The sequence below is a fragment of the Salvelinus sp. IW2-2015 genome, linkage group LG28, assembly GCF_002910315.2.
Source record: "Salvelinus sp. IW2-2015 linkage group LG28, ASM291031v2, whole genome shotgun sequence".
Lineage (NCBI taxonomy): Eukaryota > Metazoa > Chordata > Actinopteri > Salmoniformes > Salmonidae > Salvelinus > Salvelinus sp. IW2-2015.
Genome location: NC_036868.1, coordinates 27,073,843 through 27,128,518, shown reverse-complemented (window position 1 = coordinate 27,128,518; position 54,676 = coordinate 27,073,843). Strand labels below are relative to the sequence as shown.

Here is a 54,676-nt window from a genome sequence, read left to right as displayed (position 1 = left end):
GAGGGAGAGAGAGGAGAGAGAGAGAGAGAGAGAGAGAGAGAGAGAGAGAGGAGAGAGAGAGAGAGAGAGAGAGAAGAGGAGAGAAGAGAGAGAGAGCGAGAGAGAGACGACGAGAGAGGAGAGAGAGAGAGGAGGAGGAGAGCAGAGAGAAGAGAGAAAGGAGGAGAGAGGAGAGAGAGAGAGGCATATTTTTTGCCGCAAGCCAGGCCAGTAAGCCACAGCTCTATGTAATGTGCTGTCTGGGTTACAGTCAGCCTTCAGTTCATTCATTCTGCTTAGATTATGACTCGTAGGCTAACAGGCAACTATGGAGAGGGGTCTTCAAGGACACGCTCTCTCCCCCACCACATCCAGATCCACATCAAAGTGTTTGCATGACTCCAGCTGACAAACCCTGACAGAATTCCCCTTCAGCCATTGAATATCAGAGTGTTTATGAGAATGTCCTCTAAAACCCCCGTCAGAAATCAGTATTTCCAGGATGTGGGGGTTTGTTTTCTCCTCTCACACAGCCAATGTTTTTGTTCGCTTGTTTTGTGTACCGTTCAACGTAAGCAGTGGTATTTTGCTTGTGTGAGAAGCTCTCACCCTGAGGCAGAGAAAACATGTCCCAACCTGGGGAGATTGTTGCTGAGCTCATCACCCTTTACTAAGCATTTGCATCCACATGGGCTCTGGTCAAGAAACAATAGAGCACTCGAATAGGGAATCATTGAGATGCAGTCAGTGTGTGTGTGCATTTCTTGCTTGTGTGCATCTGAGTGTGTGTGTGTGTGTGTGTGTGTGTGTGTGTGTGGTGTGTGTGTGTGTGTGTGTGTGTGTGGTGTGTGTGTGTTGTGTGTGTGTGTTGTGTGGTGCTGTGTGTGTGTGTCGTGTGTCTGTGTGTCGTGTGTGTCTGTGTGTGTTGCGAACTTTGTTTTTTGTGATGTCCTGTGTGTCTCTGTGTGTGCGACTGTGCGTTGAGGCGCGATAGACAGAAAGACGTGGTAGCTAGTCTCCAGGCCAGAGCTGAAAACCACAGCCTCCTGTCCTCAGTAGAGCACTAGCAGGGTGACTCACCACTACCGGAAGAGGCTGAACGCTTGCAGAAGTCATTAAGGGAAATGTAAGGTATATGGATTTCCTCTGACAATAAAACTCCACTGGCAGCTGCACAGGCCCCCAGTGATTCCTCTTAAAGTATCTTAGCGTACAGCCTTGGAATGACGGTCTACAGTCTGGAAAACGTGGGGCTGATTTGTGTGTTGGATGGAGTTCAAGTGGAATCAACTCTGAAGGCTTCTGTTTTATTGCTCCTCTCGGTCAAAACGTCTAAATTTGACAAGTTCAGAAATGCAAATACCAGGGATCCAATTACTGGGTAGGTAGGCTTTTGTTTCAGCCCAGCACTTACACCCATGAAATAATCAAGACCCAGACTAAAGACCATAAGTACAGTTTGCACTTATCTATTCTCTGCAGAGGCAAGACTGGGGCTTCTGATCGCACAATATTGAAATACAATGAAATGGCACCACCATGTGGACAGTGTGATTTACAAAATGCATTATTAATCTATTATCTATGAATTAAAAAATGGCAACGCAATTGATATGCGTCTGAAAATGTTATTTTCTTCTTCTACATAATGACAAATCAATTGTTTTGCATTTGCAAAGGTATCGCGACACCATGAGCTGAATAYACAAATAATTATTTTTTAAATTTTGATGTCTAGTTATTTCTATAAAAATGTTCAATGATCCTAAGAACTGATCCAGAGTCGCTTTGTTCTAACGTTACTTGTGAACATTTGAAACGGGTACTAAGAACGTATAGCAAATCATCTGAAACGGACCGAATCTATCCAATATGGCCGAAGTGAAAACGGATCTCTCGAATTCGGGTGCAGATTTTACAGGAAATACTTTCGTTGTGCTGCATTTGTGAAGGGCTGCCATTTTACCGAGCTTACGGTAAGAAAGAGTTGGTTGTGATGCGTACACGTTCATTGCACATATTCCGCTGTTGCTTGCTGATCATAACTGAAACACTGCAAAAGAAAGTGTTTCATGGAAAAACAACCATCAACTGTTTTTCTGTCTTTGACTAGATAGTTTATTGCCGTGGCTCAATCTAGTAAGCTTAACGTTAGCTTGATGCTAACTCGCTTGTGTGCTAACGTTACTCGTTTTGACGGTTGGCCAGTCAAAACATGAGCAGCTGATTGAGTCAAACTCGTTTTTGAGCTTGCCTAGCCAGCTACTTTTTCCCATCTAGCCAACTAGCCAACCACCTAACGTTAGCTATAGTAAGCTAGCCCCAAGCACAGGCCTTAACCATAACGTTATATAGCTAGCAAGCTAAGTGAATATATCTAGCTAGCTAAGGTTACTGTAACGCTATAAGTCCACATGGTCACTCCCCCCAAAAATAAACAAGTTCACTTTAGCCAGGAATGGATTGCTTTGCTACCATTGATCTGTTTTTATAACATTTGTCTATCAGTATCAACAGTATGAACCATGAGTGACCAAGTGGTCCAGCTCTCCTCAGCCTTCCACCATGAGGACATGCTTCAGTCTCTGCACCAGCTCAGACTGCATGGCCACCTGTGTGATGTCACAGTCCAGGTGGACTACCAGGGTGAGCTGGAAGAGTTTGAGGCTCACCAGGCGGTCCTAGCTGCCTCCAGCGGCTACTTCAAGAACATCCTACTGGCCCCGGACCCACCCAAGAAACTATTCTTGGGGAACGTTCGAACCACTGATTTCACCAGGTTCTTGGAATATGTATACACTGGCAAACTGGAGGTGGATAAAGAGTTTGCTAAAGACAAGATTGGTGTAATACATGAAGTGGCGACACTGTTGGAGTGTAAGAGCCTTGTCCAGGCTTGCAGCTCGGTTCTCGACGAAGGCAGCTCGAGTCTGCACGGGGTTGAAGCGTCCATGTCACAGGACATGGAAGCTGATTTGAATTATGTGGGAGAGGAGGATGTGGCGCTGGGGGTCGGAGTCAACAAAGTTCCCAAAATAGCCCCCACCAAGAGGCTGATTCCTCCAACAAAACCGGAGAGAGGGGAGAAAAGGGCAAAGGTCGAGGTCACAGCCGAGGAGGAGAGGTCAGAGGTGAATAAAGACACTGAGGTCTCTGGGAGGAGGAGTAACAGGCTGGCAGGGCGCAGAGTCTTCATTGACATTCCTAAGAAGAAGTACGTGAGGAAGATGAAGGACCAGACCGAGGCGCAGATGGAAGATCTGCCTGACAACAACACTCAGACAACCAATCAGGGGGAGAACACTGACGACACACAGGTAGGTGCAATGTTGACGTGCTTTGATTTGGCGGATGAGGCGTGTAAGAGCATTTAGAACGTCTAGACAAAAGTGTTGTCCAATCGATCTTGACGATTGTTGTTATTACACAGGAGGCAGAAGAGGCCCTTCCAGAGCTGCTGCCTGAAAAAGAGGGGGCGGGACTGGAGTCAACAGACGTTGATGATGAAGATGAGGGAGATATACCGGGGGATTGTCCAGATGACTCCCTCTTCTTGCCCGGCAAGGAAGAGGAGGGTGAGGAGGAGGGAGAGGAGCGTGCCACCAACAGATCATCCAGACGTATTGACACTCAATACAAGTGTGACAAATGTCAACGGACCTTCCACTATGAGAAAAGCTACCTGAAGCACATCAAGTAGGTGGAATTGGATATTGCACATCAGTTAGACATTCGTTGGATCATGAATAGGTGGGTTTGAAAATGAGAGAAGACAAATGTAGACCTACACTGTACTGTGCAATGTAAAGTGCTTTGAGCACTTGTAAAGGGGTTAGGAAACTTGAATTCTCAACTATTGTCGTTGTTGTTCTGATCGCGTCTCTAATAACTACATTGTTACCATGACCACCAGGACGAGCCACAGTGTGCAGGGGGAGGTGACGTACCGTTGTGACACCTGCCAGCAGACCTTCGCCAACCGCTGCAACCTGAAGATCCACCAGAGACACGTCCACAGTGACGAAAGACTGTTCCCCTGTGATGTCTGCACCAAGACCTTCAAGCGCAAGAAGGACGTGACGCGCCACCGGCGACAGGTTAGGATGGGTCTGAGTCGGAGGATTTGGGACTGCTTTTGTAACACTTTTATGTAGGATTCTCTCGATTCACGCCCTGTTCCCCACGTAGGGCACAACTTTTGACCAGAGCCGTTGGTGGCTAACCCACGTGGGCCTGGTCAAATGAAGGGCACTATGTGAAACTGGCATATCCTTTTCAATTTGCTGCAAGACTAATCATTAATTGAGACAATAAATATTGACTCTTTTCTACGTCTAGGTGCACGAGGGAGGCGGTGAGCGGCACACCTGTCTTGTGTGTAACAAGGCTTTGAGCTCTAAGACAGCGTTGACGCTACACGAGAGAACACACACAGGAGACAAGCCCTACTCCTGCACTGACTGTGAAGCCAAGTTCTCCCAGAGCTCAGCCCTCAAGACCCACCGCAGGACTCACACAGGAGAGAAGCCTTTCGCCTGTGACCAGTGTGATGCGAGGTTCACCCAGAACCACATGTTGTCCTATCACAAAAGGGCCCACACAGGTAAGAATTCCACTTCTTACACAGATACACTGTACATTTATTTTAAAGCTGTTAGATTTGGCTTTTCCTGATTTAATCAGGATTTTTACACTGTTTCTTAGATCTACACAAACCAGTCTAAACCAATCTGTTTTGTTTGGCCTACCAGGAGAGAAGCCTTTTATGTGTGAGAGCTGTGGGAAAAGCTTTGCCTCTAAAGAATACCTGAAACACCACTCCAGAATCCACACAGGCTCCAGGCCTTACAAGTGTGAACAATGTGGTCGGGCCTTCGCCCAGAGAAACTCCCTCCACCAGCATATGAAGATACACACAGGTAACCACTGCGATATTACACCTAATGTAGCCATTTTATTTTCATGCTGACTGCATCGAATGTTACGGTTACTAATCACAAGACACATTGCTACTACCCTTTAATAGTGAGGTATCTTCCATTTTATAGTGAAAATGTCTGCCTCTGCTGACCCTTGACCTTTAACCCCTGTCTGACCTGTGTGTGTTCTGTCTCAGGTGAGCGTCCGTACCACTGTACAGATTGTGATAAGCAGTTCACCCAGCTGAATGCCCTCCAGAGGCACCAGAGGATTCATACAGGGGAGAAGCCTTACATGTGTGGCCTCTGCAACCGTACCTTCACGGACAAGTCCACTGTACGCAGACACACCATGGTGCGTTACTACACTACTGCAACAACACTCGTTTCAATACTAAAATGTATGTGATACGTCATGTTGGAGACATTGACAGGTGCTGCAAACGCCTGTTATTTGACGATGTGCACTGTATTCCACAGACTCACGACCAGAACACTCCGTGGAAGAACTACCTGGTGGTCCTCAAGGACAACATGGAGAAAAAGACAAAGAAACCCAGAAGCCTTGGTAGAAAGGTTAAAATAGAGACGGTGGTTCGGGAGGTGGAAGGGGATAGTGGAGCTGGAGGTAGGCTCCAGGAGGGGACCATATTGGTTCCTGGTGAGCCCATCACCCTCTCAGCCAGCTGGGGCGACCCAGGGACCATCGCCCTGGTTAGCCACACCACCCTGGGTGGGTTCACAGTCATCCAGACAGAGATGCCGGCTGGGACCCAGCTACCCATCGTCACCACAGACGGCACCGGGGCCAGTGTCATCTCTCTGGATGGATCCACTGTCTCTGTCCCCTTTACTATCCCTGTCTCTATGTCCTCCATCTCTGTGTCCTCGTCCTCCTCTGGTGTCCTCCCTGTCCAGACTGTGTCTGTCTCTGTCCCAGTCACTGTTTCAGGGGCCATATTTGCCCCAGTTTCAGAGACCAGTCTTTCAACTTCGTGTGTTCTGGAAACTGCGGTGTCGCAGACCATCTTGGCTCCAGATTTGGAAGCTGGGCCTGGTTCAGATATGACGACCATTGGGGATCCTGAGGAGGCAGTTTCAGAGTGTGCCCCGATCTCTGAGGAGTGTGTTACAGTGCAGACATCAGAACTGGAGACTGAGACACAGAGCGCTGCTGTCTCTAATGAGGAACAACACAGTGTACCAGAGGACATTGGTACTGTGGAAGACCTGGAGGTGTCCACCGAAGATACTGTGGTGTAGGTTGGCATGTATCTCAATGTACACTCKCTTCCATATGTATTTGGGCATTGAAGATAATTCCTTTAATTTGTCTCTGTACTCCAGRATTTMGGGATTTTGAGGTCAAATGTTTCATGCGAGGCGKCGACGGAACACTACCTTTTTTCTGTTTACTAAATGAACGCACTGTATCGAAATCAAATCAAATGTATTCCTCACATACACATTTTACAGCTGGTAATCAAGGCGCAGTGAAATGTTTACGCTAGTTCCCTCAATGCGGTACGTTAATCAGCAATAACAGTGAAGAGTCAAGTAGAGAATAACAAGTCGTAGAAGAGGTAATATGCATAGTAATAATGGACTGTATTTACACTATGTACAAATATAAAGTGGGTTGTGGATTCAATAGTACTAGAACAGCAGCATTGAGTGTGTGTTTATTTGGTGTTTGTGTGCTTATGGGTGTTTGTGTGTAAGGGTTGAATATGTGTGTAGTCGGTGCAAATCATTTCTAAGGWGCCTAATGCAAATAGTCTCTACGGTGCAGATCTGTGCAGGGGGTTCGCTAGGTTTAGATTTTTAGCAGTGTGATGGCCTGGTGGTAGAAGCTGTCTCTGAGCCTGTTCGTCCGAGACCCAATACTCAGAAGAGACGCTGCTGCTAAACCACGGCCGGGGGTGTGATTGAATCATGTCCGGTTCTCTGTGATGTGCACTTCGAGGAACTTGAAGCTTTTTACCCTTCTCCACTGCAGCCCGGTCGATGACAATAGTGGCGTGCTCCTCCCCTTGTTTCCTGTAGTCCATAATCAGCTCCTTGGTTTTGCTGACATTGCGGGAGAGGCTGTTTCCCTGGCACCACTGACTCTAGTCCCCCCCCCCCCCATTTGAAGAAGTCATAAGTATTTGGACACATTCACTTACAGTGTATTAAAGTCGTCAAAAGTGTAGTATTTGGTCCTGTATTTGTAGCATGCAATGACTACGTTAAGCTTGTGACTACAAACTCATTGGATGCATTTGCAGTTTGTTTTGGGTTGTGTTTTGACCAATGAACTGAATGGTGAATGGTGTATTGTCATTTTGGAGTAACTTTTATTGTAAATAAGGATGTTTTTAACATTTCTACATTAATGTGGATGCTACCATGATTATGGATAATCCATGAATGAATTGTGAATAATGGTGAGTGAGAAAGTTAGAGGCACAGAGATCATACACCCCCCCCCCCAAAAAAGAAAATGCTGAACTCCCATGTTAATGATCAGGTTATCAAGTTCTGTAACCTTCTCACTCGTCATTATTCATTCATGATTTTTCTTAATCATGGCATTATCAGGATTCATGTGGAAGTGTTCTGAAACATCTTATCTACTCACTMAGAAATACAATTACTCCATTCACCATTCAGTTCCTATCGGGKAAAACTTAACACAAAGAGTATTAAAATACCCTCAAATAAAAGGTGACATTCTGTACTGTTGCCTCATATGAGACATTTGATCTCAAATCCAAATATGCTGGAGTATAGAGCCAAATTAAAATGTGTAGCTTCACTGTCCAAATACATATGGAAGGGACTATTTGTTGTCTATTTATTGGGTCTGAATTCATATTTTATGTCTGTCCTCTACTCTGTTGACGAAAAGTTATGGGGTTGTCTCTRTGAAACTAAGGCTGGGATCCGGTTGTGGGTTATAGGTATTGCGGCTTTTAACCTCTAAAATATTGCGCCGTTCTGGACAGGTTCCAACTGACATTTTGGTGTTCAAAGCCATATGTGAACGTCGTAGTGTCCAGTGCCCGAAAGCTCCATCTGTCTGCACTCCGCTACCACTCTCTCAGCAGAACGGACTTGGAAGTGTCAGGTTTCAGACCGCACATTTGCATAGGGAGTAACGTGTCACACCTTCTGGCCTATCCAGACAAATAATCGATTTACCCTCCCTCTGGGAGACAGCATATGAAAGGGGACAGTCTAGTGCACAGGTGTCAAACTCATTCCACAGAGGGCCGAGTGGCTGTGGGCTTCGCTCCTCCCTTGTACTTGACTGATGAATTAAGGGCCCTAATTAGTAAGGAACTCCCCACACCTTAATAGCTTAATTGAAAGGAAAAAAACTCAAACCTGCTGACACTAGGCCCTCCATGGTAAGAGTTTGACAACCCAGGTCTAGTGCGAGGGTGTTCAACTCTTAAAGGCTCTGCATGGTCAATCTGGTGTCTGCGGTGGACGTACAGCATTTACTGTGACGCGGCCTCCGCAGAGGTCGGAGCGTTCCTACTTCTTCGCGGAGCAGAGCTGTTGTCAAGGAAGTGAGTTTTCTGTTTATACAGGACCTTCCGCCCCCACCTACCGTCAACTATTCATGTCAATGCGGATCTATACAGAGCTATAAGGAGCCCTCCACATTGTTATAACATTTGGGAGGCACACGGCCGATGCATTATGAAGTTCGATTTGCACTCCGCAATTGCGTCACATCCCCCGTACTAAGCCTCCGGCCCACATTTAGGAGCCTGCTGGTTTTCTGTTCTACCTGATAATGAATTGCATACACCCGGTGTCCTAGGTCTAAATCAGTCCCTGATTAGAGGGGGAATAATGAAAGAAAACAGTGGAACTGGCTTTGAGGTCCAGAGTTGAGTTTGAGGGGTCTAGCGAGTCCAACAGTCGTGGTTTCATCTCGACGTGATATTTTCAGCTGGATTTAGAGCTTTCAACATAAAAAACAAAAATAKTGAGTCATTTCATAGAATTGAAAGGAGCACTTTCTCTTGGTCACAGGCGGACACATTCAGTGAGTGAAGTTGTAATGAGTCTGCACACATTTGAATGGTGTCTCTGTACCTCTTAGTGGGCTTTTAGGAGAAAAGTCTGTCGGCAGTTATATGAAAAGGTACCGATATTGTACTGCCATTAACCCCTTGAATAAATTTCCGTTGCCCCGTGGAAATCAAATTAGCATAAATACATCTCCATAAAAATCGATCTGTTTAATAAGCTAGAGATGTGGGCTGCGTCTCAATCCACCGCATCCGCCGATATAGGCCTTCTGCTTTGAAAGGTGGCCGAGCTACAGCAGTGTTTGTCAGACCATGCGACATCCCCTAAAATCGGTCTTCTCACATCTGAACAGATTGGGCTACACACTAATATGACCCCTCTATGGAAAGGTGAGTCTCTCACGAACACTTACATTTCGGTTGTTTTGCTCTAGGATGCTCACAAGCCTCGTCTGAAGGTAGCCCAGTACCCGTTAAAAACATTATTGGAAGTACAGTGCTTTTGGAAAGTATTCAGACCCTTTCCCAATTTCTACATTTTGTTACATTACAGCCTTATTCTAAAATGTATTAAATATATTTTTTTCTCATCAATCTACACACAACCCATAATGACAAAGCGAAAACTGTTTTTTTGGAGATGGGAGAACCTTCCAGAAGGACAACCATCTCTGCAGCACTCCACCAATCAGGCCTTTATGGTAGAGTGGCCAGAGATTGGAGATTGCCAAAAGGCACCTAAAGACTAAAGACTCCTAGACTGAGAAACAAGATTCTCTGGTCTGATGAAACCAAGATTGAACTCATTGGTCTGAATGCCAAGCATCACATCTGAAGGAAACCTGACACCATGAAGCATGGGGGTGGAAGCATCATGCTGTGGAGCTGTTTTTCAGTGGCAGGGACTGGGAGACTAGTCAGGATCGAGGGAAAGATGAACAGAGCAAAGTACAGAGATATCCTTAATGAAAACATGCGCCAGAGCGCTCAGGACCTCAGACTGGGGCGAAGGTTTACCTTCCAACAAGACAACAACGCTAAGAACACAGCCAAGACAATGCAGGAGTGGCTTCGGGACAAGTCTATAAATGTACTTGAGTGGCCCAGCCAGAGCTCAGACTTGAACCCGATCGAACATCTCTGGAGAGACCTGAAAATAGCTGTGCAACGACGCTCCCCATCCAACCTGACAGAGCTTGAGGATCTGCAGAGAAGAATGGGAGAAACTCCCCAAATACAGGCGTGCCAAGTTTCTAGCGTCATACCCAAGAAGACTCGAGACTAATTGCTGCCAAAAGTGCTTCAACAAAGTACTGAGGAAAGGGTCTGAATACCTATGTAAATGTTATATTTCAGTTTTTTATTTTTAATACACATTTGAAATAATTACAAAAAAAACTGATTTTGCTTTGTCATGATGTGGTATTGTGTGTAGATTGAGGGAAATGTTATCCATTCTAGAATAAGGCTGTAACGTAACAACATTTGGGAAAAATCATGTGGTCTGAATACTTTCCGAATGCACTGTATATATGGAAGTAGTTTAGTGACAAAAGGGATTTAATATGTCAACAACAAAAAGTTTCCAGTTCTTATATCTCTCAGCTGTAGGACAGAAACTTCTGTTTTCCATGAATCTGTTATCAATGTGTTTTGTATAGGCTAAAAGTAAGGCCAAAGTCAATATATCAAATAATTAGATATTTTTTTATACTTAAAGGGGACCTACAATTCAAAATCTAATAGCTAAATGATCCTTGGTATTAKCATCTTAAAACAATTACACATGTTAGCTTAGTAAGTTGTTTATTTGATTGTTCCTATATTTATATTTAAGCCCCACTTTTGTTGAACAGGAAAAAAATGTATTTTCTTAGTACAAATATTATGTATTTGAGCTTGCATCAAGTGAGTACACAAAATGTATAACCATTTTTACCAGAAAGGTGAGTTCCAGACCTGAAACTAAGCTATAAATAAATGGTAAGGTTGCAATCTCGTGAGAAAAAAAAATTTGTTTGGGTATAAATGTATCATTCAAGGCAATGATTCCACAGAGATCCCATTCACGGTCGACGCGGCATATGTTGGCTTAGTCGGAAAACGCTGCAAGGTTTATAACGCGCAATCAGAATCTCTGCCTTAGTTTGCTTAATTCATGGTTTCTTTTGTGTAACACGTTTTGACATTTACTCCTAACATCACTAATACAAATTAAAATATACATGCACATATCATATTCAAATTGTGTGGACTAAGTTTTCGACAAACAGCATTATCAGTAGAGACCCACAGAATGATAATGATTTTATTTAGTTCATTTTCAGACACAGACCAAATAAAACAGAAAATAGCACCATTCCATCTGAAAGAAGCTTGATATGCAGGCTGACTGCCCCCTACGTTGTGGGGCACTCAGTAGAAACCTTGCCGCAGTTCACTACTAGGAAATGTTGCACAACACTATTACCTATACACACAAAGAAATGCAGCTCTGCTAGTGGCCAGCAAGAGGATGCACTAGCATACACCAACATGGTTACAACTTCACAACACATARTACATCAACATGAGTGACAATGGAAGAACAAGCTGGAGTTCAGAAATGAAACTGCTCTTACAAGAGGGCAAGGGATATTCTTAGCTCTGCGTTAAAAAAAATCATTTACAAGCAGAATTAGGAAGTCGCCTCACATATTCTGTATTATTACACAATCTGCCTAAGAAATATGGAAAAAATGCTAACTAAGCAAAATATACTTTCTGGCCATGTCTTGATTGTAAATAAATTGTATTTGTATCAATTGTCCATTTCAAGAATAAGATTTTTTTTTAAATATGAAACAATTCATTGTGTCATCTCAGGCTGGAATACCTTTGTTTACAAGAACCATTTATGATATAAGTAATGGACATTTCCCTTTAAGACTTTTCAGTTGGAAGCCAAGCAAAGACAATGGAAATATATATTTAAAATACTCATTTCTAGATGAAAGGTCACATCTGTTGAACCTAATAGAATAATGAATTACAGCTGTACAAATCATGCCGTGTGTGTGTGCGCTCAATACTAACGTCAGTGATCAATGCCTTAGTATTAGAATGCCTCTCTGCCCTTCTCAGAAGTTTACTCACCACTAAACAGGAAACGTATCGGATCTATCCTCCAGAAAGAGGAGCGACTGGATCCACATCCTAACTAGAGTTTGGCGATAAGAGAGCACTGATATTATAATAGAATTCAACAGAGTATACATAGTCTTTATAAAGACCTACACCAGGGGTAGGCAACTAGATTCAGACGCAGGATCATTTTTGTAGTAGTGGATGGTTTCGGTGCCAGAACATAATTCTAATAATTTGTACACTGCAAAATTACCACAACTAAGCCCAAAAAGAGATTGTATTTGAAAATAATAATTTCACACCTTCATTACATTGATACACGATCGCATATCCCTTTTTTAAATTTGTGGGAATACTTGGGAACAGATTTACTAAATTAAACAAATTGTTTAGCTGACCAAAACCTCAAATCCATCCCCAAAAGTCAGACCCCTGGCCGAGACATTGCAGCGGATTTAACTAACTGGACATTCTGCATGTAAGAACGTGGACTGAGTCATTGCACAAAAACAATATGGGATGAGTAAGGGGTGAAGTAGTGGAGAGGGGTGGCATGCCATGTGTGGGCCCCGCGGTGCTGTGTTCCCCCTGGCGTGGTCTCACTTCAGGTCTCCCTCGTCCCCTTGGATGGTCTTCTTGATGCGCAGCAGCATYGTGGTCTGCCATTGGTCCAGACGAGAGATGGAGTCAAACTCTTTAATCTGAGGGAGGTTGAAAGGGAATAAGATTKAATCTAAGCACCTGTTCATATACTAAAAGGAATCCATGCTTTCTTTCCTTAAATAATTACTGATCTGGCATGACTGGATRTGTGAATGCCATGCACTGGAGTCAATGGCTTTCACCAATCCAATGGTAGGCAACGACATCAGACCCACATTTTTTTTCAAAAAGGGAAAAAAGCAGCCCGCCCTGTGAATCAATGAGGCATTTAGACTTACTGCTTCTGTGAAAGCTTCACAGTTRTGTTCCTCATGAGCATCCAGGAGRTTCTGTAAAACAGTGATTTACAGTAGCTTGTAAGATTGCTTCTGCAAAATGGCTGTCGTGCAGGTGCTACACAGTAGTAGTGGATCTAGTGAACTTTGCACAATATAACTTTAATATATTACCATGATCAACACCATAAAAGGGATACAATTAACAAATCGAAGGCTTTAGAGATGGGGTCAGTGACATACCTTCAACAGCTTGCACTCTCTTGAGTCAGAGAAAGCTGGGAACATCTCTTCGTACTTCTCGACAGCAAGCTGCAGAAAAAAGAAAAAAAATGTAATGCAGTTTTCCTTCATACAAAGCACTAAGTCAGAGGACTGCTTCATTTACAAATCTGAACYGCACTGAACCCCTTATGGTCTAGGWGACATGGCGCTGCCGACTGACTTTGGCGTTAAGTTCATCCACGATGAAGTGACACAGAGAGGCTTTGAAGAAGTACTCTTTGGCGCTGTATTTCAGCAGGGGGTTATCCATGGTGCTGGATCCAACCTGGAAACACACACACGAACACGGTCAATTCACTGGGTTCATAAATTTTCATTGGGAAACCATTGATATACAAATCAGTTTCTGTTCAGACACACGCGCACCCACAAGCATCCCGAGGTGACACACACACACACACCTGTTCGTAGATCTCGATGGCCTTTGCGTACTGTTCCAACTGAGCGGCGTAGGCCCCCACCTTCAGTAGACACTTGTTTGCAGAACTGTTGGACTCCTCTCCTTTGTAGTAGTCTGCCGCCTGCTCATAGTGGGCGATGGCCTAGAGCAGGACCAGGGGGGAATGGGAACCAAAACACTGAGTCGAGGTCCAGAAAATGCTAAATAATGGAATTTTCTTTCTAATGTAAACCAATAAGGAAATGAGACGGCGAGAAATTGGTAAACTATTCCAAGTCTTCAGACACCTTAGTTGTCCAATAACCATATACGACGACACACACGCACAAACACATTCAATACGCACCTTCTCTATATCCACCAGTTCTGACTCGTAGATCTCTGCGATGGTGATGTGGTGTTTGGCTGCGATGGTGAACCGTCCCTGGACGAGCCAAAACACAGGAATCAATACTGGGGCCGGGAGTTTTACCTTACTACGTGACCAGACCAGGAAATACTCTGGACCCTGATCGTTACTAAGTGGCTTTAGAGAGAGGAGAGACATCACTACTAAACTGGCGTGACAAAGAAGCCAAGTACTTTCAGATGTAGCCTGGGTCACAATACAAACGTTTGCAGTTGAAATGGCCATCGTCAGCTACTCCACGAAATACATCACCCTCTTTTGAAACAGAGAGGAACATCTTCAAGGGGGCTGGGCTATACTATAGGGAGGGTGCCATAGAGAGAATAGCATTGGAATGAAATAGTAGAACCTGCATTATCAGACCAGTTTTACAACTACAGCCAAGAGGATCAATTCTGACAAGGAAAATAATCGGTCATTCATGAACACCGGTGATGATGAACCATGACAATGTATTATATGGTTCAGGCCGTGCATGTCCCCGTCTGTGAGCGTCTGTCTTACCATGTCTGTGTATATATCAACAGCTGCGTTTAAGCACTTGATCGCCTCTATTGGCAGCATTAAAGGAAGAGGGGAGAGTTAGAGTGACAGACAGTATTAGGGTAGGTTAGATGCATACATACGTCAAAGGGAGATTTCTGAAAATTGGAAAGAAGTGAAAGAAACAATGCCGGCGCTTGCGTTACGATTCTCTCGTAGATCAAGMTTGCATAACATTACATCTTATTTCTCCTTGTGGCTGGCTGGGTATTTCATCGACAGTAGGTTATAATTCCACCACCACCGGTGGGTGGGTGTATTATTAAATCCACTCTCGACAATATGGCAGGCTAACCTCAATAATAACCATCCCAGGGCTGGTACTCCAGCCCCAACTTTCTACAATTTTAATCATACCAAAAGGTAAAGAGGAGAGCCCACTGGAGCTACTCAATTRTACTCAGTAAATATTTATTGAACGGTACTCAAGGGCAATTTCTTTGCAATATAGTCACAGTTTAATATAGTTAAGCAATAAGGCACYAGGGCATGTGSTATATGGCCAATATACCACASCTAAGGGCTGTTCTTAGACACGACGCATRGCGGAGTGTATGGACACAGCCCTTAGCCGTGTTATATTGMCCATTTACCACAAATCCCTGAGGTGACCTTATTGCTATTATAAACTGGTTACCAACGTAATTAAGAGCAGTAAAAATAAAATGTTTTGTCATACCCYTGGTATACGGTCTGACATACCACGGCTGTCAGCCAATCAGCATTCAGGGCTCAAACCACCCAGTTTATAGTCAGTAATATAGCATGGCTCTCCCCTCTGACCCCGGAGCAGATGGTTGGCCCACATGTCAGATGCAAACAGACAACCTGTACAGGGTGGCCTGATTTCTGACACAGTACCAGAAAGACTTGGACTTATCGTGTGTAACACTAAGAAATGACTGGGAATTCTAACTCATTATCACTCTCCCCAGTAGACTAGCTTCTCCGTAGAGCCCATTCTGCTCAAGTTATCGTTCCAGAGCCACAACTCCCACTGCTGCCTGTGTGGATCTGACTGACACATACCACAGACTTCTATTAGCCCTGGAAAATGTGCAGCAGTTTTTGCTACTTTCACAAGGGACTGAAATGTAGTCAACTAAAAGTTAAAGCAGGCTGTTTGAGGTCAATTACTGTAGCCGAAAAGGCCCAGTTTGGCTTTTTGGTGTGCGGTATCTCACCGCTGGGGTCTGCCTTTTTGAAAGCGTTTCCTGCATCGATGAAGCTGGTGGCCGAGTCGTGTTTGTTCTGGAGCTGCATGTGGATCCGGGCCGCCTGGCAGAAGGCATTACCAGCAGCTGGAGACACACACACACAAACAAATTTAACCTCAACATAAAGCAAATCCATTGCACCTTGTTCCTCAAGGCCGTCCAAGAATAGTGCTGTGCAATTACAGAAGGAGACACACGGCTAAAATGACTCCAAAACACAGTGACTCCATCCACACAGAGTGGGCAGCACACACCGCCAGTCTTTCATGTGTGTAGGCTACTGTTAATTAAACACGTCGACCTAGTGCCGATTCACTCTATTTTTGCATATTTCTGACACTGAATGTTATCAGATCTTCAACCAAAATCGAATATTAGATAAATGGAACCCGAGTGAACAAATAACACTGATACTTGTTTCATTTGCTGAATTAATGCAACACCCAATGCCCCCGTGTGAAAAAGTAATTGCCCCGACACTCAATAGACCGGTTGTGACACCCTTAGCTGAAAAGACTGCAACCAAACGCTTCCTGTAGTTGATCAGTCTCACATCCCTGTGGATACATTTTGGCCCGCTCTTCCATGCAGAACTGCTTTAACTCAGCGACATTTGTGGGTTTTTGCGCGTGAACTGCTAGTTTCATGTCCTGCCACAACATCTTAAAATCGCGTTTAGGTCTAGAGACTTTGACTAGGCCATTCCAGAACTTTAAACATGTTGCTTTTCAGCCATTCTGGTGTAGACGTGCTTGTGTGTTTTGGATAACTTTCTTGCTGCAGGACCCAGCTGCTCTTCAGCTCACAGACGGATGGCCTGACATTCTCCTGTAGAATTAGAATTCATGAGCAGAATTCATGGTTCCTTCAGTGATGGCAAGTCGTCCAGGTCCTGAGGCAGCGAAGCATCCGCAAACCATCACGCTTCCACCACCATGACCGTTGCTACGAGGTTCTTAATGTGGAATGCAGTGTTCGGTTTTSGCCAGACACAACAGGACCCATGTCGTCCAAAAGGTCGAACCGAAATTGTCAATAAGCACCTGGATGATCGTCAAGACTCCCGGAAGAATGTTCTATGGATAGATTCCGTTTATCTAATATTAGGTTTTGGTTAAAGAGCTGACAACATTCCGTGTCCAGGATATGAAAAAAAAATGACAAAAGAGGGCAGAAAGGGGGCAAATACTTTTTCACAGCACTGTATAGTCAATACRTCCCATACTGACAGCATTTAACGCTTTAGTTTTAATTACTACCTTCGTCAGAGACGCACGCGCGCACCTCAACTCTGACACAACGTGCAACCACTAATGGGCTAATCGTTCAATCAAGGTCAACCATGTTTAGTGTGAAATAGAGCAGACAGAAGTGTACCGTTCCAGTTCTTGGCCATCTTGAACATGTTGGCTGCTCTGCAGTACATTTCGCAAGCCTCTTCAACTTTATGAGGTCCACTGGAGAGAGAGGAGAGCAAAATACATAGGGTTAACACACAAGACTCAAACTTATGCCACGTAATGATACAGTTTTAGATGTGGGTGAAGTTGCTAATATAGGAAAAGACTACAATGCAGTGCTTTCATCAACCAAGCACTTTCATTATTGACCAGACCCCTTATGCTGAGAGAGAAGACATCAGTCAGGCGGCCATTTTGGATGGTGGTGCCGGTATAGAGCTCTCTCAGTCTCTCTCTCCCTGACCCCATGGGAATGTCCTCCAACTCTTGACTAATGATGCTCTAGCTGTCCAATCAGTCACTAACCAGGTTTCCATCCAACCTTTTTTTGCGCGTAAAGTACATGTCGGGATATTTTAAATTTGCGGCAGGCCTGATGGAAGCAGCAAATTTGTATGTAAACTTTCCGACAAAACTAAATACGCTAGACAAGGTGGATCTTTGTGTCGGTATAATGTATTATGTGAGAAATGGTGGTGGAAACCCCTTTATGTAGAAACATTGATATAATAACCATCATATGGAAGCAAACTTGGGAGTCACGCGACAGAATATCGTGTGGTCCTCCCACTACGACTCGGGAATGCATGCAGTTTATTAGGCTACAGATGATATGATGAACTTCACAGGGTGGTGAATGTGCACAGCGATGAGCTTAATTATCCTTTCCAATAAATAGAGGGTCTTATTCTAGTGACATCATGACCGATGCTTGGCTGCAGTTTGACAAATAAAAAGAATCTTGCTCTCATCATGTAGTATCTCGTACGTCTGTAAGTTAACAATGAAGAAAGGTACGGCGGAAGTTTATGCAGGAGGGCTTTATAAACAAAGAGTGTAACACATCGATCTACCAGACTGCAAAGATGGCCAGTCTACTTTCATTTACAGAATGCAATGAAGTGTACTGAACCTATCACTCGTAATAAAGCAAGTACGCTATGATAAACTGCATCCCATGGCTTCAATACAGCGGCACCTGAATTCCTATAGACAATATCGCCATAGTCTATAAAATCAGTATGTAAGTCGACTGCCATTTAATGAAAGCCTTTAGGCCTACCTCAATCTGATATGATCCTCATACAGCATGTTAATGGTTGTTCACCGGTATAGTACAGTAGAAAMGCTGTTCCCAAAGCCAGACATACAGGTAGTCTTTTCTCTAACGATGAAGAGTTAGAAGTGTCAGATTTAGACCTCTCCATTGCTTTCACCTTAGTGGCCCTTTTGAGAGCCATTTCATTAAGAATAATATTGGATGGCTGCCAGGTACTGAATGCAGTGAATCTTAGTGTGTGTACACCAAATGCAACAGATTTCTTCTCTTCACTGATATGGTATGATTAGGGCCCCGTGTTTTGGGCAATCATGTCACATATGTAAGAAATTGTCAAAGGGGACAGTTTGATGAAAAAGTTAAATAAAGGTTCAAATCCAAGCATGTCACATGATGGTGCAAGACAGGACCCTAGGTAGGGTACAGACAGACAGGTAACGATGGTTAGATACTACTGCACTGTCGGAGCCAGGAACACAAGCATTTCGCAACACCCACAATAACATCTGCTAAATATGTGTATGTGACCAATATAATTTAATAAGGCTGCCAAATAGACATCAAAAGCTGACTGGTTAGATACACCAGAGACTGGAACAGGACTGACCTGCATTGCAGTGGCCTTGGAACTGGCAGACACACCTACTCCTAAATCCTACTATTGGAATAAATTACAGGCAAATGCATTCATAAATACAGCACACACAAAGGTGGCATATAGGATTACACTTCATAGAAATTGTTAAATTAGTCAAGACCGAATTGGTGTGCTGTATCAGATGGCCCGATATGTGACTAAGAATTTAAAAACCGCAAAAGAATCATAAAAATGTATGCATGGAGAGTAATCGCCTGCCTTTGGGATGTTACTTAGCCTTCATGGCACAGGCCCAAGAGTCGTGACCTGCTTCTAGGTTGTTTACATTCACTTGAAGGGAATAATGTAACTGATTTGTGGCAGACAATAAATAGTAAGTTACTTACTAAGTGTACGTGCACAAATCATCCAAAGGTGGTTAGTTAGATATTTAGAATCAGAGCCACTGCCCAAATGACAGATTTCCCATTACCTGCATATTTCAAGGCTTAGATTCGCTAATTTTGCTAATTAGAAGGCGCAATGCTAGCTAGCTAACGTTACTATAGCTGGTTAAACATAGACTGTCTGCAGAAGCATGCATGAGGTTATAGTTAGCAACTAGTTAGTTATTTTAATGGCAAATGTTTACTATGGCATGCTTAGAGGATGTCCATTGCCACATAACACATAACACATATTGTAGCATCATAGAGCTCGCTACATACGATGGCATGGTGCCAAAGAGTCATCTCTAATGGTAAACAGCTCTGTGATAATACCCAGAGACTGAGTTAGCATGCGGACTGATGATAAACTAGCTAACGAACGTTAGCTTTATTGACATCGTCGTTGCTGAAGCATTCTTACCCAAACATGCCTCCCAAGAATGAGCCAGACGTTTTCACTTTCTTGTCAGCGTCAGCCATCAGCTGAATCGCTTCCTTCTCTTTCCCAGAGTTGTCCATTCTCTGATTAGAACAATGCAAATACTAACGTTAAGTAGCAGTCAGAAAAATAACACCAGCATTCGATTCTAGTAATGAAGGATTACAGTCGATGGTTTTATTTAGCGTAGGCGTGCCTTTGCAGTAGCCAAGAGAATCATGGTACTTTGAGTTTCCATCTAGGCAAAAAAAACTTGACCTTGTATGCAGTTAAACTACAACTCCCATCTGAAAAACAAATAAATTAAAACCCCTGTTACGTAATATTTCACACACTTTAGTTAAGTCATAAATTATACTCGTGCTTTGACACCTTTCTGATCTTATAACAAAACAAATTCTGGGAAGCAAAATAGCTCCTATCATGGCAATGAGAAATTAACAAATACATTTTGAGTCTGTTTACGTCATTGCGCACCTTGTTAGGATTTATGTTTATGCACTATAGCCTGCTACCATATTGTATGAAGATGAATATTGTTTTGTTACATCTGCATTGTTTGTGTGTGTGTGTATGTGTGTAAAGACTGAGCAACATAGAGTGACATGCTATAAAAGCTGTGGTCAATCTGGAGAGGGGAGGGGTGCATATCTCCAGGCCAACCAGGGAGGGTAGYARACTGGACAATACCATAWWAGGAACTGTTTGAGTGTAGCATCTGGGGAGCYGKACAAGACAGATCTAATCTACCCAAAGACCAGATGCGGACACCTGKGAGCACCAAGYGACTGGGACCAGTCTGAGTGCCAGCGATAGGCTGAGCAAAGTTTAAACCACGCTCAGCCTCTACTGTGATAGGCCAACGGACGGGTTGGAAATATGGCTGTCATAGTATAATAACTGTTGTTTGCGCACATTCCAGAGTTCTCCGTTTTACCCTGCGCGGTGATACAGCGAACCCGTATATACGAAAATTGCATTTGCCATTTATTGCTTGCGTTAATTAAACATAGTTAAAGAAAGTTAGCAGACCTTGCTTTTTATTTATCCTGATACCGGATTCGAATAACGCAGGGCTTACAACCTGCTGGCGCTTATTAACACTTGGCTAAAAACCTGTACCACATACATACCACAAACCACCCCAGTCAAGATGTAATGGGCATGCATAGAGCTAAAGTGAAATACAGGCACCCCCTTCCCTCCATCTGCATTCTTTCAAACATTTTAATTTACATGCTCGATACATGTTGACACAACAACACAAAGAATTGCACTCCACACTGCCCTCTCCCACCTGGATAAGAGGAACACCTACGTGAGATTGTTGTTCATTGACTACAGCTTAGTGTTCAYCACCATAGTGCCCTCCAAGCTCAGGACCCTGGGACTGAACACCTCCCTCTGCAACTGGAACCTGGACTTCCTGATGGGCCGCCCCCAGGTGGTGAGGGTAGGCACCCACACATCGGCCAAGCTGACCATCAACACAGGGACCCCTCAGGTGTGCGTGCTTAGTCCCCTCCCGTACTCCCTGTTCACCCATGACTGCGCACGACACCAACACCATCATTAAGTTTGCTGAAGAGCACGACGGTGGTAGGCCTGATGACCGACAACGATGAGACAGCCCGTAGGGAGGAAAAYGGGGGGGTACCTAGTTGTACAACTGAATGCCTTCAACTGAAATGTGTCTTCCGCATTTAACCCAATCCCTCAGAGAGGTGCGAGGGGCTGCCTTTATCGACATCCTCGTCTTTGGCGCCCAGGGAACAGTGGGATAACTGCCTTGCTCAGGGGCAAAACAACCGATTTTTTACTTGTCAGCTCGGGATTCGATCCAGCAACCTTTTGGTTACTGGCCCAACGCTCTAACCACTAGGCTACCTGCCGCCCCCTGACGGAGGTCAGTGACCTGGCAGTGTGGTGCCAAGACAACAAACTTTCCCTCAAAGTCAGCAAGACAAAGGAGACGATTTTGTCCCCGCAGTGGCGCGGGTCGAGAGCTTCCTCGGTGTCCACATCACTAAGAAATTAACATGATCCACACACACCACCACTGTCATGAATGCACGACAATGCCTCTTCCCCCCTCAGGAGACTGAAAAGATTTGGCACAGGCCCTCAGATCCTCAAAAGGTTGCACCGAGAGCATCTTGACTGGCTGCATTACGTATGATCGCAAGGCACTTTTTCATCTTTATTTATTATTTCACATTTATTTAACCAGGTAGGCTAGTTGAGAACAAGTTCTCATTTACAACTGCGACCTGGCCAAGATAAAGCAAAGCAGTTCGATACATACAACACTACCGCAAGTGTGTACSCCCCAGCACATCACTGGGGCCGAGCTCCCTGCCATCCAGGACCTCTATACCAGCTGGTGTCAGAGGAAGGCCCTAAAAATTGTCAAAGAATTCAGCCACCCAAGTCATAGACTGTTCTCTCTGCTCCCGTACAGCAAGCAGTCCCAATAGACCAAATCTGGAACCAACAGGACCCTGAACAGCTTCTACCCCCAAGCCATAAGACTGCTAAATAGTTAACTAAATAGCTACCAGGACTATCTGCATAGACCCTCCTTTGCACTAACTCTTTTGACTCATCACATACGCTGCTGCTACTGCTGCTTATTGTCTATCCTGTTGCCTAATAACTTTATCCCTACCTACATGTCACAGGAGACTGCTGATGGGAGGACGGCTCATAATGGCTAGAATGGAATGAATGGTATCAAACACATTGAAACCATGTGCTTGATGCGTTCCATTTCAGAAATTACTATGCCCACTCCATTTAACACGCCACCGGCCGCCTGTGCTACTTGTACATATATACACCTCAATTACCTCATAACCCTGCACATCGYCTCAGTACTGGATGCCCGTGTACATATATCCAAGTTATCTTTGCTCATTGTGTAATTATTCCTTGTGTTTTCCTTCTTATTTTTCTCTCTGCATTGTTGAAAGGACCTGTAAGTAAGCATTTCACTGTTAGTTTACAAAACGAGTTAGAATATGGCCAATTAGAAAATCATTTCACTTTATTCTACTCAAGTAATTACTCAGCACATTTTTTATATTTTTATGATAAAAAAAAAGAAGCATATTTCAATGTCATAAAATATTTTGTTTACATGTATCCCTTTCCCACCCCTCTCCCTACTCCCCTTCCACACAAATTATTGTAAGTATTTCATTTCATTTAGAGGGATCTTTTTACAGTTCTCTTATAAGTTTCACTATCTTACCCTCAAATCCTCCAAGAGCCGGTCTGCTGGCACCAGGGGGCGTTCTCCCGGACCAAAAAGTATTCCTAACAGACTATACATTTAAAAAAAAAAAGTAAAACAGCCCCGGGAGAACAAACAGGTTCTAGGAATGTGATTTTAATCATATACACACGCACACAAAAAAATGTCACATCCATATTTTGCAGGGTTGCCTCTACAGGGTTACAAAATAGTAATTTTCAAACCGCAACAACCAGATGCTCGGTTGGTTATGGGTTGGCAAACCCCTTCAACATTCACACTCATCTCCTATAAACCGTGCAAAAACGTAATCTGCATTCCGAAAGAACGCCAAATTAGACACCCAGGATTTGCTCAAATGCATGGCTCCGATTGTGTTACTCTGGGAGTGTCAGAATAAAGTTGACAGCTCATAGGTCCAGCTGTGCGTGTGGTGACAACTGCTCGACCCTGTCCACTAGACTAGTACAGGTGGTGCACATCTCCTGGAAACAGCACTTCAGTGCCAACACAAACATGGCGACTTGCCAAGGCAGAGGGAGTCAGTCAACGTACACCCAAGACAAAGTGACAGTTGGTGAGAATGTTTCAGGCAAAAACTAAAAGGCCTCTAGTGGATATAAATTCATAACAAAAACCCAACATTATTTCTCTAATAAAGCACTCATACTAGTACCTACCAGTATGTCCATCGCAATATATAAAAGACAGAAACTCCTACAAAAGTAGTACGTTTTTAAATCATTTTATTCATTTCATCTCAGTTAGCTAGCATTGTATTGTCCTGACACAGTATCAAGGGTGTGACATGAGTGACCCTCAATTCCAGTCACCCATAGCACTCTGAAGGGCATGCATGACGACTCCATACACCTAGGTAGGGGTAAGAGTCTCAAAAGTTATTTATTTTACTTAACGAACTCAGACAGTGCTTGCGTCTATGTTTTTCAGGGATATAATCATGGTACACCATTACATCTTCAATGTGCATTGAAACCAAAAAATAAAATAAACTGTACAAACAAAACACATCCYGTAGGAAAAATGAGTTGCAATGTAGCAGGGAAACTGTGCCATGTGAAACAATCTTGGTCTTCTATTGCATTAGGCAGAGTGAGGTGTGAAGAGATTCAAACAGTCAGACTAGTTAATTCATACAACTTCCCCATCAAGGCTTTCTGATGTTGCGCAAGCACCATTACTTCCCTTCAAATTAGCTAGGGAGTGAGTTATTATGTGGATTAGATCTAGCCAGTACAAAGTGTTACCTATATACCCCTCCCTAATGGTGAACATTCAGCTCACAACCCACCAATACATTTTAAAGTGATGCTGAAAGCAAAAAAAAAAAAAAAAAGATTATTCAACAGGTCATTAAAGCAATATTAAATGAATCTGTTCAGATTTAGGCACCCATAGCAACACTTCATTATCTGGTCATCCAATAAAATGACACTTCATTAATGGCATAGCTCAGGGCAGTCCTAATACAAAATCAGTTTGCACGAGTTCGAGTTCAAATGCACCATTGAAAATAAAATAAAAATCACCTGAGCGAGAGAGTTTGTCACAGTCCCAAATTATCTTGTTCTATTGAAAATCTATTGTGAATTGTAGCCACTACCATTCAAAATTAGATTAGTAATGTAACAAAAATAACACTGTAAAATGCTGGCTTATTTCATATGCGGACAACCATAATGCAGATGCAAAAAAGAAAGAATCTAGTGTTGCAAATCATTATCCGCATAAAACTACATATTACTTAAATTAAACCAGGAAGCTGAAGACAAACTGTGGTCTGTTATCAGTCATGAACTGTAATACGTGTACAGAGATGTCACCAATAAGAAAAGCTCATTCTGGAAAAGCTAATATACAGTATATTTTACCTTCGATTTGTATTTAGCAAATCTGCATAATAAAATATAAACCTCAATATAAATTCCTTGAGTAGGCATTCAGTTCTAAGTGAAGACATGCGAATGTGAATTCCTTTATAAAATTGCAACTGATGTGAATATCCCACAGTCATTCAACTGAAGTCCTAATAACAAACACCAGATGCCATTTTTTGGCAAAACACCCTCCTCCTTAGTTAAAACAAACAGCTGCGAGAACACATCTGGACACAGCTTGAATATTGCTTCAGTGGACGTCAGTTCAGGAAGGGGTTGTCAATATCTGGCCATGCTACAAAAAGGACAGAAGAGCTTTTTAAATCACCAATTTGATTCCAATCACAAAACCTAATCCCTAATGTAAGAAGCGACACCGGACGAGTAACGCTTGCAGAACGTGAGACGCTTCCAATTTAAACGAAACCAGGCGTAAGGACGGGAGCTGAGAGAGACTTGGTTCCATTTTGAAAATTGTATCTCCAGTGTGAGCTGCATTAGGATAAAGTGGCTCACGTTGGCAAAAAGTTACTCTACCGGTGTAGGAGGTAAAAAAACTGACTGTTTTTCATCAGCGTCTAGTGTAGCTCCAATGTAACTAAAAAAAAGAAATTTTAAAAAGGGTGTACACTCGCTCATAAATTCTGCCTATATTTATTGCCGCTTCTGTCCTGTCTAGCATGCTTATCTAGAGACAACCTTCGGAGGCAGATAGTTGCTCAGGAAGAGCTGAGGCCCGAGTCGGACTCGGCACTGCCGTTGTGAACCTTGGCGGCGGTGACGCAGACAGGCGCCTGGCAGGGGATGGAGTAACAGGAGCACACAAAGCTCTTGAGAGTCTCCTGCAGAGTGTGCTTCTCCTCTACTTTGAAGATGTTGGCCTGCTCAACCTGGTCGTCACAGATCCTGTAGTGAAACAGAAAGGAGCAGAGAAGAAGAAAAAAAGAGAAAGGAGGACAAAACATCTGTTATAGGAGCCAAAGATACAGTCAAGACAGATTTACTGCCGCAGGTCCACAATCCTAGTTCAGGATTTAACAGGGAACAAGGAAGTTCAAAACAATGTTGAGGTTAATAAGGATTGGAATCTGGTTCCTCAGTGGCTACGTAACYGGTTCCTCAGTGTCTACATAAAGTGCTAATCTACATGATCAATAGCATGTCAACATAACCTTATCAATAAAATCTAAAACTCACATTACATGATCAGCTACTGTACAATGTTGTAGCAAAAAGCAGGAGGGATTAGCTTCGAGTAATAATCTCAGTGCACATGGATCCGATTTCAGCTCATTAACAGGTAAAAACAGGTTCTTACAGCCACACTGCCTGCCTACCTGACATTCCAAAAAAACAACCAGTCTCTGTGTGCTGTATACACCATGCACTTAACATAAGCCTTTGTCTGGAAATGGTCAATACTAAAGAGTTGTACGCAGGAGTGATAAAGCAGAAAACAAAATTGATACAAAATTGATACAAGCATGAATATAAAAAAAGGGGCAAACTTTATCCACTACCAAGAGAGTTAATCTACATTATTCGTAGCAGTCTATTAACCACCACAAACCGATGCTGGCACTAAGACCGCACTCAACGAGCTGTATAAGGCCATAAGCAAACAAGAAAATGTTCATCCAGAAGCGGCGCTCCTAGTGGCCAGGGACTTTAATGCAGGGAAACTTAAACATGTTTTACCTCATTTCTACCAGCATGTCACATCTGCAACCCAATTTTTTWAATTAAAAACAAATTAAAATAAACTCTAGACCATCTTTACTCCACACAGAGACACATACAAAGCTCTCCCTCCATTTAGCAAATCTGACCATAATTCTATCATCCTGATTCCTGCTTAAAAGCAAAAACTAAAGCAGGAAGTACCAGTGACTCGCTCAATACGTAAGTGGTCAGATGACGTGGATGCTACACTACAGGACTGTTGTTCTAGCACAGACCGGAATATGTTCCGGGATTCATCCAACGGCATTGAGGAGTATACCACCTTATTGATGAAGCCAGTGACTAAGTGCATCGACAACGGTGTCCCCTACGTGCATATCCCAACCAAAAGCCATGGATTACAGGCAACATCCTCACCGAGCTAAAGGCTAGAGCTGCCGCTTTCGAGGAGTGGGACACTAATCCAGATGCTTATAAGAAATCCCCCTACGGCCTCAGGCGAACCATCAAACAGGCAAAGCATCAATAAAGGACTAAGATTGAATCCGACTACACTGGCTCTGAAGCTCGTCGGATGTGTCAGGGCTTGAAAACTATTACGGACTACAAAGGGAAACCTAGCCACGAGCTGCTCAGTGACGCAAGCCTGCCAGACAAGTTAAATGCCTTTTATGCTCGTTTAGAGGCAAGCAACACTCAAGCATGCATGAGAACACCAGCTGTTCCAAACGACTGTGATCACACTCTACGTAACCGATCTGAGCAAGACCTTTAAACAAGTCAACATTCAAAGCCAGACAGATTACCAGGACGTGTACTCAAAGCATGTGCGGACCAACTGGCAAGTGTCGTCACTGACATTTTCAACCTGTTCCTGACCGAGTCTGTAATACCTACATAGTTCAAACAGACCACCATATTATCTGTACCCAAGAAACCAAAGGTAGCCTGCCTAAATGACTACCGCCCCGTAACTCACGTCAGTAGCAATGAAGTGCTTTGAAAAGCTGGTCATCATGCCGGGAAACCTTAGACCCACTCTAACCTCCCTCTGCACCTGGATCCTGGACTTCCTGACGGGTCACCCCCAGGTGGCAAAGATAGGCAACAACGCATCTGCCACGCTGATCCTCAACACTGGGATCCATCAGGGGTGGGTGCTTAGTCCCATCCTGTACTCCCTGTTCACTCACGACTGCATGGCCAAGCACGACTACACCATCATTAAGTTTGCTGACGACACAGTGGTAGGCCTGATCACCAACAACGAGACAGTCTATAGGGAGGAGGTCAGAGACCTGGCAATGTGGTGCCAGGATGACAACCTCTCCCTCAATGTGAGCAAGACAAATGAGCTGATCGTGGACTACAGGAAAAGGAGGGCAGAACAGGCCTCCATTAACATCAACGGGGCTGAAGTGGAACGGGGTCAAGAATTAAGTTCCTTGGTGTCCACATCACCAACTAACTATCATGGTCCAAACACACCAAGACAGGCGTGAAGAGGGCACGACGACACCATTTCCCCCTCAGGAGACTGAAAAGATTTGGCATGGGTCACCAGATCCTCAAAATGTTGTACAGCTGCACCATCGAGAGCATCCTAACCGAATGCATCACCGCCTGGTATGGTAACTGCTCAGAGTCTGACCGTAAGGCACTTACAGAGGGTAGTGCGTATGGCCCAGCACATCACTGGGGACAAGCTTCCTGACATCCAGGACCTATATACTAGGCTGTGTCAGAGGAAGGCCCCCAAAAAATTGTCAAAGACATAGACTGTTCTCTCTGCTACGGCACGGCAAGCGTTAACGAAGCAGCAAGTCTAGGACCAAAAGGCTCCTTAACAGTTTCTATGTAATAAAAATAGTCCAGGTGGCCATTTGATTAATTGTTCAGCATTGTTAAGACTGCTGAACAATGAATCAAAATGGCCACACGTACCATTTACATACTGCTGCTACTCGCTGTTTATTATCTATGCAGTCACTTTGCAAAATTACCTCGACTAACCTGTACCCCGACCCTGTATATAACCTCATTTTTTGGTGTTACGTTTTGATTATTCTTTAGTTTATTTAGCAAATGTATTTTTTAAAAACTCTATTGAATTGCATTGTTGGTTAAGGGCTTGTAAGTAAGCACTTCATGATAAGGTCCACACCTGATATATAAGGCACACACATTTTATTTGTCAGAGGTGCCAGTTTACCAATCATTGCTTTCCTAATATTTTAAATTTTAAAAAAGTCACATAAAATTTGGATACACACTTTCATAAAAAGTGCAAATTATCTCAGGAAAAGCATAACAATGCCAAAATGTGTGGAGAACTACCTAGGCTAAGTTGTCATGGAACCCTGCTGGTCTGTTCAAGTTAGTGACCAGACCAGGGGACCTTTCATTCAGGCAGTAGTCAGGAGGAACCAAATCGGGGGTGAGTAAATATAAACAGCACAACCAGGAATCAGAGACATTACTGGCGTCAGGAGAACCAGTAGAGTCAATGACATGATTTGGCCACCAGATTTAACACTCTAAAAGAAAGAGAGACCGTTATCAATTGCAGGTAGAAATTGCCCTCTCAACCACAGATCTAGGGTCAGATTACATACTCCCAATTCTTACTTTAATCATAAGGGTTGAAAGAATATCTGACCCTGTATCAGAGGGTAGGGGAAAGTTCTACCAACTCCAGGTTGTCATGACAACACACAGGGGACTGGAGAAAAGGTCTCTGGTCTATTCCAATGATCCAACACAGCTGGAAGAAATAGGGGCCTCCGAAAACCCGGAATCCACTGACTTAACCAAACACGTAGGCCATAGTTCAAATGTGTGTTATTTCCGTAAAAGATGCCTATAGTGCTGACGCAGTAGAAAACCAGTTCTTTGAGGTCAGGTCACATGTCTGCTCATTGAACGAAACCCCTCTCCGACCTAGCCATCTACTTTACAGAATGTAAGAAATTTATTTCCTTCTGATTTCATAACTATTAGCTACAGTGGCGGAACACCAAGTGACTCAATAATAGCCTACTGTGCGTTTTTAGGTTATGTAACCTCTTATATGATGATGTCCTTAACTGATACACTGATTGATTGGGTTTACACTATACTGACTGAAGCGCTGATGTGTGTGTTTGTCAGTGAGACGGAGTAGAAATCAATGCTGACAGAAGTCCAATCAAGAACTTTGAGCAACAGCCAACAGTATGAGACAGTGTGTATTACAGGCTGTTGATAGTGTGATCAGAATAAATAGAAAAAAAAAAAAAAGTGCTCACAAAGGAGACTTGTGTACATGTCCCGTGTGGCTCAGTTGGTAGAGCATGGCACTTGCAATGCCAGGGTTGTGGGTTCAATTCCTACGGGGGACCAGTACAAAAATGTATGCGCTCAGGATAAGATCCTGCAAAAATAACCTTTTGAATAGATTGCTGCTACTGTTGTTATACAGAATGGGGTGGTTTCCATTAAACCTAGCCCTGGACAAAAACGAAACATGATCAAATCTCCATCGAAAGTGCTTTTTATTCTAGGAATAGGCTTAATCTGTGTCCGGGAAACCGCCCCTAAATGAGCCAAAATGGATTTACCAGTTCAGCCAGATGTTTACCTGTCATAGATGAGTCCGTCGATGCCCTGCTCCCGTAGCTTGGTCCTGTTGTCGTGGTCGTTGTTGAGGTCTCCCCAGCAGAACACCACCAGGCCTTTAGATTGGGCCTCTCGGATGTGCTCCAGGTTCTGAAGCAGCTCCTCTGTGTGGGCACTGATACCCTAGATGGACAGACAGACGTCAGAGTGTCGACTGATCCGCTACATTAGTACAGAGACTTTGTCAACGAACAACTGAACGCTATATCCCAGTTCCACCACTCACCAGGATGTTTTCGCTCTGCGCAAAGCTCATGGCGATCTGTGTGGTCCGACAGCGGATGTCCATGAGCTCAGGATAGGTTTCAGAGATGCCCTGGGTCAGGAACAAGATAGGGTACTTGTTCTGCTTCTGACGAACCCTGGGGGAGAATTCAACATTTATGGCTACACTTACGCTTCACCCTGTMGAACGGTCGTTTAGACACAAACAGCTCACAGACAATTAAGGTCACAGTTATGAAAACTTAGGACACTAAAGAGGCCTTTCTACTGACTCTGGAAAGTGCCTTAGGCATGCTGCAAGGAGGCATGAGGACTGCAGATGTGGCCAGGGCAATAAATTGCAATGTCCGTACCGTGAGACTCCTAAGATAGCGTTACAGGGAGACAGGACGGACAGCTGATGGTCCTCGCAGTGACAGACCACGTGTAAAAACACCTGCACAGGATCGGGAAATCTGAACATCACACCTGCGGGACAGGTACATGATGGCAACAACTGCCCGAGTTACACCAGAAACGCACAATCCCTCCATCAGTGCTCAGACTGTCCGCAATAGGCTGAGAGATGCTGGACTGAGGGCTTGTAGGCCTGTTGTAAGGCAGGGCCTCACCAGACATCACCGGCAACAACGTCACCTATGGGCACAAACCCACCGTCGCTGGACCAGACAGGACTGGCAAAAACTGCTCTTCACTGACGAGTCGCGGTTTTGTCTCACCAGGGGTGATGGTCGGAGTCGCCTTTATCGTCGAAGGAATGAGCGTTACACCGAGGCCTGTACTCTGGAGCGAGATCGATTTGGAAGTGGAGGGTCCGTCATGGTCTGGGTTGGTGTGTCACAGCATCATTGGACTGAGCTTGTTGTCATTGCAGGCAATCTCAACGCTGTGCGTTACAGGGAAGACATCCTCCTCCCTCATGTGGTACCCTTCCTGCAGGCTCATCCTGACATGACACTCCAGCATGACAATGCCACCAGGCATACTGCTCATTCTGTGTGTGATTTCCTGAAAGACAGGAATGTCAGTGTTCTGCCATGGCCAGTGAAGAGCCCYGATCTCAATCCCATTGAGCATGTCTGGGACCGGATGGATGGGAGGGTGAGGGCTAGGGCCATTCCCCCCAGAAATGTCTGGGAACTTGCAGGGGACTTGGTGGAGGAGTGGGGTAACATCTCACAGCAAGAACTGGCAAATTTGGTACAGTACATGAGGAGATGCACTGCAGTACTTAATGCAGCTGGTGGCCACACCAGATACTGACTGTTACTTTTGACCCCCCCTTTTGTTCAGGGACACATTCTATTTCTGTCACATGTCTATGGAACTTGTTCAGTTTGTCTCAGTTGTTGAATCTTATGTACATACAAATATTTACACATGTTAAGTTTGCTGAAAATAAACACAGCTGACAGTGAGAGGACGTTTCTTTTTATATCCTTATTCCATGCTTTTACTTAGATGTGTGTGTATTAGGTAGTTGTGGAATTGTTAGATATTGCTGTACTGTCGGAACTAGAAGCACAAACATTTCACTCGCAACATCCGCATGTGACCAATAAAATGTTAATTTGATAAAGCCTTTATAACAGGCACATAAAACATTTGTCATAGGCAGTCCAACATTCAAATGACAACTTCACAAATTACAACTAGGCCTCAGTTCAGCAGGCGAACACAGATTTCTGGATAAATAAATAATAGAAAGTTTTTGCTCTCATTCAGTAGTTGACCTGACAAAGTACAATCCTGTTAATTTTTTTGATTTAAGTATTATTTATATTCCTAAAACAAGTTGAAAATGACACTGTTGCTGCTTCCGGTTGTCTTGGATTTCTGCCCAGTGTCAAAACAATACGCTGAAATAGGTTGTTATAATTTGAAGACCTAAAAATAAAAATGTTATGTGTGGAGTATCTCACGAGTTCAGGTAACTTGTGTTTAGCTAAATACCTTAAACTGTACACGCACCAAAATTTAACAAGCYTCCACGCGAGCTGAAATTGATTAGCTTGTTCTAACTGTAATCCATAGCGCCAGCCAGCGACTTTCATACAAAGAGCGCGGCAAATTTCACATGCTATTTGGGTTTCTAATTGGTCGCACTGGTGTGAGCTGCACATTCTACCTGGACACCTGAATCAAAACATCCAATTTTTTGCAACCATGAATTTGTTAGACAGTAAATTGCATTATCCTCATGCTCTGCTGCTGTGCCTGTCTTCAGTGTGAGAGGCTCGCTCATTACAGTCTCCCCCCTTGTGTGCCCCTATAACATTTCAACATTTTAAGAAGAAGAATTGCGCATCGGCCATCGCACTAAGCCTCATTGCAAAGTTGTTTTTAGGACATTGGATTTACTGTTAGATTAATACATAGCTATTAGCAGTAGGTGTTATATTTAGAGTTAGCAATCTAGCTAATGTGTTTCGAGTTTCTACTTCCTCAGGTGGTGAATTGGCACCACTTGAATTAGACCTATATATAATATTAGTGCACATAAAGATGAAGGCAAATTCTATTTAACCCCTCCCCCAAAAAATAAACACTATTTTCACAGTAAAAAAAAATCCCCAAAATTGTGCCTTATTGTCAACCCAAAATTCATGACAATCACTGGATTAGGTTGCATATCAAAATATTTTTGAATCACGCATTCCTACTTGGACATGTTAGATGCAACAACTTATTTATTGAATACCATCTCAGTAGTCTATTACACGTGTTAATAAAGCATTCTGAAATGACTTTATAAGAGGACTCAAATGTATTGTGTTGTGGGACGCTGCACAATTTTTGGGTGGAGGGTGCCACCAACTGAAAAAGTCAGTGGAGCCCTGCAGACACTTGTAGAATCTATGCCAATGGGCATTTAAGCTGTTGGTGGGTGGCCAAACGCCCTATTAGGAACTGTTGGGGTTTCCTTTTATTTTGACATTTACCTGCATGTCGGCAGGGTAGCCTAGTGGTTAGAACGTTGGACTAGTAACCGAAAGGTTGCAAGTTCAAATCCGAGCTGACAAGGTACAAATCTGTCGTTCTGCCCCTGAACAGGCAGTTAAACCCACTGTTCCTAGGCCGTCATTGAAAATAAGAATTTGTTCTTAACTGTAAAATAAAGTTTAAAAAAAACTTTATTTTGACAATTTAACCGGGCGTTCAAGACTAGAGCTTCCATAGTGACTGTGCAGCAGGCAGAAAGTTCGACGCCCCGAGTAATGCTTACATAGTGCAGACGTCAGGGTCGAAGCAGGAGAAGACGATGCGTCTCTTGCCGGCTCTCTGCAGCACACAGCTCAGTATGATGTCCAGGAACAGGTTCATGTTGAAGTAGGAAGACAGGTTTCCTTCCCACGAACCATCCTGTTGAAGACAATACCGCAACATTCCAATGTGAAAAGGGTTGTTACTATCTGACCATGTTTGGATTTACAAAAGTGCAAAGCTTTCCTATTTCACTTGAACCACGAGCCCCAACCCTAAAAGAACAAATAGCTGTCTGAGATGGCAATTCGTTTTGCAAAATCAACAATTACCTGCATATTATGCGAGAGCTTGCAAATTTGACCAATCAGCACGTCTCCGCATAAAAGAGTCAAAACGTCGCATAACACTAACCTATCGCTGCAGTACAAAAAGAGGGCGTGCAATGTCAACCAATCAACGCACATTTACCGTATAATATGGTTCAATCAAGCCACACGTCAAACTTCTTCCCTCATCAGCGCATTTCCACGACAAATTGCTCAAATTCAGCACCTATTGCCTCGCAAAAATGTCAGAATTGCCGCAGCAAATATCAAGCAATTTCGTGCGCAAACATCACCAAAATTCCCTTTGAAAGCCAAAAGACACTGAAATAGGTTATAGGTAGATTCAGATAATACGGCCACGTTTGTCCTTTCTGGCATGACCAACTAATCTTCTCATGACCGGCAACACTGACTGGCTGTACATACCTTCATCTGACAAATCCACTTGAGCTCGATGTTGAAGCCCACGTTTTCAGGCACCGCGTGGAAGATCTGGAACATGGCATAGGGAGGCAGTTGTAAAGTTGTAATCGGACACAGAACCTCAAGGGTGGGATAAGTTTGTCCACGTCAGTAACCTCGCAAGTGGTGATGTCGACCAGGAGGACTTTTACCTGTGAGAATGAAGGGAAGGGCTGGTGTTCGTCAACCTCTTCCTCGTCGTCATCATCTATGAAACAAAGCGGGAGTAAACCATGCACTTCGCCACACACACACACACACACATATACACAGCACCTGCTCTGCTGGTTCACATTCAACTGCTTTACACAATGACACAAGCAGAGGACATAGGTTTGTTCTTCACCATACCGATTGGAATTATTGTCGGTTAACAACTATGGCTTTGCAAGAGTAGAGGAGGATGAGAGCATTGTTTGCCTTAAGGATAAATAATTGACGTAGTTAATGAAACAGAAGATAATATACCTTTGTGGTCGTTCACCTTCAAGGCAGAAGCATGGCCCAGCTGTAGATCAAACACAAAAGTCATCCTTCATATCACGTCACTTTTGCCCATTCTTAAAATAGTGACAAACCACAGACTACATAAGACTAAAATCAAATCAAGACATCCACATACTGTCTTCAAAAGGACTCCTCATATGAACTGTTCAACAACTGGCTTCTGAGCGTATTCACTAGTAAAAGGAGAAGCCAGTAGCTCGCAGAGCTTTCACCTTGAGCTGCTGTAGCTGGTCGTATGTGAGATCTTTCACCGGAACTTCAAACCGCTCCAAAGAGTGCTTGTCTCCTTTCTGACACGAGGAAGAGAGGAAAAAGTAAAGCAAGGATGTTGTACAGCAGGGTTTCCCCAAACTCGGTSCTGCGGGCCATCCCTGGGTACACGTTCTGTGTTTTTTTACCCTAGCGCTACACAGCTGACTCAAATAATGAGTTAGTTATTTGAATCAGCTGTGTAGCGCTAGGGAAAAACAAAAAAATGTGCACCCAGGTGGGGGAGGGGGGGCAGGCCTGAGTTTGGGAAACCCTGCTGTACAGAGTGCATTGGACGGTATTGTTGAAACAGAAAAGAAACGGGATTTGTTCTGTCGTCATTGAGGTTGACCTTCTTCGTGGAGATGCAACAGGTGAGATCGTGGTACACGATGGGGACACAGTCCTTGGAGAGATGGACGTCAAACTCCACATAGGCAGCCCCCTGCAGAAACACACATGCAGTCAACTCTGATGCGACAACCGATCAGAGACATTTAGAGGAACACAAGAGGAAAATGTGTTTATGTTTCAGTTTTTTTACCTCTACGTAGGAATACTCACATGATTGGCAGCACTTTTGAACGAAGCAATGGTGTTCTCCCTGACTTTGGTATGTCTGAAAAACAAAACCAGACATTTTTAGGCCAAAACCAAAGACATCCAAATCACGATGTACAGTATAACAGATACAGACGTAATCTTGTTAAGCATGAAGCGTATGATCAGACTACTAGTTAATGACCTGCACGCTAACACACAACTCCTAGCTGAGATTCAGAGGCACGTCTTTGCTGTTCGTTGACCGCGACTTCCTCTGTTGATGTGCACCCTGACTGAGCATGTCCTAACCTGCACTGCAACTTTGAAGTCATACGGTACAGAACAATTGCATTCAAACATTCAATAAACAAAGAATGAAAGGGTATTTGTGTTCTTATGAGTAGGCCCTTCCTAGAGACCTGCGTCAACACACATTTAAGAACTTCTAACAATCTATTATGTAATGCTCGTGAGCGTTTCTCGCACTTGGCTGCGTGTGTGCTGCCGGCCCCTCTGTGGCCTACGTCCAGGGGGGCACTCCTCTTCCTCCAGTACTTGGTGAAGGAGGAGCTCATGTCACACTGCAGTCCCTCGATAGGACGGATCACCAGGTAGTCCACTGGAATAGAAAAATACATTAGGCGCGATTTTTACCAGGGAAACATCTTAGCTAACCCTCTGGCCCCCAAGTCATCTCAAGTCAGCCAACCCTTTATTTATATTCTAGTTCCTGTTTCCCCCATCTTGTTTGACAGTTCCACGCTAAAGTTGATTGTTTACGTCGGGAAAATGTCTGCGGGAGGAACTATATGCGCAGACTTACAATACTCTAATTCCACGTCTGGTAAAAATTCAAAGACCCGTCAGCCAATACAGGCTGCATCCTAGTGATCGATTTATGTTTAGTACATCCTCTGTCACTCTTAGAGAAATATACAAGTTCAATAAGTCCCGTATCCAAACCAAGTTTTGTGCAAATCCCCCATTGATATCAATACCTAATTTACAAAGAAGTCAGAGTATCATGGGTGTATCTCAAGCAACTTAGTTGAAAAGTTCTACGCTTTTACCAGACTACTTGTTGCGGAGGGGTAGGGTTGCTCACCTCTGACTTTGCCCAGGGTCTGTCTGGAGTTGCGTTTCATGATGGGCAGAGTGACCACACCCGTGTCCTTGCCACTCTCCACGAAGAATGAGGAGAGGAGGCAGGCCGTACCCGCCGTCCCTGGGTGGGCATCCCCTGGCATCACGTGCTCACCCATGTCTTCCTGTAGAGGGGAGGAAAGGGTTAATACACCAACTATCGTACACATACAGGGCCCGACACTCATTTTTTTGGTACAATAGTGGTTTGGGAGTACACCTACAAATTAAAATGTATTGGTGGTTTACACAGATTTGCAAATGGTTATCGCAGGTGCAACGAAATMCTTGTTTCTAGCTCCAACATTGCAGTAATACCTAGCAACACAAATCTAAAATGTTACATAACAGAACGAGTGATAGATATCCATAAAGGGGATAGACAGTGTAAAAATAAAGTGTGTACAGAAATTACATAGGATGAGCCAAGACTGGAATACGTCAGACGGGCTGGGCTGTACCTGTCTGTTCTTTCAAATATTTGTTTTTAAAGSTGCATTTTTCCATATAGACACACCCTGTGTGTTTTAATACAATCAACTAAACTCTGCAAAAAAAGAAACGTCCTCTCACTGTCAACTGCTTTTATTTTCAGCAAACTTAACATGTGTAAATATTTGAATGAACATAACAAGATTCAACAACTGAGACAAACTGAACAAGTTCCACAGACATGTGACTAACAGAAATGGAATAACGTGTCCATGAACAAAAGGGGGGGGGTCAAAATCAAAAGTAACTGGTGTGGCCATTAAGTACTGCAGTGCATCTCCTAGAGACCGTTTGTGCTGTTCTGTGAAGGAGTAGTACACAGCGCTGTACGAGACCTTCAGGTTCTTGGCAATTTCTCACATGGAATAGCCTTAATTTCTCAGAACAAGAATAGACTGACGAGTTTCAGAAGAAAGTGCTTTGTTTCTGGCCGTTAAGATTCTGTAATCAAACCCACAAATGCTGATGCTCCAGATACTTAACTAGTCTAAAGAAGGACAGTTTCATTGTTTCTTTAAAATCAGGACAACAGTTTTTAGCTGTGCTAACATAATTGCAAAAGGGTTTTCTAATGATCAATTAGCGTTTTAAAATGATAAACTTGGATTAGCTAACACAACGTGCCATTGGAACACAGGAGTGATGGTAGCTGATAATGGGCCTCTGTACACCTATGTAGATATTCCATTAAAAATCAGCCGTTTCCAGCTACAATAGTCATTTACAATATTAACAATGTCTACACTGCATTTCTGATCAATTTGATGTTATTTTAAATGGGATTTTTTACATTTAAATAATCTTCCTTCAAAAACAAGGCCATTTCTAAGTGACCCCAAATATATATTTTTTATATTATACACACAGTAAAATAGTATGTAAACATTACAACACAAAGCAGTTTCTGTAGTGCTCATAAAAGTCAACGGGCGAATATATTGATCCTGCTGTGAACAGTACCTCAAAGAAGTCAAAGGTGAGTTCCAGGTTGTCGGGGTCCATGGTGTGAATGACGTACTCTGTCCACTGTGAGGCCACCAGGGCGTAGCCACACTCGGGCTGGGAGTGGCGGGACTTGTACCCATCTCCACTGATCATACTGGTCTCCAGCGTGGTGGTCATCTTGTGCCACGACGCGGCGCTCTGCTCCGGCTCGTCATCTTCCTCATCCTCCTCCACACCCTCAAGCGTCAGCTTGATCCTGGGGACAGATGGGAAAGGTCACAGGTCAAGAGAGGTCAAGAGGGGCGAGGATCTGAAAAGGCGTGACTATGACCGATAGACTAGTGTATTTACAGACGCATATTTCATCCATAAAGGTGTAGCTGTTTATTTTAAAGCCATATTTGGTTTGATCCCATAAGTTATTTTGGGATCAATTCAATGGGATTTTGCGTAAATTCTTGAATTGGAGCCACGTCTCCTGCTCTCACCTGAAGCGAGACTTCTTGTATTTCTTCTTGGTGATGGAGACGGGAGACGTCTTGGAGTAGTGCAGACGCAGACGGATCTCTGTCTGGCACGTCAGCCACCCAGAGTCTATACACGCCGAGCCGTCTGCAGAGAGGCGTTGCAGGGAAACATGTGGTAAGCATTCTGGCACAAAATGGCCACCGTTTGAGTCACCCAGGTGAGTAACAGTGCATATTGGTGGTGGATGAGGTTTGCTATCCGCAAAACAACGCAAAGCACTTTGATTTTGAGAAAAGAGCCATGGAAATAAAAGTAATTGTTCAAACACAGAGTCAACTGTAGCATGGGGAGACAGTCAAATTCACTTCAATCAGTATGTTCTACTACCAGATAACTAACCGTCTAATGGGGAAGTGTTTTACATGTAATCTGTGAAGGGTTAAGTTCCACCAAAGGATTGAGTCATACCTCAGGTATTTAGTATAGGCTCCTACAGTATTTTCTTTACGTACTTAGTCTGTGATTAGCAGTTCATGAGCCCTTAGTTAATCTTCATCTTGTTTTTACGGCCCGATCCCAACATAAGAAATGTATACCTTTACTCTACGCACTTCTCAGTATTTGGTATTCAGACTTAGCTTATTTGGTCGCAAAACTCGCTCTGCAGGTGTGGCTACCTTGCGCACACTGAATATATTTCATTCAACCGCTGAAAACCCTCCCACTCTCTGGGCCAACTGATTCTCATGGAGTTGTCGGTTCAATAGGGGTTTCAGTGCATTTATCTTAAGCCATCCCTTTAAATACGGTGCACATTTGATTCGAATTTTGTCGACATAGTCAATTGAAAACGGGTTCAGAATATAGGGATTAATGAAAGAAATCCACTATGCTTATTCATCTCCGTTTCAGCACTAAATGGTAAAAAAATAAAATAATTGATAATTTACACGCATTTTAGGATTAGGAGCGCATGTATGAATAATAAAAAATAAAATAAAAAGGCTCTTTAAACAGTTACACACGTAATACTGTATATTGAGGAACRTAAAAAAAAAAAATGACAGTGGTTTGATTCATCCTGAAAGTTGTCCTGTTCAAGTTCAATCCATGAAATATTGGAAGGTGGAAATAAGCATATAATGGGCAGTGAAGAATAAGCCTATCAATCATGGAACTGTATGACAGAGGTCCAGTCCGTGCGACCCATCTGAACCGTGCGCCAGGCTCCAGGTTTAACCTACTACGTGTGGACTGAGTTCCACAATGACTCTAATACATATCCCAAATTATTGAACYACGTTAACCTAATATGATCCACTAAAATCATCTAAAACAATTGCTATGTGTATTTACAATCCCCTTCTCCAAACAGATTACTCATTTACAGTTCATGGAGAATGGTGGTACTTCTATCAGGAAAAAATGTTGACGCTTTTCCCACTTGGAAGCGGTAGGTTTGCTCGACCATATTCATTGTTTCCTTGTGCGTAAAAGTGGTGGACTTATTAGTGATTTAAGTCAAGGTCAGAATGTGACGCAATTGTGACGCAGCACACCTTCGTTTATTCCAGCGCCACCTCAAATAGTGGGTGAATAGCATGCTATTCTCATGCTTGCGTTCAAGGGCAGACTACACAAAGAGAAAAGCACATCAAAAGGAATAACGTTTCATTTACGCGTGCTTAACTCTGGTCGGGATCTGGGCCTTAGCGCATAACAAAGGACTACCCTGAGGTCTTTGCATTCAATGTCAAATTGGCTTTTTCCTAGTTCACCTGTGCAATGGGGTGAAGAGATTGCAATTATATATTACCATGACATGGCCAATGTATTTTCCAGACAACAGCGAGACATAATGATTACTTCCCAAAATGGATTAATCAAGACGTGATGTAATTATTTGACTTACTGTGGAATCCAAATTGGCCATCGTCAATATCAAGGTGTGATTCTGCAAGATAATAAAACAGGCATGAGGCCTTTTACAAACAAACCATCTCTCTCATTTCAACCATGATACACAACATACCAAACATCCAACAGCACAAAAAGGTTTGTTTTAAACATTGTCCAAAAAGTATCAGGTGGAAGGATTTAGGAACAAAATAAGGTTTATTCAATTGTTTACTATTAAGCTGATTTTGAATGACCTTTGTCTGAGTTTTTGTTTTGTCTGAGTTTGAGTGGTCACATCTACTAGCGTTTCCTCCGCTCTAGAACATTCTAGTTAAAACAACACAATGTGACCTCCAACCCACTTGCCTCAGCAAAGCATAGATACTGTACATTCCCCCAAACCAAGCCGGGTATTGTTCTGGTGTATATACCTGTGGGGCTCATCAGACGTGGCTGCTGATGGGTCTCCCACTTAGTGACTATCACCTGACAGGGACCACCTGCACTCTGCAATGCCAATGTTTAGTACAGCATTAAGACTTATCAAATACAGTCAATGTTCACGTCGGTCTCAAAGGTATAGTCACCAATTAGCGAGCCACTTTTGGTTGAAATCTGAAAAAGGGATTCATTAGGTCGGTAGGTGGAAGAACTTGAGCATCATGTCCTCATCTACGCGAAAATATTTAACTTATCTTCTGAAAGATCACAGACTTAGACCCCAGAGACGTGAAAACGTGTTGTCATTACAACTGGCCTATCTGAATGTGTGGGCTCCACCCATGAGTCAAGATTGTACGCTCTTTGACGAGTTAGTAATGCTGTTTGTCCAATGGCAGTAGTTCAGAGCAGGCAGAGAGACAGCACAGTTCAAATTAGTTTGTTTTGCCTCGTATCACGGGTGTGATAGCTTTGCTTCATATGCTACTGTCTGTAGGACAGATAACAGCCTGACGCTCTCTCTCTGTACGAGGAAAAGCTTTTTTTATTTTTTATTGTGACATTTGAACGTCCAAGACGGACGTAGAGAGAACGTTACATACTGACATTAATAATTAGAGTGGTGAAGAACACGCTGTGTGTGTTCCAACATCCAAGTCTATCCTAGCGCAGCATTAAATAACATGGGGGAGAGGCTCACGTCCCGTGCTCAAATCCAAGCTCAGCTATAGCCAGCTGGCAGAGCTCCAGGCATGGACTCTCTCCTCTGAGCATTACGGAAAAACTGCACTGAGGTGAGCTAGAGGGGATCAACACAGATGTGGGGAAAGTGAGCTAAATAATCCACGGATGATCTTAAAAAAAACTGCTGTAGCGTAGCTAATCTAATGCTTTCTAATGTTATGGTACTAGAATTTGAATAGGCAAAAAGAAAATCAAATAGGTTAATTTCTCTAATAGGCCCGATTACTTCACATGCTGACCGTACATATAAAGATGAGCTCACCTTTGACTCCAGGAAGTGGCCTTTGAAGTAACGATAGGTTGGCACAGCACCTCTGGGCACACTGACGGTCCTCTTCCACAATGTCCTGGAGAAGGAACATAACATTTAAGTCATTTAGCAGACGCTCTTATCCAGAGCGACTTATAGTGGCGAGCGCATACATTTTCGTACTGGTCCCCCGTGGGAATCGAACCCACAACCCTGGCGTTGCAAGCGCCATGCTCTTACCATCTGAGCTACACAATGTTCAATTACTTAAAACACACAGAAATCATTCAGATCATAGCATATTCAAAAGTGAAGTGATATTTACCCATCGTGTTCAGCCGGTTGTAGGGTCACAGCTCTTTGATGGCACCAGCCTCCTAAAGCTTCACAGCTACCAACCACAGCTATCACCTCACCTAGTCATACACCATATTATTACGTTCAATTAAATGAGTCATAACTGTACACACTCACCCTCTCTCATCAGGCTCTAATGATCAAGTGCTTTTCAGCTAAATTCTCGTGGACAAACTACGTAAATCGAGCATCTGACCAAATTACTCAAGATTTTAGATCCGGGTCAGCTAACTGAGATTAACTAAAAGCTGACATTCCTGACTGCCTGGTTCGTTGTCAATCTTTCTGTCTAAAGTTGTCCTGAATTGAATAGTCTTCTTGTTTCAGATGAGTCTGCTGCCCTGCAGTAGGGGTTGGTCTTACCTGGGGATGTGTCTCCCCTAACTGCCAAAGTCACTTGAGTTGTCTCCATAGTTGACACAGGCACAAACAAGGACAATTGCAGGCGCAATCAAGCTGGAAAACCAGGAACTTAATGGTAAAACAGGCATAAATTTAGGCATAGATTTAGTGGATTAACAAAGCTGTGCTGGGTAGTAGAACCTCTATGACTGGACCAGAATATGGCATTGGATATTCAACGTCTCCTGTAAAGCCAGATTCTGGTTCAATCTATGACTAAAAAGGTGACCACAACACAACCACTCGAGCTAGCTAGTTATCTTAGTAACTAACAGATCAAAAGCTAGTATTAGAGCATCCCCAAGACTGATGTATCTATAGAACTCGCCCGTTTGTAGTCCTAAAATGAAAATGAGTTAGCCCCATGGCTTGTTGGTGCAGTGCAGGGGAAATGAAATTGTTTTTTTTTGTTGATAAACGCAGAAATTWACGTCTGAGGTTAACACAGGTTTAGTAGATGTTATACGTTTTTTTCTATGACAACCAGTTAGTTCACATTACCTTTAGCAAATGTTTAAACATTTATGAAATCAAAATAAGCACATAATGTCCCCGTAGGCTTTGACCAACGAGCCACGGCAGAGTTAGTGCACACAAAAAGACTCCACTACTGTTACTCTGTCCGATCAGACAGCCCAATTCCGTATTTGTCAGCAAAACAGAGACCACTGTAGCTAGCCATGCAAACCAGCTGTTTACCGTAAATTACTTAACTAGTTAGTAATTTTGCGCCAACCCGTGCAGGCAGCTAACATCGGCAGTTACGTTACCGCGCTAGCCATTGTAGCACAACAACATCGATTTGACTTTTTCTAGCTACAAAACTGAAATAACCATTATAACTTAACAATATTGTCGCATAAATCACAGAAGGTATCAATTTACCTTAATTCATCAGCAGACAGATCTTGCACGGTGTGGTAGATTTGGCATATTTGTTGACAACGTTTGTAGCTACTGCGACGCAGTCTTCTTATCGCCAATGTGACATGAGCAGCATTAGTGGTGAGCAACAATCGTTGAATAGCCTTCAAAATAAAAGTCAAACAACCCGATCCAAATAGTGGAATTATGCAATACTTGGACTAGGCCTGTTCAATGTCGGTACCTACTTCTGGTTCTGGTTCTTCTTCTTCTTCTTCTTCAAATAAGGGACTAATTCAGACCTGAGACACCAGCGGGAGGCTATTAACTACCAAGTAGAAACAAAAACCAGAAGTGTTTTGGCCCTCCAGGACCAACATTGAACAGCCCTGGACTAGATCAGGGTTTCCCAAACTCGGTCCTGGTGCCCACCCTGGGTGCACGTTTAGTTTTTTACCCTAGCACTACACAGCTGATTAAAATAATCAACTCATCATCAAACTTTGATTAGTCAATGCAAGATGGTCTACAACCGTTGACCCATATAAAACCTATATTGCCGATGCTATATGTATTGTCTTTGAAACCACCGGAGGCCATATTGGCACTCCCTAGTAGGAGCAGTCCTCCTTAGGAATGAATGGAATTCGGCAGTATTTCATTTAAATGTTTCAAGGACAAAATGACATTTATTGAAGTATTTTTGTTGTTGTAGTGGTGACAGTCACATTAGTACTCTCAACAACAAAAAACGTTAAGTACTTGTTTTCTATATTTAGTTCACATAATATAATTTATAATTCTGCATTAAAGTGTCTGATAGAATAAACATGTCAAAAACCAATGCAGACATTAATAAATGCCTTTCTATAGCTTCCAAAATATGTTTGACAATTGAGGAGCGGTGCCAAGATGGCTGTGCGGTGGCTGTCTGGTCACATCACAGGCCATAGCATCTCGGTTCAGACAAATCAAACTCGTCCATTTGTCCTGCCATAATGATCAGATAGAGATCAATAAACAAAAATGTAATATGCTTGCTTTGCTTGAGTTTCCATTTGATTACAGCTAGCACTGAAATGTAAAAGCAGGAAATACTAAAGAAAGATTAAACGAAGCCTGCTTACTTAGGCCACTCAATATATAACCGATAGGCGTAATATTAGTGATAAGTATCTCTCAAGTGTTGCCCACTGGGTATATCAAATGTCCTACTGAATAGCTATGAGGCAGTTAAGAGTAAGTCAATTATTTATTTACAGTCCCACTAATGAGAGTGTGCCTATCTCTGCCTGAAGTAGAGATGGATCAGGTGCTTCAGCTATAGCCTATCTACAGCCTATAGGCCAAGCTCAAGTGTCCGCTTACTCGGATTATTACAGGGTCACCAAAACAAGCATCTCATGTTCACTAACATGTCCTGTACTGTGCTACCTGTTGTTGTGTTTGTCTATTTAGTGGGTAAATGACTGTAAAGCACTATGTCATGTCAGAAGAATAACGTACCAGTACCAGCCATATGAGTTCATGTAATGCTTTTTTAAGTAAGAATTTCTGCATGTTTTCTCATTTGAGTATAGCCTAAGGATGTTATGGAAACTTGTCTTGACTTAGCCTAGTGTAGTGCATTAGCATGTCAGTTCCTGCATTGCTGGAATACAAAACTGCTATTTACGGTTCAAAGTCAAAATACAGTACATGACCAAAAGCATGTGGACACCTGCTCGTTGAACATCTCATTCCAAAATCATGGGCATTAATATGGAGTTGGTCCCCCCTTTGCTGCTATAACAGCCTCCACTCTTCTGGGAAGGCTTTCCACTTGATGTTAGTACATTGCTGCAGAGACTTGATTCCAATCAGCCACAAGAGCGTTAGTGAGATCGGGCACTGATTTTGGGTGATTAGGCCTGGCTCGCAGTCGGCGTTCCTATTTATTCCAATGGTGTTCGATGGGGTTAAAAGATTTCCCTTCACTAAAACTAACCCGTTCGGGCCTAGCCCGAACCATGAAAAACAGCCCCAGACCATTATTCCTCCCCCACCAAACTTTACAGTTGGCACTATGCATTCGGGCAGGTAGCGTTCTCCTGGCATTCGCAAACCCAGATTCGTCCATCGGCCTGCCAGATAGTGAAGCGTGATTCATCACTCCAGAGAACGCGTTTCCACTGCTCCAGAGTCCAATGGCGGCCAGCTTTACACCACTCCAGCCGACTCTTGGCATTGCGCATGGGGATCTTAGACTTGTGTGTGGCTGCTGAAACCCATTTCATGAAGCTCCCGACAAACGTTCTTGTGCTGAAGTTGCTTCCAGAGGCAGTTTGGAACTTGGTAGTGAGCGTTGCAAACGAGGACAGAATATTTTTACGCGCTCTCGACGGTCCCCTGCCACTTCACCACTGAGCCGTGCTCCTAGATGTTTCCACTTCACAATAACAGCACTTACAGTTGACCGGGGCAGCTCTAGCAAGCAGAAATTTGACGAACTGACTTGTTGGAAAGTTGGCATCCTATGACGGTGCCACGTTGAAAGACAGTGAGCTCTTCAGTAAGACCATTCTACTGCCAATGTTTGTCTATGGAGATTGCATGGCTGTGTGCTCGAATTTATACACCTGTCTGCAACGGCTGTCGTTGAAATAGCCGAATCCACTAATTTGAAGGGAACTCCACATACTTTTGTATATATAGTGTATATGAATATACTGATATGTATGTGCCTACTGCGTAGTTCAGCAAACCTGCTAACCATCCATCAATTGCCTGTGTTTCTGACCTCGTAAGGTGTCTTTCTGTTTATGAGGTTGAACAAGGATCATGGCCTACAGCGACACATGGACGGGCAGAAAATGGCAGCAGACAATGACCTTCCAGAGTTACATAACCCTTGATCATATTCCTCAACAGAATTAGCCAAGAAACAGACTGAACCTACAAACCACAGTGTCTACGGCATCATGTGTTCTAAGCCTACTGGGGTTCCTACTTACACACCATAGAAAAGTTTGGGGTCATACGCACATCCTTTAAAACGTAGGTGCTTGGTTAATAAAGAATACCTGTAAAGAACAGGAAGGCTGCAAACTCTTTCTACTCCCAATTCATTGCTTTATTGGCAACGTTTCGTTCCAAAACGGATCTTTGTCATGTCAAACAGACCTGAGTGCTCACATGCCAAAATATACACGTTTCACCTCACATGGCCATTAAGGCACATGACGCGTGGTGGGTGTGCTCATAGTCAATCATACTTAATCACAGAGGTACATGTGGTCATAAAGGATTGCAGTGCATTCGGAAGGTATTCAGACACCTTCCCTTTTTACACATTTTGTTGCGTTACAGCCGTATTTTAAAATCGATTCAATACATTTTTTCCCCCATCAATCTTCATAGAATACCCCATAAATAAATACAAAGTGAAATTTTTGCCAATTTATTAAAAATAAACAACAGAAATACCTTATTTACATAAGTATTTCAGACCCTTTGCTATGAGACTTGAAATTGAGCTCAGGTGCGTCCTGTTTCCATTGATCATCCTTGAGATGTTTCTACTACTTGATTGGAGTCCACCTGTGGTAAATTCAATTGATTGGATATGATTTGGAATGGCACACACCTGTCTATATAAGGTCCCACAATTGACAGTGCATGTCAGAGCAAAAACCAAGCCATGAGGTTGAAGGAATTGTCGGTAGAGCGCCGAGACAGGATTGTGTCGAGGAACAGATCTGGGGAAGAGTACCAAAACAATTCTGCAGCATTGAAGGTCCCCAAGATACACAGTGGCTTCCATCATTCTTAAATGGAAGAAGTTTGGAACCACCAAGGCTCTTCCTAGAGCTGGCCGCCCGGCCAAACTGAGTAATCGGGGGAGAAGGGCCTTGGTCAGGGAGGTGACCAAGAACCCGATGGTCACTCTGACAGAGCTCCAGAGTTCCTCTGTGGTGATGGGAGAACCTTCCAGAAGGACAACCATCTGTGCAGCACTCCACCAATCAGGCCTTTATGGTAGAGTGGCCAGACGGAAGCCACTCCTCAGTAAAAGGCACATGACAGCCCGCTTGGAGTTTGCCAAAAGGCACCTAAAGACTCACAACCAAGATTCTCTGGTCTGATGAAACCAAGATTGAACTTTTTGGCCTGAATGCCAAACGTCATGTCTGGAGGAAACCTGGCACCATCCATACGGTGAAGCATGGTGGTGTGGGGATGTTTTCAGCGGCAGGAACTGGGAGACTTGTCAGGATCGAGGGGAAGATGAACGGAGCAAAGTACAGAGAGCTCCTTGATGAAAACCTGCTCCAGAGCGCTCAGCACCTCAGACTGGTGCAAAGGTTGACCTTCCAACAGGACAACGACCCTAAGCACACAGCCAAGACAACGCAGAAGTGGCTTCGGGACAAGTCTCTGAATGTCCTTGAGTGGACCAGTCAGAGCCCGGACTTGAACCTGATCGAACATCTCCGGAGAGACCTGAAAATAGCTGTGCAGCGACGCTCCCCATCCAACCTGACAACTCGAGTCTATAATCGCTGCCAACAACAAATCACTGAGTAAAGGGTCTGAATACTTATGTTAAAATGTCTATAAATCTGTTTTTGCTTTCACAATTTTGCGGTATTGTGAGTAGGGGAATTTTTTTATTTAATCCATTTTATAATGAGGCCGTAACTTAACAATGTGGAAAATGTCAAGGGGTCTGAATACTTTCCGAATGCACTGTATATACATGCAAATGGGACCAAGTTAAAACCAAGGCAACAGTAAAAAAACATTACATTGGAAACTGTTGGAATACCCGGCTAAATGGCCATTACGCATAGGACGAGCGGTGGCGTAGATATAATTACAGTGACCTAAAACAACTTTAACAACTCGTGTACCTCTAATCATTTTATATCAACGAGATGGGCATATGTAGTAGTTACAGAAAATGTAATATATATGTACAAAATGTCCACATTCCTACTTACACAACCACAACCATAGACATTTTAACATAAGTATTCAGACCCTTTCCTCAGTGATTTGTTGTTGGCAGCGATTACAGCCTCGGGTCTTCTTGGGTATGACGCTACAAGCTTGGCACACCTGTATTTGGGGAGTTTCTCCCATTCTTCTCTGCAGATCCTCTCAAGCGCTGTCAGGTTGGATGGGAGTGTCGCTGCACAGCTATTTTCAGGTCTCAGTGTGTGTGAGGTTAGGGAGTAACAGTGTAAGCCTAACCATAACCCTTTCAAAAACCTTGGGTCAGCAATGAAGCACTATGTCCAAGTTAAGTATACTGTGGCAACCACATGTTCTTTTACTGTAGCTACATTCATTAGTTTGTGTTGTCATATGACAACATAAATGTGTCGTATTACGTATGATATGATGACAAAATGCATAGTTGAAGTCGGAGGTTTACAGACACCTTAGCCAAATACATTTAAAAACTCAGTTTTTCACAATTCCTGACATTTAATCCTGGAAAAATGTCCCTGTCTTAGGTCAGTTAGGATCACCACTTTATTTAAAAAATGTGAAATGTCAGAATAATAGTAGAGAATGATTTATTTCAGCTTTTATTTCTTTCATCACATTCCCAGTGGGTCAGAAGTTTACATACACTCAATTAGTATTTGGTAGCATTGCCTTTAAATTGTTTAACTTGGGTCAAACGTTTTGGGTAGCCTTTCCACAAGCTTCCACAATAAGTTGGGTGAATTTTGGCCCATTCCTCCTGACAGAGCTGGTGTAACTGAGTCAGGTTTGTAGGCCTCCTTGCTCGCACACACTTTGTCAGTTCTGCCCACACATTTTCTATGGGATTGAGGTCAGGGCTTTGTGATGGCCACTCCAATACCTTGACTTTATTGTCCTTAAGCCATTTTGCCAAAACTTTGGAAGTATGCTTGTGGTCATTGTCTATTTGGAAGACCATTTGCGACCAAGTTTTAACTTCCTGACTGATGTCTTGAGATGTTGCTTCAATATATCAAATAATTTTCCATCTTCATGATGCCATCTATTTTGTGAAGTGCACCAGCCCCTCCTGCAGCAAAGCACCCACAACATGATGCTGCCACCCCGTGCTTCACGGTTGGGAAGGTGTTCTTCGGCTTGCAAGCGTCCCTCTTTTTTCTCCAAACATAACGTGGTCATTATGGCCAAACAGTTCTATTTTTGTTTCATCAGACAGAGGACATTTCTCCAAAAAGTACGATCTTTGTCCCCATGTGCAGTTGCAAACCGTAGTCTGTTTTTTTTTTATGGCGGTTTTGGAGCAGTGGTATCTTCCTTACTGAGTGGCTTTTCCGGTTATGTCGATATAGGACTCGTTTCACTGTGGTTATAGATACTTTTGTACCGGTTTCCTCCAGCATCATCACAAGGTAATTTTCTGTTGTTCTGGGATTGATTTGCAGTTTTCGCACCAAATTAGTTCATCTCTAGGAAACAGAACGCGTCTCCTTCCTGAGCGGTATGACGGCTGTGTGGTCCATGGTGTTTATACTTGCGTACTATTGTTTGTACAGATGAACGTGGTACCTTCAGGCATTTGGAAATTGCTCCCAAGGATGAACAGACTTGTGGTGGTCTACAATTTTTTTTCTGAGGTCTTGGCTGATTTCTTTTGATTTTCCCATGATGTCAAGCAAAGAGGCACTGAGTTTGAAGGTAGGCCTTGAAATACATCCACAGGTACACCTCCAATTGACTCAAATGATGTCAATTAGCCTATCAGAAGCTGCTAAAGCCATGCATAATTTTCTGGAATTTTCCAATCTGTTTAAAGGCACAGTCAACTTAGTGTATGTAAACTTCTGACCCACTGGAATTGTGATACATTGAGTTTTAAGTGAAATAATCTGTAAACAATGGTTGGAAAAATTACTTGTGTCATGCACAAAGTAGATGTCCTAACCGACTTGCCAAAAACTTATAGTTTGTTAACAAGACATTTGTGGAGTGGTTGAAAAACGAGTTTTAATGACTCCAACCTAAGTGTATGTAAACTTCCCACTTCAACTGTACACCAGACAAGTGTGATTTCACAATGAGGACATATGTAAAGATGTGACGGTACTATATCCCCCTCCAGTGTTCACAAAGTGTATTACATGTTGCAGAGCAGGCGGTATCCCCCATGACTGTGTTCCTTGCCTGTATAATGAAGTCCAGTGGGACACTGATGAGTCATGGTACGGTCCTGGGGAGACAGAGGCAGATTCATTTTCATGACAAAGAGAATGCTATACCAGTGGCATTATGTTGATTAGCATTTCTGCTTCAATTGCAAATGTTCCTTTTTGGTGTTACGTGTGAAGAATATACTGAAGTCTTCAGGGAGAGAGAGAGAGGAGGGATCGTGTCTTCACAGCGAGGTCTTTCTACACAACACTGCATGGATGTCTGGCAGTGGCTGCTACTGCAGGGGGTGATAGAGAAATGAGGGAGAGATTGAAAATGGTGCGAGAAACTGCAGTATTATAAATATTTAACACTCCCAGAGCAACGTGTTGCTCTCCTCAACTTGACTGTTTCTCTCCTCCCTGAGACAACGTACTGCCGCAGACTCAAGCAATCAAACACTACTCATACTGATGCGATGATACGTACACACAGCAATATGACAATCATTGTTAAATGACACATTATTGACAATCATGGTAACTGACCGAGTTGAAAGTCTACTCTCCAAGTATTTCTGGGGGACATGCACATTCTGTCGATGTACTGTAGCCGTGAGTTTGTAGCCCAGACTCATTCAGCAGCGCTGAGGTTCTTAATGGCCGCTGCATCAGGGCTCGCCTCAATGGTCAGCATTACCATAAACACTGATAATATATGCCACACTGTATGGATTTTGACTGATATGCATTTGTACCAGGAACAGGAACAATCTAGCAACGCTAGTGATAGGCCTAACCGTCTTCTGGTAGATGGAAAGGCTTTCCCCGAAACCTTCTGAATGAAATGTTAGCTAGCTACAAAGTAGCATATGCCTCACTGAATGACATCATGATTATTTGCATCAATCCACTGTCCATTTGTTTTTCAAACTCCATCTCATGTGCTATAGAAACACTGCTAACCAAACAACAGTGCTATGTGCCTGCACACTTGAAATAAAGGGTAACTACACTCAAAAATCGAAATGTCTTCGATTTTTTCCCCAGACCTCAAAAGTGGTCTCCTTATGTGGTTTAAGCACTGTCGTGGACTTAGAACATCTAATGCTGTTGTTTTCTATTTGTTTTTGAAAGTGTGACTTTGAAAGCAAAAACTGAAAAACGGGGGGAAAACTGACCCAACTGTACAGCTTGTCTGTGAAAGGCCAATATGGGATTCGTCATTTTAGGTCATTCAGAGTGTATATCACTGTTTTTCATAGAATTTCTCCTTTGCCGGGTGGCAGTTTGGGAAATGTTGGGCAAAATGAATCTCCACACTTCTCCAGGCACCACTACATCACTGCACAACCCCATCTAGTGGCCTGGGCTGGGACACTGGGCAGCTACCCTCTAATGTAAAACTAAATGGCAGTCATTTGAGCAGGCATTACAGAGGGAAGATATCACCCAGGTCTCTACTGAGCGATTGTCTGATCTGATGGTGATCTGACTGGCCTGCCTGGGGACCTCCACTATGTAATATCCCACCTGCCTGTCAGAGTTGGTTACAGACAGGAGATGAAAGAGACGGAGGAGGAGGGGTAAGGAAAGAGGTGAAGGAAGGCAGGATGAGAGAGAATATTGAGGAGGAGGAAAGAAATTAGTGGAGGAGGTGGTGGAGAAATAAGGGAAGGAAGGAGGAAGATGGAAAGAGGAAGAAAGGTAGGAGAGTGTGAAGGAGGATGGCCATTAGTATTCTACTTGGCAGAAATGGCTCTCTTGCGAAAGTAAACACAAGTGCTCTCCACGGACCTTGACAAATGAAGATCTGATAAAACACACACACGCACACACACCATCTCCCTGTGACGGTAGGTAGAAGGCCAATAAGAACCTCTGCAGTTACGATACGACCACTGCTTCGTAGCTTCAGAGCAGGTTTTTTGATCAGATAGTGCAGGGTGATGATTAATTCAACAATAAGCCAGCCCTCTTCAATTTCCTTTGAAAGCAGTGCAGAGCGGAGACAGACAGACAGACAGACAGTGCGACTGATTCCTATCTCCCATCTCCTCCCGGGCCTCTGGCAGTTCCACTGGACCACACATTTGATCACACACAAAATGTCCCTGTTCTTTTCAGTTCTACAGTAGAGGCCCAAACAAATATAAATTGCCACTTAAAGTCACATTTTACATTATCCTACGCGTCCAAAAACGTATGGTGGTTAGTAATGTATATTCAGTGTAATTACTGTGAGTGAGCAATTGTGGGAACAGTTACAGTGCCATAACCACAACACACAGATACCTCCATGGTACTGTGGCTATTATCAACCCAAGTCTCAAAGATTCTCTGCCTTTCCTCAACCGCTAACTGTGACCAGGTGTGCGACTTTCACTGTGGACAGGGGGAGGGACATTTGTCCCCACCCAATTTTGTCAAGGAAATGTGATACAATACAGGGCAACGGTGTGCTTAGGACCACGTGCACGAGCGGTCGGGTTTGGAGTGTTTTTTATCCGACCGGATTAAAAAAATGCAATAATTATGTCCCACCACTGACTGTGACCACACATTGGTGTTTCCTGAAAGACAGATTTTACCCCGGTGTTTTACCCAAAAGGCTCAGACTTTTCGCTTTCCATCTACGCGGACCGGCAACCGTGTCTCACTGTGCCATGGCTGCTCACTTGGGGCATTTACATAACAAAAGCTAACTGTGCACTTTGACACCTCACAAAGCAACTGCTTTGATTATGCAGAGGTTGTCCATTCTGCTCTTCACAAGTCCTCACTGTCAGTCCTAGCTATGGAAACACAATTGCCCTAGTATAACATAAAGTGTACACACTAGTGTAACACGGGTGTTACAGCCAAAAAGCAGCAAAGACATTGAGCAGGAGCAGACGAGGGCTTGTGAGAGCTTCTCTCAGACAGGTGAGCGGATATTGATTGACTTGCCCCCCGGATAAACTAGCTATTTTCTCAGYGATCCATCTTCATCCAGCGTGTATCCTGCCTGAAGTCCTGCAGCAGAGCACTAGCTGGAAAACAAATCCATGTCAACTTCAATCTGTCCCAAAGTTTAGTGAGGGTGGGGAAAAAAACGACCTGACTCCGGTGTCAATCTCTCAGTTGTAGAACAGTAACCAAGTCTATTACTAAGACAGATGGGTGAATAGTTGTTACAGTTGGCTTAGGCCTAATAATCAAATGGCCTATTATTGGCAACATATAATGAAGATGCACACAATGGCTGATCTAAGGTCAGGTTTTACGTCATCATGTCCTATTGTTTAGGTCAGGAAGGTTCGGTTGTGTGCTGCCTCTACCTCCATCCGCATGAATATCTACAACCTAGGGGAGAAACAATATAAATTCCCTCCTCCCTCCCTCCCTCCCTCCCTCCCTCCCTCCCTCCCTCCTCCCCTCCCTCCCTCCCTCCCTCCCCCTCCCCCCTCTCTCTCTCCTCCCTCCCTCCCTCCCTCCCTCCTCCCTCCCTCCCTCCCCCTCCCTCCTCTCCTCTCTCTCTCTCTCTACTCACTCTCTCTCCCTTTTCCTCTGTCGCTCTCGTGCTCTCTCTCACGCACACAGCACACACAACACACACACACACATCATACACACACACAACACACACACACACACACACACACACACACACAACCACACACACACACACACAGCACACACACACAAACACTCTCTCCTTCT

General features: G+C 43.5%; 3 protein-coding genes across 7 annotated transcripts; 1 reads left to right on the top strand and 2 right to left on the bottom strand.

Annotated features, from left to right (window-relative positions):
- Window positions 1–1,865: 1,865 nt before the first annotated feature.
- gzf1 (GDNF-inducible zinc finger protein 1) lies at window positions 1,866–6,568 on the top strand. Of its 2 annotated transcripts, XM_023974210.2 has the most exons (8): window positions 1,866–1,955; window positions 2,488–3,296; window positions 3,410–3,675; window positions 3,893–4,076; window positions 4,318–4,582; window positions 4,731–4,898; window positions 5,096–5,253; window positions 5,379–6,568. In XM_023974210.2, the coding sequence occupies exons 2-8, from the start codon at window positions 2,505–2,507 to the stop codon at window positions 6,159–6,161; spliced, it is 2,616 nt and encodes an 871-aa protein (XP_023829978.1). In that variant the 5' UTR covers window positions 1,866–1,955; window positions 2,488–2,504; the 3' UTR covers window positions 6,162–6,568. The 2 variants fall into 2 exon arrangements, with proteins under 2 accessions (XP_023829978.1, XP_070291940.1); XM_070435839.1 differs by lacking the exon at window positions 1,866–1,955 and having other exon boundaries at window positions 2,410–3,296.
- A 5,436-nt stretch (window positions 6,569–12,004) lies between these two features.
- On the bottom strand, window positions 12,005–20,022 carry napbb (N-ethylmaleimide-sensitive factor attachment protein, beta b). Of its 2 annotated transcripts, XM_023974035.3 has the most exons (10): window positions 19,815–20,022; window positions 17,225–17,304; window positions 15,815–15,931; window positions 14,592–14,638; window positions 14,025–14,102; window positions 13,680–13,820; window positions 13,439–13,543; window positions 13,237–13,305; window positions 12,997–13,047; window positions 12,005–12,756 (listed from the first exon to the last, which is right to left on the bottom strand). In XM_023974035.3, exons 1-10 carry the CDS (start codon window positions 19,910–19,912, stop codon window positions 12,655–12,657), a joined length of 888 nt encoding a protein of 295 aa, XP_023829803.1. In that variant the 5' UTR covers window positions 19,913–20,022; the 3' UTR covers window positions 12,005–12,654. The 2 variants fall into 2 exon arrangements, with proteins under 2 accessions (XP_023829803.1, XP_070291941.1); XM_070435840.1 differs by lacking the exon at window positions 14,592–14,638.
- Window positions 20,023–25,045: 5,023 nt separating this feature from the next.
- gpcpd1 (glycerophosphocholine phosphodiesterase 1) lies at window positions 25,046–43,993 on the bottom strand. Of its 3 annotated transcripts, none has more exons than XM_023974525.3 (20): window positions 43,872–43,993; window positions 42,948–43,040; window positions 42,553–42,643; window positions 42,240–42,324; window positions 41,224–41,299; window positions 40,806–40,847; window positions 38,914–39,037; window positions 38,441–38,681; window positions 36,951–37,113; window positions 36,332–36,464; window positions 35,867–35,921; window positions 35,655–35,747; window positions 35,266–35,343; window positions 35,015–35,054; window positions 34,699–34,754; window positions 34,511–34,576; window positions 33,778–33,914; window positions 30,553–30,688; window positions 30,289–30,449; window positions 25,046–25,892 (listed from the first exon to the last, which is right to left on the bottom strand). In XM_023974525.3, the coding sequence occupies exons 2-20, from the start codon at window positions 42,994–42,996 to the stop codon at window positions 25,706–25,708; spliced, it is 2,013 nt and encodes a 670-aa protein (XP_023830293.1). In that variant the 5' UTR covers window positions 42,997–43,040; window positions 43,872–43,993; the 3' UTR covers window positions 25,046–25,705. The 3 variants fall into 3 exon arrangements, with proteins under 3 accessions (XP_023830293.1, XP_023830294.1, XP_070291939.1); XM_023974526.3 differs by having other exon boundaries at window positions 42,948–43,055; window positions 43,872–43,961; XM_070435838.1 differs by lacking the exon at window positions 43,872–43,993 and having other exon boundaries at window positions 42,948–43,675.
- Window positions 43,994–54,676: the final 10,683 nt, after the last annotated feature.

Excerpts from the sequence above, each read along its gene's own strand:
- gzf1 (XM_023974210.2), top strand. The coding sequence starts at position 2,505 with ATGAGTGACCAAGTGGTCCAGCTCTCCTCAGCCTTCCACCATGAGGAC. Across the intron at positions 3,297-3,409 it reads AGAACACTGACGACACACAG|GAGGCAGAAGAGGCCCTTCC; the intron begins GTAGGTGCAATG and ends GTTATTACACAG. Across the intron at positions 5,254-5,378 it reads CTGTACGCAGACACACCATG|ACTCACGACCAGAACACTCC; the intron begins GTGCGTTACTAC and ends TGTATTCCACAG.
- gpcpd1 (XM_023974525.3), bottom strand. The coding sequence starts at position 42,996 with ATGGAGACAACTCAAGTGACTTTGGCAGTTAGGGGAGACACATCCCCA. Across the intron at positions 36,465-36,950 it reads GACCCTGGGCAAAGTCAGAG|TGGACTACCTGGTGATCCGT; the intron begins GTGAGCAACCCT and ends TTTCTATTCCAG. Across the intron at positions 35,344-35,654 it reads GTTGCATCTCCACGAAGAAG|AAAGGAGACAAGCACTCTTT; the intron begins GTCAACCTCAAT and ends TCCTCGTGTCAG.